This window comes from Zea mays, chromosome 7, assembly GCF_902167145.1.
Source record: "Zea mays cultivar B73 chromosome 7, Zm-B73-REFERENCE-NAM-5.0, whole genome shotgun sequence".
In the NCBI taxonomy this organism is placed as follows: domain Eukaryota; kingdom Viridiplantae; phylum Streptophyta; class Magnoliopsida; order Poales; family Poaceae; genus Zea; species Zea mays.
This window is the reverse complement of record NC_050102.1, coordinates 180,685,160-180,757,248: the sequence shown is the minus strand read 5'-3', so window position 1 is coordinate 180,757,248 and position 72,089 is coordinate 180,685,160. Positions and strand designations below refer to the sequence as shown.

The window sequence follows — 72,089 nt, the reverse complement described above, 5'->3', positions numbered from 1 at the left end:
CATGGCCAGTACCCAATCCGGATCTAGCAAGGCCTCCTCTACCCTGAAAGGCTCAATAGAAGAGACAAAGGAGTAATGCTCACAAAAATTAACTAATCGAGATCGAGTAGTTACTCCCTTGCTAATGTCACCCAGAATTTGATCGACGGGATGATCCCTTTGAATCATCGCTCGAACTTGGGTTGGAGGTGCCGGTTGCGCTTCTTCCTCCATCATTTGATCATCTTGTGCTCCCCCTTGATCAAGCGCCTCCACTTGAGGTACCTGTTCGTCATCTTCGGTTGGGGGATGCACCATAGTTGAGGAAGAAGGTTGATCTCGTTCATCTCGTTCCTGTGGCCGCACTTCTCCAATCGCCATGGTGCGTATAGCGGCCGTCGGAACATCTTCTTCATCTACATCATCACAATCAACAACTTGCTCTCTTGGAGAGCCATTAGTCTCATCAAATACAACGTCGCTAGAGACTTCAACCAAACCCGATGATTTGTTGAAGACTCTATACGCCTTTGTATTTGAGTCATAACCTAACAAAAACCCTTCTACTGCCTTGGGAGCAAATTTAGAATTTCTACCCTTCTTCACTAGAATGTAGCACTTGCTCCCAAATACACGAAAGTACGATACATTGGGTTTGTTACCGGTTAGTAGCTCATACGACGTCTTCTTGAGGAGGCGATGAAGGTAGACCCTGTTGATGGCGTGGCAAGCAGTGTTAACGGCTTCCGTCCAAAAGCACTCGGGGGTCTTGAACTCTCCTAGCATCGTCCTTGCCATATCGATGAGCGTCCTGTTCTTCCTCTCTACCACACCATTTTGCTGTGGTGTGTAGGGAGCGGAGAACTCGTGCTTGATCCCTTCCTCTTCAAGGAACTCCTCCACTTGAAGGTTCTTGAACTCGGATCCGTTGTCGCTCCTTATCTTCTTCACTTTGAGCTCAAACTCATTTTGAGCTCTCCTGAGGAAGCGTTTGAGAGTCCCTTGGGTTTCGGACTTATCCTGCAAAAAGAACACCCAAGTGAAGCGGGAAAAGTCATCAACAATAACTAGACCATACTTACTTCCTCCTATGCTTAGATAGGCGACGGGTCCGAAGAGGTCCATATGCAGCAGCTCCAGAGGTCTTGAAGTGGTCATCACATTCTTGCTGTGATGCGCTCCTCCCACTTGTTTACCTGCTTGACAAGCTGCACAAGGTCTTGCCTTGATTCCCATCACCGAATACAATTGAATCTTGGGAATCCTTATTTTTGACGTAGGAGGTGAACATCTTCTTCTCCCCCGTCATATGGTTTGTGCATCCGCTGTCGATAATCCAGCTTGAACCCCCGGATGCATAAACCTGCAAGGCAAATTTAGGCTTGGGTTTTAGGTACCCAACTCATGTTGGGTCCTACAAGGTTAGCACAAATATCTTTAGGGACCCAAATGCAAGTTTTGTCTCCCTTGCATTTTGCCCCTAACTTCCTAGCAACTATTTTCCTATCCTTTCTACAAATAGCAAAGGAAGCATTTAAAGCACAATAAATTGTAGAAGGTTCATTCACTACTTTTCTAACAACATTTCTCCTAGGCATTTGATGAACAACATTTCTTCTAAGCCCATTTCTACCATGCATAACATGAGAACTAGAAGCAGTCATAGCATAAGAGTCATAAGCATGTGAATCAAAAACATCATGACCTCTAAAAGCATTTCTAGAATATCTCCTATCATAGTACATGAAGGCATGATTCTTCTTAACACTATTAGCCATAGGAGCCTTCCCTTTCTCCTTGGTGGAGATGGGAGTCTTATGGGTTGTTAAGTTCTTGGCTTCCCTCTTGAAGCCAAGCCCATCCTTAATTGAGGGGTGTCTACCAACCGTGTAGGCATCCCTAGCAAATTTTAGTTTCTCAAAATCACTTTTGTTAGTCTTAAGTTGGGCATTAAGACTAGCCACTTCATTATTTAACTTTGCAATAGAAGCTATGTGTTCACTACAAGCATCAATATCAAAGTCTTTACATCTATTGCAAATAACAACATTTTCTACACAAGTTGTTGATTTACTAGCTATTTCTATCTTAGCATTCAACTCATCGTTAATGCTCTTTAATTTTGAAATTGTCTCATGGCATGAAGATAATTCACAAGTAAGCATTACATTTCTTTTAACTTCTAGAGCATGAGATTTTTGAGCTTCTAAAAATTTATCATGCTCTTCATACAATAAATCCTCTTGTTTCTCTAAGAGTTTATCCTTCTCATTCAATGCATCAATTAATTCATTAATTTTGCCAATCGTAATTCTATCTAGACCTTTAAATAAACTAGAATAGTCTATTTCATCATCGTCACTAGAATCATCACCACTAGAAGAAGCATAAGTAGAGTTTCGAGTACTTACTTTCTTCTCCTTAGCCATGAGACACGTGTGACGCTCGTTGGGGAAGAGGGCCGATTTGTTGAAGGCGGTGGCGGCGAGTCCCTCATTGTCGGAGTCGGAGGAGGAGCAATCCGAATCCCACTCCTTGCCTATATGCGCCTCGCCCTTGGCCTTTTTGTAGTGCTTCTTCTTCTCCCTTTTGTTCCCCTTTTCCTGGTCACTTTCATTATCAGGACAGTTAGCAATAAAATGACCAAGCTTACCGCATTTGAAGCATGATTGCTTCCCCTTGGTCTTAGTCTTGCTCGGCTGTCCATTGCGACCCTTTAGCACCGTCTTGAATCTCTTGATAATGAGGGTCATTTCTTCATCATTAAGACCGGCCGCCTCAATTTGCGCCACCTTGCTGGGTAGCGCCTCCTTGTTCCTTGTGGCTTTGAGAGCAAAAGGTTGCGGCTCGTTGATCGGTCCATTCAAGGCGTCGTCCACATACCTTGCCTCCTTGATCATCATTCGCCCGCTGACGAATTTTCCTAGGACTTCTTCGGGCGACATTTTGGTGTACCTGGGATTCTCACGAATATTATTCACCAAATGAGGATCAAGAACGGTAAAGGACCTGAGCATTAGTCGGACGACGTCGTGGTCCGTCCATCGCGTGCTTCCGTAGCTCCTTATTTTGTTGATAAGGGTCTTGAGCCGGTTGTATGTCTGAGTTGGCTCCTCGCCCCTTATCATCGCGAACCGTCCAAGCTCGCCTTCCACCAACTCCGTTTTGGTGAGCAAGGTAACGTCATTCCCTTCATGAGAGATCTTGAGGGTGTCCCAGATCTGCTTGGCGTTATCCAAGCCGCTCACTTTGTTATATTCATCCCTGCACAATGAAGCTAGAAGAACAGTGGTAGCTTGTGCATTCTTATGGATTTGCTCATTAACGAATGAAGGGCTATCCGAGCTATCAAATTTCATTCCACTTTCCACAATCTCCCAAATGCTTGGATGGAGAGAAAATAGGTGAGTACGCATTTTGTGACTCCAAAATCCGTAGTCCTCTCCATCAAAGTGAGGAGGCTTGCCAAGTGGAATGGGAAGCAAATGAGCATTTGAGCTATATGGAATGCGCGAATAATCAAAAGAAAAGTTTGAGTTAACCGTCTTTTGTCTGTCGTGGTCGTCGTCCTTTTGGGAAGAAGAGGACTCATCGCTGTCGTAGTAGACGATCTCCTTGATGCGTCTTGTCTTCTTCTTCTTCCCATCTTTTCGCTTGTGGCCCGAGCCCGAGTCATTGGACTTGTCATCCCTTGGCTCGTTGACGAAGGACTCCTTCTCCTTGTCGTTGATCACAATTCCCTTCCCCTTAGGATCCATCTCTTCGGGCGGTTAGTCCCTTTCTTGAAGAGAACGGCTCCGATACCAATTGAGAGCACCTAGAGGGGGGGGTGAATAGGTGATCCTGTAAAACTTCAAAACTTAAGCCACAAAAACTTGTTAAGTGTTAGCACAATTATGGCCAAGTGGCTAGAGAGGAGTCAAAACACAATAACCACAAGAATTCAATCACAGAGATGACACGGTGGTTATCCCGTGGTTCGGCCAAGTACAAAACTTGCCTACTCCACGTTGTGGCGTCCCAACGGACGAGAGTTGCACTCAACTCCTCTCAAGTGATCCAATGATCAACTTGAATACCACGGTGTTCTTGCTTTTCTTTTTTCAATCCCGTTTGCGAGGAATCTCCACAACTTGGAGCCTCTCGCCCTTACAAAAGATGTTCACAGAGAATCACAGAGCAAGGGAGGGATTAGCAACTCACACACGACACAAAGATCACAGCGAATACGCACACACAAGACCCAGACTTGAGCTCAAAAGACTAGCACACTAGAACGGAGCTCAAATCACTAGAATGTCGAACAAGTGCGCGAGATTGATGTGTGAGTGATCAAGAGTGCTCAAGGAATGCTTGGTTGTCTCCTCCATGCGCCTAGGGGTCCCTTTTATAGCCCCAAGGCAGCTAGGAGCCGTTGAGAGCACATCTGGAAGGCTATCCTTGCCTTCTGTCGTCGGGCGCACCGGACAGTCCGGTGCACACCGGACATTGTCCGGTGCCCGATTTCTTTCCTTAACAGGCGCAGCCGACCGTTGCCGACCACTGCAGATCTGGCGCACCGGACAGTCCGGTGCACACCGGACAGTCCGGTGCTTCCTTCCGACCGTTGGCTCGGCCACGTGTCGCGCGGCGATCGCGCGGCCGACCGTTGGCCCGGCCGACCGTTGGCTCACCGGACAGTCCGGTGCACACCGGACAGTCCGGTGAATTTTAGCCGAAGTCGCCGGAGAAAAACCCGAGAGTGGCCTCTTCGGCCGAGGCAGCCTGGTGCACCGGACACTGTCCGGTGCACCACCGGACACTGTCCGGTGCACCACCGGACACTGTCCGGTGCACCACCGGACAGTCCGGTGCCCCAGACCGAAACAGCCCCTTGGCTGCACACAGCCAAGTCTTCTCTTCTCTTCTTCTTTCTGTTTCTAACACTTAGACAAATATATTAGTACACAAAACCAATGTACTAAGACTTAGAAACATACCTTTGTTGAAGATTTGCACTTTGTTCATCCATGGGCATTGATTTACACTTAAGCACTTGTGTTGACACTCAATCACCAAAATACTTAGAAATGGTCCAAGGGCACATTTCCCTTTCAGGTAGCTTGCAACTTCCTGGAGAGAGTGACAAAAGGACAGGGACCTGGCGCCACCGAACTCCAAGCCAGAGCCACAGTATCATGAAAGCCTTCCAACTTGACCCAGAAAGCCTGAAAGAAGAAACGCCCTTTTGCTCTATTGACATCCTGCAAACCCAGAAGAAGAGGGCAATGATCTGAATCATGAGAAGCAGCACTCTGAAGCAAACAACCCGGAAAAAGATCCTCCCAATCAGCAGAGCAGAACATCCTATCCAGATGTACCAAGGTGGGGTTATCTTGTCCGTTCGACCAAGTATATTTGCGACCAACCAAAGGAATTTCAATTAGAGCAAGATCATCTTTCCATCTTCTGAATCTACCCATCATAGCCCGATCAAGATTGGAGTTGTTTTTATCATCACTGTTTAGGATCATGTTGAAATCCCCAACCACCAACCACGGCCCCGGGCAGTGAGCCCTAGTAGATGTGAGTTCCTGTAAAAAGAGGGTCTTTTCAGCATTACCTTGGGGAGCATACACGCAAGACAGCCACCAAGACGCGCCATCCTCCAAACGAAAATTCACCGAAACACAATGATCATCAATCCTCGACCCAATAGATGTAATATGACTCCTCCAAGCAACCAGAATACCACCACTCGCGCCATTTGATGGAGAGAAAACGAAGTTACCAAAATCTGAGCCCAAAACACGAAGAACCATCCACCTGGTAACATCCGGCATTTTGGTTTCTTGAATACAGATCACGTCTGCTTTGACACTGTCAACTAAACATCGAACCACATCCTGCTGGGCCGAACTATTAAGGCCTCGAACATTCCAGCAAAAAATCTTTGAAGGATCCATTAGGAAACAGCAGAAGAACGACCGTAGAAGCACCAAGGCTTAGATCTCCCTCGAGGCAGGCTCCCCCAACAAATCCTCTGGGATGGACATGTTGAGAAGCAACGCCAAAGATTTGAGCTGCAGAACCGAAGGTCGTTTCTCGAACACCTTAGCATAATCATCCAACACACCTGGAGACAACAATTCAGCGTGATCAGTCTGCAGCAGACCCAGCTCCTTCACAATCCGCAGCTTGCCTAATGGGATACGCTGAGGGATCGACGGAGGCTCCACCCCTGCACCAGCAAGACGCCTGCTGCGGCGAGGGAGGGTACCACCAGCATGGTTCCTGGGACGGCGCTGTCGCATCGGAGGATCATCGAGGATGGAATCAACAGCCTTCGACATCCTCTCAACGAACCTCGGCTGGGCAGGGACTGGTGAAAGTACCGGGGAAGCAACCACCCTTCGTCCCTTACGGGAGTAGGTGATTGGGGAACGGGGCCAAATCCTCGTGCCAGGACCCAACATCATCGTGAGCGACTTCATCCCTCCCGTCAGCACAGGTGGCGCAGTCGACGACGAAGATGGTTCCCCAGACCCGGCAACGGGCAAACCACCACTCGCAGCAGCAGGGAAGGAAGAGGGGGGCCCAACCGCAGCAGGGGCCATGTCGGCAGCGTCGGCAGCTGGCAACGGAGGGACCAAACCAGCATCCGCAGCAGGGACCATGCCGGCATCCTTCGTCACAGGAGGAGCACCGGCAGTCGGCGACGGAGGGATCATGTCGGCATCCGCAGCGGGGACCATACCGGCCTTCGCCGCCACGGGAGTAGCGCCGGCAGCCGGCGACGGAGCGACTCCACCACCAACAAAAGTGCTGCGCAGATCGCCAGAGTCCACACCGGACCCACCCAAATGCAACTCAATCTCCGGCCCAACAATCTCCAAAGGCCGAACTGGCCCGACAGACTCCAGGGATCGGCCCGGCCCACCCGACGAGGACGGAAAACCGACCGAAGGACCCTGGCTCGAACCACCATTGGAGCCAGGTCCCTCAGCACGCCCGACCACAGCATCCACCTCGGGAGCCAGAATGACTCCACCAAAAAGAGCACCACCATCAATGGGGTCCCGCCCACGCTCCTCAGGGCCAGCACACGCGGTCACAGGAAACGAGCCGTCACCGCCCTGCACACCGCCATGCAACGGCCACCGGCCAGAGGCCACGTGTCGCCCATGCATAGGGGCGAGGCCAAGCCGCCCATGCACGTGCCTCCACCCGGACTGAGAAGCCGCCGAAGAAACCGCCGAAGAAGAACCATCAAGCCTCACCGGCGCACCCCGCCCCAGCCTTGGCCGGCGAGAACCCGTCTCCCTGTCACCTCCACTAGACGTCGGCGCCGGAGGGAAAGAAAGCGGAACACAGCCTCCGCCAGGGGAACGCGAGAAACCGAGGCCGTCACCGGGTAGGACAACAAGCGCCTCACCGCGGGAGGCCCTCCCGAACCAAACACCCGCTCCGGGATGAGGAGTTCGAACGAGGCCGGAATGAGATGCGGCCGATAGCACCACCCGAAGACCTTGAACGAAGAAAAATCGAAACGATTGACTGTGTCGGGATGAAGCTCCACATCAGAACAGATATCACGCAACAGATTTTGCGCCGTAGCTAGCTCCCAAGCATGCACGGGAATTCCTCCGAACTCAACCATGACCAAAGATGGTGAAAGGGAATTAGGCTTACACCTAGTTCCTATATAATTTTGGTGGTTGAATTGCCCAACACAAATCTTTGGACTAACTAGTTTGCCCAAGTGTATAGATTATACAGGTGTAAAAGGTTCACACTCAGCCAATAAAAAAACCAACTTTTGGATTCAACAAAGGAGCAAAGGGGCAACCGAAGACACCCCTGGTCTGGCGCACCGGACTGTCCGGTGCGCCACCGGACATGTCCGGTGCGCCAGGGGGACTCAGACTCAAACTCGCCACCTTCGGGAATTCCCAAAGGCGACTCGGCTATAATTCACCGGACTGTCCGGTGTACACCGGGCAGTGTCCGGTGCGCCAAGGGAGGTCGGCCTCAGGAACTCGCCAGCTTCGGGAAACGCCAACGGCTAAGTCCACTATAATTCACCGGACTGTCCGGTGTGCACCGGACTGTCCGGTGCGACTCCGGTGCAACGGCTATCTCCGCGCCAACGGCTCTCTGCCGCGCAATAAATGCGCGCTCTGCGCGCGCAGATGGCAGGCGTGCCCATACTGGCACACCGGACAAGGAACAGTACCTGTCCGGTGTGCACCGGACACCCAGGCGGGCCCACAAGTCAGAAGCTCCAACGGTCAGAATCCAACAGCAGTGATGACGTGGCAGGGGGCACCGGACTGTCCGGTGTGCACCGGACTGTCCGGTGCGCCATCGAGCAGGCAGCCTCCCAACGGCCACTTTTGGTGGTTAGGGCTATAAATACCCCAACCACCCCACCATTCATTGCATCCAAGTTTTCCCACTTCTCAACCACTTAAGCTAGGCATTCAATTCTAGACACACCAAAGAGATCAAATCCTCTCCAAATTCCACAAAAGGCTTTAGTGATTAGCGAGAGAGATTTGTCGTGTTCTTTTGAGCTCTTGCGCTTGGATTGCTTCTTTTCTTTCTCACTTGCTCTTGTGAACAACACTCAATTGTAATCAAGGCAAGAGGCACCAATTGTGTGGTGGCCCTTGCGGGGAAGTTTTGTTCCCGGCTTTGATTTGAGAAGAGAAGCTCACTCGGTCTGTGGGACCGTTTGAGAGAGGGAAGGGTTGAAAGAGACCCGGCCTTTGTGGCCTCCTCAACGGGGAGTAGGTTTGAAAGAACCGAACCTCGGTAAAACAAATCCGCGTGTCACACACTTCATTATTCGCTTGCGATTTGTTTTGCGCCCTCTCTCGCGGACTCGTTTATATTTCTAACGCTAACCCGGCTTGTAGTTGTGTTTATATTTGTAAATTTCAGTTTCGCCCTATTCACCCCCCCTCTAGGCGACTATCAATTAGTATCAGAGGCCGGTGCTTCATTAGAGCCTAACCGCTCGAAGTGATGTCGGGAGATCACGCCAAGAAGGAGATGGAGACCGGCGAAAAGCCCACTACAAGCCACGGGAGCACTTCATCGGAAGAGTCCCGCACCAAGAAGAAGGAGAAGAAGAAGGACTCCTCCAAACGGAAGGAGAAAAAGTCTTCCTCTTCTCACCACAAAGAGAAGAAGGAAAAATCTTCTTCCCACAAGCCGCATCGGAAAGGCGACAAGCACAAGAGGATGAGGAAAGTGGTCTACTACGAGACCGACACTTCATCAACATCGACCTCCGACTCCGATGCGCCCTCCGTCACTTCTAAGCGCCAAGAGCGCGAGAAGTATATTAAGATCCCCCTACACTACCCTCGCATTTCCAAACATACACCTTTACTTTCCGTCCCATTAGGCAAACCACCAACTTTTGATGGTGAAGATTACGCTAGGTGGAGCGATTTAATGCGATTTCATCTAACCTCGCTCCACAAAAGCATATGGGATGTTGTTGAGTTTGGTGCACAGGTACCGTCAGTAGGGGATGAAGACTATGATGAGGATGAGGTGGCCCAAATCGAGCACTTCAACTCTCAAGCAACAACAATACTCCTCGCCTCTCTAAGTAGAGAGGAGTATAACAAAGTACAAGGGTTGAAGAGCGCCAAGGAGATTTGGGATGTGCTCAAAACCGCGCACGAAGGAGATGAGCTCACCAAGATCACCAAGCGGGAAACGATCGAGGGGGAGCTCGGTCGGTTCCGGCTTCGCAAAGGGGAGGAGCCACAACACATGTACAACCGGCTCAAGACCTTGGTGAATCAAGTGCGCAACCTCGGGAGCGTAAAGTGGGATGACCACGAGATGGTTAAGGTTATTCTAAGATCTCTTATTTTCCTTAACCCTACTCAAGTTCAATTAATCCGTGGTAATCCTAGATATACTAAAATGACCCCCGAGGAAGTTATCGGGAATTTTGTGAGTTTTGAGTGCATGATCGAAGGCTCGAGGAAGATCAACGAGCTTGATGATGCCACCACATCCGAAGCTCAACCCGTTGCATTCAAGGCAACAGAGGAAAAGAAGGAGGAGTCTACACCAAGTCGACAACCAATAGACGCCTCCAAGCTCGACAATGAGGAAATGGCGCTCGTCATCAAGAGCTTCCGCCAAATCCTCAAGCAAAGGAGGGGGAAGGATTACAAGTCCCGCTCCAAGAAGGTTTGCTACAAGTGTGGTAAGCCCGGTCATTTTATTGCTAAATGTCCTATATCTAGTGACAGTGACCGAGGTGACGACAAGAAGGGGAGGCGAAAGGAGAAGAAGAGGTACTACAAGAAGAAGGGCGGTGATGCCCATATTTGTCGGGAGTGGGACTCCGACGAAAGCTCAAGCGACTCCTCCGACGACGAGGACGCCGCCAACATCGCCGTCACCAAGGGACTTCTCTTCCCCAACGTCGGCCACAAGTGCCTCATGGCAAAGGACGGCAAAAAGAAGAAGGTTAAATCCAACTCCTCCACTAAATATGAGTCTTCTGGTGATGATACTAGTGGTGAGGAAGATAACTTGCGTACTCTTTTTGCCAACCTTAACATGGAACAAAAAGAGAAATTAAATGAACTAATTAGTGCCATCCATGAGAAGGATGATCTCTTGGACTCCCAAGAGGACTTCCTAATCAAGGAAAATAAAAAACATGTTAAGGTTAAAAATGCTTACGCTCTACAAGTTGAAAAATGTGAAAAATTGTCTAGTGAGCTAAGCACTTGCCGTGAGATGATTGACAACCTTAGAAATGAAAATGCTAGTTTAAATGCTAAGGTTAATTCTCATGTTTGTAATGTTTCAATTCCCAATCCTAGAGATAATAATGATGATTTGCTTGCTAGGATTGAAGAATTAAACATTTCTCTTGCTAGCCTTAGATTAGAGAATGAAAATTTGATTGCTAAGGCAAAAGATTTTGATGTTTGCAAAGTTACAATTGCCGATCTTAGAGATAAGAATGATATACTTCGTGCTAAGATTGTTGAACTTAATTCTTGCAAACCATCTACATCTACCATTGAGCATGTCACTATTTGTACTAGATGTAGAAATGTTGATATTGATGCTATTCATGATCATATGGCTTTAATTAAACAACAAAATGATCATATAGCAAAACTAGATGCTAAAATTGCCGAGCACAACTTAGAAAATGAGAAATTTAAATTTGCTCGTAGCATGCTTTATAATGGGAGACGCCCTGGCATCAAGGATGGCATTGGCTTCCAAAGGGGAGACAATGTCAAACTTAATGCCCCTCCAAAGAACTTATCTAACTTTGTTAAGGGCAAGGCTCCCATGCCTCAGGATAACGAGGGTTACATTTTGTACCCTGCCGGCTATCCTGAGAGCAAAATTAGGAAGATTCATTCTAGGAAGTCTCACTCTGGCCCTAATCATGCTTATATGTATAAGGGTGAGACATCTAGTTCTAGGCAACCAACCCATGCTAAGTTGCCTAAGAAGAAAATTCCTAATGCATCAAATGAACATAGCATTTCTTTTAAAACTTTTGATGCATCCTATGTTTTGACTAACAAATCCGGCAAGGTCGTTGCCAAGTTTGTTGGGGGCAAACACAAGGGGTCAAAGACTTGTGTTTGGGTACCCAAAGTTCTTGTTTCTAATGCCAAAGGACCCAAAACAGTTTGGGTACCTAAAATCAAGAACTAAATTTGTTTTGTAGGTTTATGCATCCGGGGGCTCAAGTTGGATACTCGACAGCGGGTGCACAAACCACATGACAGGGGAGAAAAGGATGTTCTCCTCATATGAGAAAAACCAAGATCCCCAACGAGCTATCACATTCGGGGATGGAAATCAAGGTTTGGTCAAAGGATTGGGTAAAATTGCTATATCTCCTGACATTCTATTTCCAATGTTTTTCTTGTAGATTCTTTAGATTACAACTTGCTTTCTGTTTCCCAATTATGTCAAATGGGCTACAACTGTCTTTTTACTGATGTAGGTGTCACTGTCTTTAGAAGAAGTGATGATTCAATAGCATTTAAGGGTGTGTTAGAGGGTCAGCTATACTTAGTAGATTTTGATAGAGCTGAGCTCGACACATGCTTAATTGCTAAGACTAACATGGGTTGGCTCTGGCACCGCCGACTAGCCCATGTTGGGATGAAGAGTCTTCATAAGCTTCTAAAGAGAGAGCACATTTTAGGATTAACAAATGTTCATTTTGAGAAAGACATGATTTGTAGCGCATGCCAGGCGGGGAAGCAAGTTGGAGTCCATCATCCACACAAGAACATCATGACGACCGACAGGCCGCTTGAGCTACTCCACATGGATCTATTCGGCCCGATTGCTTACATAAGCATCGGCGGGAGTAAGTATTGTCTTGTAATAGTGGATGATTATTCTCGCTTCACTTGGGTATTCTTTTTACAGGAAAAATCTCAAACCCAAGAGACCTTAAAGGGATTCTTGAGACGGGCTCAAAATGAGTTCGGCTTAAGGATCAAGAAAAATAAGAAGCGACAACGGGACGGAGTTCAAGAACTCTCAAATTGAAGGCTTCCTTGAGGAGGAGGGCATCAAGCATGAGTTCTCCTCTCCCTACACGCCTCAACAAAATGGTGTAGTGGAGAGGAAGAATCGAACTCTTTTGGACATGGCAAGGACCATGCTTGATGAGTACAAGACTTCGGACCGGTTTTTGGCCGAAGCAGTCAACACCGCCTGCTACGCCATCAACCGGTTATATCTTCACCGAATCCTCAAGAAGACATCATATGAACTCCTAACCGGTAAAAAGCCCAACATTTCATACTTTAGAGTTTTTGGTAGCAAATGCTTTATTCTTGTTAAGAGAGGTAGAAAATCTAAATTTGCTCCTAAAACTGTAGAAGGCTTTTTACTAGGATATGACTCAAACACAAGGGCATATAGAGTCTTTAACAAGTCCTCAGGACTTGTTGAAGTTTCTTGTGACGTTGTGTTTGACGAAACTAACGGCTCTCAAGTAGAGCAAGTTGATTTTGATGAGATAGGTGAAGAACAGGCTCCATGCATAGCGCTAAGGAACATGTCCATTGGGAATGTGTGTCCTAAGGAATCCGAAGAGCCTCCACATGCACAAGATCAACCATCCTCCTCCACGCTAGCATCTCCACCAACTCAAAATGAGAATGAAGCTCAAGTTGATGAAGTAGAAGATCAAGCAAATGAGCCACCTCAAGATTACGGCAATGATCAAGGGGGAGATGCAAATGATCAAGACAAGGAGGATGAAGAGCAAAGACCGCCACACCCAAGAGTCCACCAAGCAATCCAACGAGATCACCCCGTCGACACCATCCTCGGCGACATTCATAAGGGAGTAACTACTAGATCTCGGGTTGCTCATTTTTGTGAACATTACTCTTTTGTTTCCTCTATTGAGCCACACAGGGTAGAGGAAGCTCTCCAAGATTCGGATTGGGTGGTGGCGATGCAAGAGGAGCTCAACAACTTCACGAGAAATGAGGTATGACATTTGGTTCCACGTCCTAACCAAAATGTTGTAGGAACCAAATGGGTCTTCCGCAACAAGCAAGATGAGCATGGTGTGGTGACAAGGAACAAAGCACGACTTGTGGCCAAAGGATACTCCCAAGTCGAAGGTTTGGATTTCGGTGAAACCTATGCACCCGTAGCTAGGCTTGAGTCAATTCGCATATTATTAGCCTATGCTACTTACCATGGCTTTAAGCTTTATCAAATGGACGTGAAAAGTGCCTTCCTCAATGGACCAATCAAGGAAGAGGTCTACGTTGAGCAACCTCCCGGCTTTGAAGACAGTGAGTACCCTAACCATGTCTATAGGCTCTCTAAGGCGCTTTATGGGCTCAAGCAAGCCCCAAGAGCATGGTATGAATACCTTAGAGATTTCCTTATTGCTAATGGCTTCAAAGTCGGAAAAGCCGATCCTACACTCTTTACTAAAACTCTTGAAAATGACTTGTTTGTATGCCAAATTTATGTTGATGATATTATATTTGGGTCTACTAACGAGTCTACATGTGAAGAGTTTAGTAGGATTATGACACAGAAATTCGAGATGTCTATGATGGGGGAGTTGAAGTATTTCTTAGGATTCCAAGTAAAGCAACTCCAAGAGGGCACCTTCATTAGCCAAACGAAGTACACTCAAGACATCCTAAGCAAGTTTGGAATGAAGGATGCCAAGCCTATCAAGACACCCATGGGAACCAATGGGCATCTCGACCTCGACACGGGAGGTAAGTCCGTGGATCAAAAGGTATACCGGTCGATGATTGGGTCATTGCTTTACTTATGTGCATCTCGACCGGACATTATGCTTTCCGTTTGCATGTGTGCAAGATTCCAATCCGACCCTAAGGAATCCCACCTTACGGCCGTAAAACGAATCTTGAGATATTTGGCTTATACACCTAAGTTTGGGCTTTGGTACCCTCGGGGATCCACATTTGATTTGATTGGTTATTCGGATGCCGATTGGGCAGGGTGTAAGATTAATAGGAAGAGCACATCGAGGACTTGCCAGTTCTTGGGAAGATCCTTGGTGTCATGGGCTTCAAAGAAGCAAAATTCGGTCGCTCTTTCTACCGCCGAAGCCGAGTATATTGCCGCAGGCCATTGTTGTGCGCAATTGCTTTGGATGAGGCAGACCCTGCGGGACTACGGTTACAAATTAACCAAAGTTCCTTTGCTATGTGATAATGAGAGTGCAATCAAAATGGCCGACAATCCCGTCGAGCATAGCCGCACTAAGCACATAGCCATTCGGTATCATTTTCTTAGGGATCACCAACAAAAGGGGGATATCGAGATTTCTTACATTAACACTAAAGATCAATTAGCCGATATCTTTACCAAGCCTCTTGATGAACAAACCTTTACCAAACTTAGGCATGAGCTCAATATTCTTGATTCTCGCAACTTCTTTTGCTAGATTGCACACATAGCTCATTCATACTTTTGATCATATATGCTATGACTAATGTGTTTTCAAGTCTATTTCAAACCAAGTCATAGGTATATTGAAAGGGAATTGGAGTCTTCGGCGAAAGACAAAGGCTTCCACTCCGTAACTCATCCTTCGCCATCGCTCCAAGAAAAGGACCTTGTCTTTGGGGGAGAGAGTAAAAGCCCCAAGCAAAAGGACCGGACTTCGTCTTTGGTATAATCTTAACTCATTTACTTATGACCAAAGGGGAAGATAGTACTTCGAGGGCTCTAATGATTCCGTTTTTGGCGATTCATGCCAAAGGGGGAGAGAGTATGAGCCCAAAGCAAAAGGACCGCACCACCACCAATTTCAAAACTTAGTGTTTTCCAAGAGTATTTATCAAATGGTATCCTATTATGTTCAAGAAGGGGGAGAAAGTAGTATTTCAAAAAATATATCAAAACCCTCTTGAACTCTAAGAGGTGGATCTTCTTCAGGAGGAGTTTTGTTTAGTCAAAGGAAAAGCATTTGAAACAGGGGGAGAAAATTTCAAATCTTGAAAATGCTTTGCAAACTCTTATTCATTTACCTTTGACTATTTGCAAAAAAAATCTTTGAAATGGACTTACAAAAGAATTTGCAAAAACAAAACATGTGGTGCAAGCGTGGTCCAAAATGTTAAAAATGAAGAAACAATCCATGCATATCTTATAAGTATTTATATTGGCTCAATTCCAAGCAACCTTTACACTCATATTATGCAAACTAGTTCAATTATGCACTTCTATATTTGCTTTGGTTTGTGTTGGCATCAATCACCAAAAAGGGGGAGATTGAAAGGGAATTAGGCTTACACCTAGTTCCTATATAATTTTGGTGGTTGAATTGCCCAACACAAATCTTTGGACTAACTAGTTTGCCCAAGTGTATAGATTATACAGGTGTAAAAGGTTCACACTCAGCCAATAAAAAGACCAAGTTTTGGATTCAACAAAGGAGCAAAGGGGCAACCGAAGGCACCCCTGGTCTGGCGCACCGGACTGTCCGGTGCGCCACCGGACATGTCCGGTGCGCCAGGGGGACTCAGACTCAAACTCGCCACCTTCGGGAATTCCCAAAGGCGACTCGGCTATAATTCACCGGACTGTCCGGTGTACACCGGACAGTGTCCGGTGCGCCAAGGGAGGTCGGCCTCAGGAACTCGCCAGCTTCGGAAAACGCCAACGGCTAAGTGATAGTCGCCTAGAGGGGGGGTGAATAGGGCGAAGCTGAAATTTACAAATATAAACACAACTACAAGCCGGGTTAGCGTTAGAAATATAAACGAGTCCGAGAGAGAGGGTGCAAAACAAATCCCAAGCGAATAAGCAAGTGAGACACGGAGATTTGTTTTACCGAGGTTCGGTTCTTGCAAACCTACTCCCCGTTGAGGAGGCCACAAAGGCCGGGTCTCTTTCAACCCTTCCCTCTCTCAAACGGTCCCTCGGACCGAGTGAGCTTCTCTTCTCAAATCAAAGCCGGGAACAAAACTTCCCCGCAAGGGCCACCACACAATTGGTGCCTCTTGCCTTGATTACAATGGAGTTGTGATCTCAAGAACAAGTGAGAAAGAAAAGAAGCAATCCAAGCGCAAGAGCTCAAATGAACACGGCAAATCACTCTCACTAGTCACTAGGGCTTAGTGTGGAATTGGAGAGGATTTGATCTCTTTAGTGTGTCTAGAATTGAATGCTAGAGCTCTTGTAGTAGTTGAGAAGTAGAAAACTTGGATGCAATGAATGGTGGGGTGGTTGGGGTATTTATAGCCCCAACCACCAAACTTGACCGTTGGCTGGAGGTGTCTGCGCGATGGCGCACCGGACAGTCCGGTGCACACCGGACAGTCCGGTGTCCCTGCCACGTCATCACTGCCGTTGGATTCTGACCGTTGGAGCTTCTGACTTGTGGGCCCGCCTGGGTGTCCGGTGCACACCGGACATGCACTGTTTGATGTCCGGTGCACCGGTATGGGCGAGTCTGACGACTGCGCGCGCTGCGCGCGCATTAAATGCTCCGCAGGGAGCCGTTGGCGCCGCAGGGAGCCGTTGCTCCGCTGGCACACCGGACAGTCCGGTGCACACCGGACAGTCCGGTGAATTATAGCGGAGCGGCTGCCACGCGAACCCGAGGCTGGCGAGTTCTGGAGGCCGCGCTTCCTTGGAGCACCGGACATGTCCGGTGCACACCGGACAGTCCGGTGAATTATAGCGCGCCGGCTTCCGAGAAATCCCGAAGGTGAAGAGTTTGAGTCTGAGTCCTCTGGTGCACCGGACAGGTACTGTTCACTGTCCGGTGGCGCACCGGACAGTCCGGTGCGCCAGACCAGGGGTGCCCTCGGTTGCCCCTTTGCTCCTTTATTGAATCCAAAACTTGGTCTTTTTATTGGCTGAGTGTGAACCTTTAACACCTGTATAATCTATACACTTGGGCAAACTAGTTAGTCCAAAGATTTGTGTTGGGCAATTCAACCACCAAAATTATTTAGGAACTAGGTGTAAGCCTAATTCCCTTTCAATCTCCCCCTTTTTGGTGATTGATGCCAACACAAACCAAAGCAAATATAGAAGTGCATAATTGAACTAGTTTGTATAATGTAAGTGTAAAGGTTGCTTGGACTTGAGCCAATAAAACTACTTACAAGATATGCATGGAATGTTTCTTTCTTATTTAGCATTTTGGACCACGTTTGCACCACATGTTTTGTTTTTGCAAATTCTTTTGTAAATCCATTTCAAAAGATCTTTTGCAAATAGTCAAAGGTAAATGAATAAGAGTTTGCAAAGCATTTTCAAGATTTGAAATTTTCTCCCCCTGAATCAAATGCTTTTCCTTTGACTAAACAAAACTCTCCCTAAAAGAGATCCACCTCTTAGTGTTCAAGAGGGTTTTGATATATCATTTTGAAATACTACTTGCTCCCCCTTTGAACACAATAGGATACCAATTGATAAATACTTCTTTGAAAACACTAAGGTTTTGAAATTGGTGGTGGTGCGGTCCTTTTGCTTTGGGCTCATTTCTCCCCCTTTTTGGCATGAATCGCCAAAAACGGAACCATTAGAGCCCTCGAAGTAAGTTCTTCCTCTTTGGTCATAAATGAATGAGTTAAGATTATACCAAAGACGAAGTCCGGTCCTTTTGCTTTTGAGCTTTTACTCTCTCCCCCAAGGATGAAGTCCTTTTCTTTGATGCTCATTTCTCCCCAAGGAATAGAGAGTTGCTCGGAGTGATGGCGAAGCATGAGTTACGGAGTGGAAGCCTTTGTCTTCGCCGAAGACTCCAATTCCCTTTCAATATACCTATGACTTGGTTTGAAATAGACTTGAAAACATATTAGTCATAGTACATAAAAGAGATATAATCAAAGGTATTCAAAAGAGCTATGTGTGCAAGCTAGCAAAAGAAATTTCTAGAATCAAGAATATTGAGCTCATGCCTAAGTCTGGTAAAAGATTGTTCATCAAGAGGCTTGGTAAAGATATCGGCTAATTGATCTTTAGTGTTAATGTAAGAAATCTCGATATCTCCCTTTTGTTGGTGATCCCTAAGAAAATGATACCGAATGGCTATGTGCTTAGTGCGGCTGTGCTCGACGGGATTGTCGGCCATTTTGATTGCACTCTCATTATCACATAGCAAAGGGACTTTGGTTAATTTGTAACCGTAGTCCCGCAGGGTTTGCCTCATCCAAAGCAATTGCGCGCAACAATGTCCTGCGGCAATGTACTCGGCTTCGGCGGTGGAAAGAGCGACCGAATTTTGCTTCTTTGAAGCCCAAGACACCAAGGATCTTCCCAAGAACTGGCAAGTCCCCGATGTGCTCTTCCTATTAATTTTGCACCCCGCCCAATCGGCATCCGAATAACCAATCAAATCAAATGTGGATCCCCGAGGGTACCAAAGCCCAAACTTAGGTGTGTAAGCCAAATATCTCAAGATTCGTTTTACGGCCGTAAGGTGTGATTCCTTAGGGTCGGATTGAAATCTTGCACACATGCAAACGGAAAGCATAATGTCCGGTCGAGATGCACATAAATAAAGCAATGAACCAATCATCGACCGGTATACCTTTTGATCCACGGACTTACCTCCCGTGTCGAGGTCGAGATGCCCATTAGTTCCCATGGGTGTCTTGATGGGTTTGGCATCCTTCATCCCAAACTTGGTTAGAATGTCTTGAGTGTACTTCGTTTGGCTAATGAAGGTGCCCTCTTGGAGTTGCTTGACTTGGAATCCCAGAAAATACTTCAACTCCCCCATCATTGACATCTCGAATTTCTGTGTCATGATCCTACTAAACTCTTCACATGTAGACTCGTTAGTAGACCCAAATATAATATCATCAACATAAATTTGGCATACAAACAAGTCATTTTTAAGAATTTTAGTAAAGAGTGTAGGATCGGCTTTTCCGACTTTGAAGCCATTAGCAATAAGGAAATTTCTAAGGCATTCATACCATGCTCTTGGGGCTTGCTTGAGCCCATAAAGCGCCTTAGAGAGCCTATAAACATGGTTAGGATACTCACTGTCTTCAAAGCCGGGAGGTTGCTCAACATAGACCTCTTCCTTGATCGGTCCATTGAGGAAGGCACTTTTCACGTCCATTTGATAGAGCTTAAAGCCATGGTAAGTAGCATAGGCCAATAATATGCGAATTGACTCAAGCCTAGCTACGGGTGCATAGGTTTCACCGAAATCCAAACCTTCGACTTGTGAATACCCTTTGGCCACGAGTCGAGCTTTGTTCCTTGTCACCACACCATGCTCATCTTGCTTGTTGCGGAAGACCCATTTGGTTCCTACAACATTTTGGTTAGGACGTGGAACTAAATGCCATACCTCATTTCTGGTGAAGTTGTTGAGCTCCTCTTGCATCGCCACCACCCAATCCGAGTCTTGAAGTGCTTCCTCTACCCTGTGTGGCTCAATAGAGGAAACAAAAGAGTAATGTTCACAAAAATGAGCAACCCGAGATCGAGTAGTTACCCCCTTATGAATGTCTCCGAGGATAGTGTCGACGGGGTGATCTCGTTGGATTGCTTGGTGGACTCTTGGGTGTGGCGGCCTTGGTTCTTCCTCATCCTCCTTTTCTTGATTATTTTCATCTCCCCCTTGATCATTGCCATTATCTTGAGGTGGCTCATCTTCTTGATTTTGCCCTTCATCAACTTGAGCCTCATCCTCATTTTGAGTTGGTGGAGATGCTTGCATGGAGGAGGATGGTTGATCTTGTGCATTTGGAGGCTCTTCGTATTCCTTAGGACACACATCCCCAATGGACATGTTCCTTAGCGCGATGCATGGAGCCTCTTCATTACCTATCTCATCAAGATCAACTTGCTCTACTTGAGAGCCGTCAGTTTCATCAAACACAACGTCACATGAGACTTCAACTAGTCCAGTGGACTTGTTAAAGACCCTATATGCCCTTGTGTTTGAGTCATAACCAAGTAAAAAGCCTTCTACAGTTTTAGGAGCAAATTTAGATTTTCTACCTCTTTTAATAAGAATAAAGCATTTGCTACCAAAAACTCTAAAATATGAAATGTTGGGCTTTTTACCGGTTAGGAGTTCATATGATGTCTTCCTGAGGATTCGGTGAAGATATAACCGGTTGATGGCGTAGCAGGCGGTGTTGACCGCTTCGGCCCAAAACCGGTCCGGTGTCTTGTACTCATCAAGCATGGTTCGTGCCATGTCCAATAGAGTTCGATTCTTCCTCTCCACTACACCATTTTGTTGTGGAGTGTAGGGAGAAGAGAACTCATGCTTGATGCCCTCCTCCTCAAGGAAGCCTTCGATTTGTGAGTTCTTGAACTCCGTCCCATTGTCGCTTCTTATTTTCTTGATCCTTAAGCTGAACTCATTTTGAGCCCGTCTCAAGAATCCCTTTAAAGTCTCTTGGGTTTGAGATTTTTCCTGTAAAAAGAATACCCAAGTGAAGCGAGAATAATCATCCACTATTACAAGACAATACTTACTCCCGCCGATGCTTATGTAAGCAATCGGGCCGAATAGATCCATGTGGAGTAGCTCAAGCGGCCTGTCGGTCGTCATGATGTTCTTGTGTGGATGATGGACTCCAACTTGCTTCCCTGCTTGACATGCGCTACAAATCCTGTCTTTCTCAAAATGAACATTTGTTAATCCTAAAATGTGTTCTCCCTTTAGAAGCTTATGAAGGTTCTTCATCCCAACATGGGCTAGTCGGCGGTGCCAGAGCCAACCCATGTTAGTCTTAGCAATTAAGCATGTGTCGAGCTCAGCTCTATTAAAATCTACTAAGTATAGCTGACCCTCTAACACACCCTTAAATGCTATTGAATCATCACTTCTTCTAAAGACAGTGACACCTACATCAGTGAATAGACAGTTGTAGCCCATTTGACATAATTGAGAAACAGAAAGCAAGTTGTAATCTAAAGAATCTACAAGAAAAACATTGGAAATAGAATGGTCAGGAGATATAGCAATTTTACCCAATCCTTTGACCAAACCTTGATTTCCATCCCCGAATGTGATAGCTCGTTGGGGATCTTGATTTTTCTCATATGAGGAGAACATCCTTTTCTCCCCGGTCATGTGGTTTGTGCACCCGCTGTCGAGTATCCAACTTGAGCCTCCGGATGCATAAACCTACAAAACAATTTTAGTTCTTGACTTTAGGTACCCAAATGGTTTTGGGTCCTTTGGCATTAGACACAAGAACTTTGGGTACCCAAACACAAGTCCTTGACCCCTTGTGCTTGCCCCCAACATATTTGGCAACTACTTTGCCGGATTTGCTAGTAAGCACATAAGATGCATCAAAAGTTTTAAATGAAATGGCATGATCATTTGATGCATTAGGAATTTTCTTCTTAGGCAACTTAGCATGGGTTGGTTGCCTAGAACTAGATGTCTCACCCTTATACATATAAGCATGATTAGGGCCAGAGTGAGACTTCCTAGAATGAATCTTTCTAATTTTGCTCTCAGGATAGCCGGCAGGGTACAAAATGTAACCCTCGTTATCCTGAGGCATGGGAGCCTTGCCCTTAACAAAGTTAGATAAGTTCTTTGGAGGGGCATTAAGTTTGATATTGTCTCCCCTTTGGAAGCCAATGCCATCCTTGATGCCAGGGCGTCTCCCATTATAGAGCATACTTCTAGCAAATTTAAATTTTTCGTTTTCTAAGTTATGCTCGGCAATTTTAGCATCTAATTTTGCTATATGATCATTTTGTTGTTTAATTAAAGCCATATGATCATGAATAGCATCAATATCAACATTTCTACATCTAGTACAAATAGTGACATGCTCAATGGTAGATGTAGATGGTTTGCAAGAATTAAGTTCAACAATCTTAGCACGAAGTATATCATTCTTATCTCTAAGATCGGCAATTGTAATTTTGCAAACATCAAAATTTTTAGCCTTAGCAATCAAATTTTCATTCTCTAATCTAAGGCTAGCAAGAGAAATGTTTAATTCTTCAATCCTAGCAAGCAAATCATCATTACTATCTCTAGAATTGGGAATTGAAACATTACAAACATGTGAATCAACCTTAGCATTTAAACTAGCATTTTCATGTCTAAGGTTGTCAATCATCTCACGGCAAGTGCTTAGCTCACTAGACAATTTTTCACATTTTTCTACTTCTAGAGCATAAGCCTTTTTAACCTTAACATGTTTCTTGTTTTCTTTAATTAGACAATCCTCTTGGGAGTCCAAAAGGTCATCCTTTTCATGAATAGCACTAACTAATTCATTTAATTTTTCTTTTTGAGCTATGTTAAGGTTGGCAAAAAGGGAACGCAAATTATCCTCCTCATCACTAGCATTATCATCACTAGAAGATTCATATTTAGTGGAGGAGTTGGTTTTAACCTTCTTCTTTTTGCCGTCCTTTGCCATGAGGCACTTGTGGCCGACGTTGGGGAAGAGGAGTCCCTTGGTGACGGCGATGTTGGCGGCGTCCTCGTCGTCGGAGGAGTCGCTTGAGCTTTCGTCGGAATCCCATTCCCGACAAACATGGGCATCGCCGCCCTTCTTCTTGTAGTACCTTTTCTTCTCCTTTCTTCTCCCCTTCTTGTCGTCGCCTCGGTCACTGTCACTAGATATAGGACATTTAGCAATAAAATGACCGGGCTTACCACACTTGTAGCAAACCTTCTTGGAGCGGGACTTGTAGTCCTTCCCCCTCCTTTGCTTTAGGATTTGGCGGAAGCTCTTGATGACGAGCGCCATTTCCTCATTGTCGAGCTTGGAGGCATCTATTGGTTGTCTACTTGGTGTAGACTCCTCCTTCTTCTCCTCCGTTGCCTTGAATGCAACGGGTTGGGCTTCGGATGGGTCGCCAAGCTCGTTGATTTTCCTCGAGCCTTCTATCATGCACTCAAAACTTACAAAATGCCCGATAACTTCCTCGGGGGTCATTTTAGTATATCTAGGATTACCACGAATCAATTGAACTTGAGTGGGATTTAGAAAAATGAGAGATCTTAAAATAACATTTACCACTTCGTGGTCGTCCCACTTCTTGCTCCCAAGGTTGCGCACTTGGTTTACCAAAGTCTTGAGCCGGTTGTACATGTGTTGTGGCTCCTCCCCTTTGTTAAGCCGGAACCGACCGAGCTCCCCCTCGATCGTTTCCCGCTTGGTGATCTTGGTGAGCTCATCTCCCTCGTGCGCGGTTTTGAGTACATCCCAAACCTCCTTGGCGTTCTTCAACCCTTGTACTTTGTTATATTCCTCTTTACTTAGTGAGGCGAGGAGAATTGTTGTGGCTTGTGAGTTGAAGTGCTCGATTTGGGCTACCTCATCCTCATCATAGTTTTCATCCCCTACGGATGGTACCTGCGCACCAAACTCAACAACATCCCATATGCTTTTGTGGAGCGAGATTAGATGAAATCGCATTAAATCGCTCCACCTAGCGTAATCTTCACCATCAAAAGTTGGTGGTTTGCCTAGTGGGACGGAAAGTAAAGGTGTATGTTTGGAAATGCGAGGGTAGCGTAGGGGGATCTTACTATACTTCTTGCGCTCTTGGCGCTTAGAAGTGACGGAGGGCGCATCGGAGTCGGAGGTAGAAGTTGATGAAGTGTCGGTCTCGTAGTAGACCACCTTCCTCATCCTCTTGTGCTTGTCGCCTTTCCGATGCGGCTTGTGGGAAGAAGATTTTTCCTTCTTCTCTTTGTGGTGAGAAGAAGATTTCTTCTCCTTCCCTTTGTTGGAGGAGCTCTTCTTCTTCTCCCTCCTTTTGGTGCGGGACTCTTCCGATGAAGTACTTCCTTGGCTTGTAGTGGGCTTTTCGCCGGTCTCCATCTCCTTCTTGGCGTGATCTCCCGACATCACTTCGAGCGGTTAGGCTCTAATGAAGCACCGGGTTCTGATACCAATTGATAGTCGCCTAGAGGGGGGGTGAATAGGGCGAAGCTGAAATTTACAAATATAAACACAACTACAAGCCGGGTTAGCGTTAGAAATATAAACGAGTCCGAGAGAGAGGGTGCAAAACAAATCCCAAGCGAATAAGCAAGTGAGACACGGAGATTTGTTTTACCGAGGTTCGGTTCTTGCAAACCTACTCCCCGTTGAGGAGGCCACAAAGGCCGGGTCTCTTTCAACCCTTCCCTCTCTCAAACGGTCCCTCGGACCGAGTGAGCTTCTCTTCTCAAATCAAAGCCGGGAACAAAACTTCCCCGCAAGGGCCACCACACAATTGGTGCCTCTTGCCTTGATTACAATGGAGTTGTGATCTCAAGAACAAGTGAGAAAGAAAAGAAGCAATCCAAGCGCAAGAGCTCAAATGAACACGGCAAATCACTCTCACTAGTCACTAGGGCTTAGTGTGGAATTGGAGAGGATTTGATCTCTTTAGTGTGTCTAGAATTGAATGCTAGAGCTCTTGTAGTAGTTGAGAAGTAGAAAACTTGGATGCAATGAATGGTGGGGTGGTTGGGGTATTTATAGCCCCAACCACCAAACTTGACCGTTGGCTGGAGGTGTCTGCGCGATGGCGCACCGGACAGTCCGGTGCACACCGGACAGTCCGGTGCCCCTGCCACGTCATCACTGCCGTTGGATTCTGACCGTTGGAGCTTCTGACTTGTGGGCCCGCCTGGGTGTCCGGTGCACACCGGACATGCACTGTTTGATGTCCGGTGCACCGGTATGGGCGAGTCTGACGACTGCGCGCGCTGCGCGCGCATTAAATGCTCCGCAGGGAGCCGTTGGCGCCGCAGGGAGCCGTTGCTCCGCTGGCACACCGGACAGTCCGGTGCACACCGGACAGTCCGGTGAATTATAGCGGAGCGGCTGCCACGCGAACCCGAGGCTGGCGAGTTCTGGAGGCCGCGCTTCCTTGGAGCACCGGACATGTCCGGTGCACACCGGACAGTCCGGTGAATTATAGCGCGCCGGCTTCCGAGAAATCCCGAAGGTGAAGAGTTTGAGTCTGAGTCCTCTGGTGCACCGGACAGGTACTGTTCACTGTCCGGTGGCGCACCGGACAGTCCGGTGCGCCAGACCAGGGGTGCCCTCGGTTGCCCCTTTGCTCCTTTATTGAATCCAAAACTTGGTCTTTTTATTGGCTGAGTGTGAACCTTTTACACCTGTATAATCTATACACTTGGGCAAACTAGTTAGTCCAAAGATTTGTGTTGGGCAATTCAACCACCAAAATTATTTAGGAACTAGGTGTAAGCCTAATTCCCTTTCACTAAGTCCACTATAATTCACCGGACTGTCCGGTGTGCACCGGACTGTCCGGTGCGACTCCGGTGCAACGGCTATCTCCGCGCCAACGGCTCTCTGCCGCGCAATAAATGCGTGCTCTGCGCGCGCAGATGGCAGACGTGCCCATACTGGCACACCGGACAAGGAACAGTACCTGTCCGGTGTGCACCGGACACCCAGGCGGGCCCACAAGTCAGAAGCTCCAACGGTCAGAATCCAACGGCAGTGATGACGTGGCAGGGGGCACCGGACTGTCCGGTGTGCACCGGACTGTCCGGTGCGCCATCGAGCAGGCAGCCTCCCAACGGCCACTTTTGGTGGTTAGGGCTATAAATACCCCAACCACCCCACCATTCATTGCATCCAAGTTTTCCCACTTCTCAACCACTTACAAGAGCTAGGCATTCAATTCTAGACACACCAAAGAGATCAAATCCTCTCCAAATTCCACAAAAGGCTTTAGTGATTAGCGAGAGAGATTTGCCGTGTTCTTTTGAGCTCTTGCGCTTGGATTGCTTCTTTTCTTTCTCACTTGCTCTTGTGAACAACACTCAATTGTAATCAAGGCAAGAGGCACCAATTGTGTGGTGGCCCTTGCGGGGAAGTTTTGTTCCCGGCTTTGATTTGAGAAGAGAAGCTCACTCGGTCCGTGGGACCGTTTGAGAGAGGGAAGGGTTGAAAGAGACCCGGCCTTTGTGGCCTCCTCAACGGGGAGTAGGTTTGAAAGAACCGAACCTCGGTAAAACAAATCCGCGTGTCACACACTTCATTATTCGCTTGCGATTTGTTTTGCGCCCTCTCTCGCGGACTCGTTTATATTTCTAACGCTAACCCGGCTTGTAGTTGTGTTTATATTTGTAAATTTCAGTTTCGCCCTATTCACCCCCCCTCTAGGCGACTATCAGATGGGAACGAAACCACCTCCGCGTGAGCTAGCCCAGACCACCGGATGAACTTGAACGAACCGGAGGGAGAATTGAACACCGAACCATTGTTGTACACCTCAATCGCTGCTTGTTCGGAGTTGAGGATCAAAACAAAATCTTCAGGGGAAGAACGGTGCACTGAGAAGGAGTCTTCTAGCAATCCAAACCCAGCCGCCACCTCAGCCACGAAAACCTCCGTAGCCACCCGAGGCCGTGAACCGGTGATTACCACAAACAAGGCACAGCGCTGCAACCTGAACTCCATCCTGCTAATTGCATCCGATCGCTCCAGCACGCAACCACGAGGGGCGGACGCATTATCTGCAACCAGGGACTGAGGGGATGTTCCCTCCTCAGCGGGCATCGGAGCGTGAGGAGCAGACAACTCCAGCACCAAGGGAGGGTTAGACCTTCTGCCCCTCGTGCGGTGGCGCCGCCCCTTAGCACCAACATGCACCTGAGCTGTCGCACCGGCACCCAAGACAGACCGTGGCCTGGCCACAACCGGCAGCGGACCGAGACGATCCCATACCGACACAGACTTGCGGAGGGGCACCTGCGGACGGGTCGGGCACCATGCAGCACGATGCCCCAAGGACCTGCAGGTGAAGCAGCGCACCGGGCGCCTGCACTCAAACGCCTTGTGAGAGGGCGCCATGCAATTGAAACACCTTCCCCGGAGATCCTGGGGGATCGATCGACGGGGAGGCGGAGGCCCGCGCGGACGACGCCGAGAGCGAACCTCGACCCAGCCTTCAGCATCAGGGGAGGGCCTCGGTGCCCTACTGGACGAGGCAGGGCGGGCCACCAACTTGAAAACCGGGCGGGGGGGCTCCCGCCGCGGCTCCGGCTGAGCAGCACCAGGAGGCGGGAGCAGGGCCACGTCCCTGAACGACCGATGCCAGGATACCGGCGTCGTCCCAACAGAGGCTGGACTCACCTCTGCCCACCGCTGCGTCCTGGAACGGCCAGCCGGCACGAAAGGACGAGCCAGAGGAGACAAGGACGAGGGGGAACCCGGCGCCACTGGGGAGGGTGAGGTGGTCGCCGGACCCGGAGTGGGCGCCGGCGAGGGGCTGGTGGGAAGGGAGGGGAGGGGGTGGGCGCCGGTGCGGAGGAGGAGGGAGGGGGAGGCGGAGAGCCGAGGAATCAATTGACTTTGGTTCTGTGGAGTGATTGTAAAAAAATGGACATCAACCCATTTAATTAATAGTTTTGGTGTTTGGTAATCAATAAAATCATTTAGACTAATATATTTACTAGTTTTATATTTATAATCTAGACGGGGTAACGTGAACTTGATTTAAGGTAATGAGGAGATCAACAACTCAAAGAAAACATTGAAAGATTTTTTATCAAAATCATGTAAGAGTCTAAGACACAGGACAGACAAAGCCTAAAAAAACACAAAAAAAACAAATGAAACCAAGATATAAGACACCTAACATGTCAGGTGTGACACCGGTGGTACACCGAAGCCATAACACCGGATACCTTTCACACGTGACGCACGACGCACGAAACTGATGTTTTAAAGTAATAGAGAAATAATATAATTACACTAAGAGTTTTTTATATCTCAAGTTATTCTATCTATTCGGGTTTTAAAGGCGGGTAACCGAATGCGAATTTGTATTTCGAAATATACGACATATAGAAACCGAACCCAAACCCAAAAAACCAAATAGTATTCAAATTCGGTTTGGTTTTTTGTTTTTAAAATGTCACTCATGTCCATATAGGGTTTTAGACAGACTTACTTGGAATTCTATCAAACATATAAGTAGTAGTTTCCAATGTCTCTATCTATAAATTAATTAGTAAAGTGGAGTAATTTATTATACTTCTTACCATATCTATGAAGGTGCAATTGAGAAAGGTGAATCAAATTAGACCTAGTCAGGTAGACATTGGCCGCTTTTTGGTTGCAGAGAAGGAATAGAAATTTATAACCAATGTTTTACACCTTAGGGTCTGTTTGGTTCAGCCATAGATTCCTAAAAAATTGATTATACGTAAGAAACTGATGTGAGCTAACGACTATGGAAAAACTGAAATTTATTTGGTTGAAACAACTATAAACTATAGATTTTATAAGAGAATGATAGTTTATAACATGGATTATAGGATTTTGAAAAATATAGGTTGTGTGGTGATTCTAAATTGAACTAGAAAAATCAATAGTTTTTTTAGGAATTTATATTGCCGTTGTACCTGTTTAGTTGAAATTTCAGATTTTTTTGCGAACAATCTAATCTAGTTGATAGCGTTGAATCAAACACAGACGGATGGTTCTGAACCGTCCTTGATGGACTTCTAGAGTGGTAGAAGAATTAGGCCGGTGAGTTTTTTTATCGTCCTCCAGACTCCAATGGACTTCTAGAGTGGCAGAAGAATTAGGCCTGTGAGTTCTTTAACGTCGACAAATTTGCTTATTTGGGTCCCTATACATCCCTAGCCAAAATATCCCACTGTCGTTGACAATAGCTAAAATACCCCACAATACAATGGTTTCTCACTAGATTGCCTACTGTTATCTGCTAAAGTGTCTATCTTATCCCTGCTAGACACTTCCCAGTTAACACTTCTCAGTTAAATAGGTGTCGTTTGCCTTTATTGCAACGCTACTGCTGTAAGTTTACTTAGCATACTAAAAGTACTACATATAGAAAGCAGAAGTTATGGCTAGTACGAGAACTCTATTTTTCCATGTGATTTATATTTTTTTAAGAAAAAATGAACTTAATTTTCTTGAAAAAATAAAAATATCTTGAAAAAAATGTGGTTTTCAAACTAACTCTTAACAGGATTCAAGAGCGATCAGGCTTGAGGCTTTGCATAGGATTAAACTCTCTAAAAATGTATACTGTATCACGTTAGAACCCCGTACGCACCCATCCAGTTCATTAGTAATAGCAATGTCCCTAAGAAACTCTGGAACAAAAACAGGAAGACAGACTCACAGTTATTTGGTTCACAATTAATTCAGCTAAGGCTGAAACTATGAACAATTGCTTTCGATCTTCAGTTAAGCTGTTAAGGCAAACGCGGTGACTGTTTAACTAGGAAGTGTTTCACGGGGGTAAAATAGGCACTTTAGCAGGACTAAACTGCCAACAAATGACAGTGGAGTAATATAAAAACTCGGCCGAGGAGGGAAAGACCGTCCTCCTTATCTATACTACTCTATTAAGATAGTACCGTCAGCGTCCACACCTGGTTGCCCCCGCCTGCCCCCGCACCCTCCCACGCGCGCGGAAGGAAGCAGCCCGCCAGCCCCTGCCGTGCCCCTCCCCCCCACGACCGCACAGGCACCGTCCCCCCATCGCCCCCGCCCCGGATCTCGCCCCCGCCGCGGATCCCGCGCTGGCCACGACCGCCAATCTCGGCCAGCCCCCGCCGTACCCTCGCCTATGCCTCGCCCCGTGATCCTCTCCCCCTCGTCGTCGTCGCCCGCCCTTCCATCCACGCGCCGTGCCCCCATCCACGCTCTGCATCGACCCCCTTCCATCGGCGCATCCGATGAGGATCCACATCTGCCGCGTCCGTTCGTCGTCGGCGCCCCACATCGATCCCCGCGCATCGTCGGTGCCCCCCTCCATAGTTGCCACGACTGCTACCATGCGCCCCCGCCAGGAGGAGACTGACGCGGCGGCGCCGCGCGCCCCCACATGCCGCCCGTCAAGTTCACCATCCCCGCCCCACTCGCCCCTACCGCGAACGTCGCTGCCGCCCATCCTCGCGTCCTCCCCGTCCTCAGCGCCTCCCCCGCCCCCGTCATCGGCGTCGCAACCCCCCTGGCCTCCCCGGCCTCGGCGTGATGCTCGGGAGTCATGACCGAGCGGCTCCAGATCCGCATCCGCACCCGCCACCGCCCCAGATCCCCCGGCGCGATGTGAGGGAACGGCAACCGTGCGGCTTCGCACCTACCACAACCCCCCGATCCGCGACCAGAAGAGCTCGAGTCGCGCGTCGGCACAGGTGAGTCGTCCTGCTCCTCTCCCCATTCAGCCCTCAACAACATCGGGATGGCCGATGGGGAGGACACCGGCCACGCGAGACCTCAACACCCCATGAAGCAGTCACGCTTCGACTTCACCAAGGTGGATGCCGCATTTCTCCCCACCATCACTGGCCGTTCGTGGGCCTCTCCTCCCCCACACCGTCACTTGCTATGCCCTCCCCCTCCAACCCTGGTGCTATCTTTTGGATCCGACCATCGGCGCTGGTTATTATCCCCGATAGTTCGGCCCTCTCCTCTCCCTCGCCCTAACCTCCCATCAATCCGGTCCCCTGTTAGGTTTGCACTCATCAGTCTCCTCTCATGTATTAAGCTGTGAAATGAGTCTCCTTAATTGATGAGGAATTTGGTTCTATACTCATGCCCTATGATGCAATCCCTAATGACTGCATATGTGTTGAGGGTTACTACACACTGAGGGATGTGTGATATATGAGGGAGTTGTGTTTGTGAAAGAGCTGAACTGCACATTTGACAGAAAGAGCTCAACTGCATATGTGGTGTGTGTGCACTGATGGTTGCCCTGACATGTAATTGTGCCCTGATAACTGATTTGCTATGTTCCTTTTGATCAAAAGAGGTGATGTACCTAATTTGCCCTATGATGCTATAATGAAAATTATTGAGCTAGATACTATACTTGATCACTTGATAAAAATAAATTAGCTGAGGGCCCTTTCCTCCGCCTGCGACACTCACCCACCAGGTATGCATACCCCTCCTCTGTTCCTGCTGTGTGAAACCATAGCATGTGCCATTTGTCTCCATAGCCTGTAGTAATGTTATTCTATCCCTTATACAAGGCATGCTTAGGTGTTTATGCCATTACCCTATATTGAGTGCTCTATGCCTTTTTTATCTTTTGATGTTGATAATTGTTCATATTATTATGGTTCAACAACTCCTAGCACCAAGTCATTCTGTATGATCTGTTAACTTGATAGAAGTTAACATCATTTGGAGACTGCTTTATCTATAACAACTCATCGTGGCGCCTAAATTATTGTGTTGGTGGTGAGGTAAATATAGTCTGCTCGAAAACATTTCTTCTGTTTAAGTTCTCTATATGGGCACTTCATGTCACGACTTCAATTGCTTACATAGTTATAAGCTTTATACTTACAGGTCACTACAATGTATCATTTGGATCGCCCTATGTACCTGTTGGGATATATTGCGAACCAAAGTCGAGTTTATCTTATTGACAAGGAGTTGAAGTATGTTTTCTCGAAAACAATGCTTCCTTTCCTTTGTAGCATCTGTTAATTTCTCTGACTAACAAATAGCTTGGTACAGTGTCATTGGGTACACATTACTTCTGAGTTTGATTGAGTACAAGACCCTTGTGATGCGTGGGGATTTGGATCATGCAAACAAAATTTTATCATCCATACCAAAGGCGCAATATAATAGGTTTGTGATTATCGGTTTGTTTCAAAATATATATTGACTTTTTCTTTTCTAATTTATCTCTGCTTTTAGACCCATTTTCTATTTTGTTGAAGACAGGTTATATGTTAAATTGATGCATATATATTAGTGTCACAACTGTCCTGATGTATGTCATATCTAGATAGACTCTTTTAAGTGTATGTTTATGTTGTACTCCCTCCATTCCAAATTATAAGACGATTTGGCTTTTCAAGATTTATTGTTTTTGCTATGCGTTTAGATATACACTATGTCTGGTTACATAGTAAAAATAATGTATCTTGAGAAGCCAAAACATCTTATTGACGAAGCCAGAACATCTTATAATTTGGAATAAAGGTAGTAAAAAACTAATCTTATTTTTTTATCTTGTGTATATTCACACTTTACTGAATTAATATACTTAGTTTTCTGCACTCTTTTTCTGTATTTCGTCCAACTTCATGTAGAGTCTGTTCTCTTCTAGCCTCAGTTCTTGTTTCTCTCTCATATGGCAGTGTTGCTCATTTTTTGGAATCGAGAGGTATGTTGGAAGAGGCTCTTGAGATAGCCACTGATGCTGACTACAAGTTTGACCTAGCTGTGCAGCTTGGAAAATTAGATGTCGCGAAGGTACTGGTTATATTGTCATTAATTTTCTTCTAATACCGTGGACTATATTTTGAGTTATTGTATACTACATTACTGGAAAAAATACTAAGTAACATATATTATATGACCTCTCATGACTATTTACTGTACAGGCTATCGCCATAGAAGCACAAAGTGAATCTAAATGGAAGCAGTTGGGCGAACTTGCCATGTCCACAGGCAAGGTTAGCTCTTAAGCCTTATCAGTCTGTATTTGACATTTAAATAAGTACATTACTAAGAAACAAATTTTTGAGGATGGAATACCTCGTGTAGTGTGGCGTTTTTTTGTGATCAAATAGTTTTGGGTCGGGGCTTTTATCTTCTCAAAACTTCAATGGTACTTGTTTTTCTTGCTAAAACTCTCAATGCGAATGTGAATGATGTCAAATTGAGACATGACCTAAATCGAACATATCCTATCTGTATTAGCTCGTGAATGATAGCCTTTTGGCGTGGGTATGCCACAACTCTACATTGCAGCTAGAGATGGCAGAGGAATGCCTTCTTCAAGCAAAGGACTTAAGTGGCTTGTTGCTACTGTACTCATCTCTTAGAGATGCTGAAGGAATTGAAAAGCTTGCTTCTTTGGCAAAAGAACACGGAAAAAACAATGTTGCTTTCCTCTGCCTTTTTATGCTCGGTAAAGTTGAAGATTGCATACAGTTGCTTGTAGACAGGTAAATCTTGTTTGCTGTGATTAAATCCTTGTTTTGGTGCTCTTCCTTTGAGAACTAAACATTATCTTGTGTATTCTGCAGCAACCGTATACCTGAAGCTGCATTACTGGCGCGTTCATATCTTCCTAGCAAAGTACCAGAGATATTGGCAATTTGGAGAGACGACCTGAGTAAAGTAATTTCTTAATGTTCTCATCTTAGTCTTCTTTCTGAAAAGTGTCATGTCATTATAAAAAAAACTGCATGCTATTATCTTATTCTTTTTGTCTGTATGCAGATTAATCCAAAAGCTGCAGAGTCTCTAGCAGATCCTTCTGAATATCCAAATCTATTTGAAGACTGGCAGGTTGCTCTAACTGTAGAAAAAAGTGTTGCGTCTCAGAGGTACACAGTATCACACAAACTACTACATTTTGTTCTAGAATATTGCTTACCAGAAATTAAAAAAAAATACATTGAATCTCAGAAACTTCTTATTAATTCCAAGGAGTAATGTACTAATATTTTATTGCATCTGCTCTGAGAACTGAGTCCTGACCACCTCACAGTTTTTGACCAAGTAATTTTTTTGCAAAAACATGTCTATGTGCAGGGGCAATTATCTTCCTGCTGACCAGTACTTGAATCATGCTGAGAAGTCAGACATGACTATTGTGGAAGCTTTCAAAAGGATGCAGGTTGTTCAGCATGAGGAACCTGAAGATGTGGCTGAGGAAAATGGAGAACTTGATCAACAGGTATCTCACATGCATTCTGCTTCTATTGCCCATTTCCTACGACTCTCTATTCTGCTTCTATGGATCTAGATCTGTGATGTTGCTTTCAACTTTACTTTGTGATCCTAAGTATTTATAACATCTCTTTCAATTGTTTTAGGCTTTGCGTGATCCATACTTCAAAGGTCTTGCCAGGGTTGAAAGAGAACCATCCTGTCAGCCAATCAGAAAAGTGGAATTTGACTTTGAGCACAAAAGAATGTCAAAGGAAGAGATAAGAGAGTTGATATTCCGAGAGATACTGGAATATCACCCACAACTGCTAAGTAGCTACATTAATGGCACAGAGAGGACAACCTTTCTCTACCCAAGGTTTTTGCTTTTCTGTGTTTGCACATGTATGTTGCTTTGCGCATGCATGTAATTGCTCATGTATCCATTCGTTTGAACACTTGACGGAACAGTTGCTGGCTATTTTTATGCAGTGCCGTTGATCAATTTAAGAAGCAGTTTTCTCATCTTGAAGAGAGTGGTGGTAACGGCCCATCAGTTCCAACAGACAGGAAACATGCATCCCTTCCCAGGTAAATAGGGCATCATAGTCTTGATTTCATTCTCACACTGCTTTGAGGTGCAATTTCAAGTACATTTACATCTTAGTTTCTCTCCATATTAAGGTTCTCCCTTATGGCCTGAGTGCCCAATGGTAAGGAGTAGCCGGAAAAGTTGCTCCCACTTGTCTGGGCTTCTGTCCTTTTGTCACTGTAATTTAGTTGAGTGAAAGCTTTTGCCTTTTGGTTTTGCTAATCTGCAGCTTCATTTTGTAGGACCACTGTGGTTCACTCAAATCCAATTCCTGCCAAGGAACAACCTCTTGCCGTGTCATCAAGGGTTAGACCAGTCTCTGATGATTCGTGTAAGAATCCTTGGGAGAAAGCAAGTGGTCCTGGAAATGTTACCAGGACATCTCTGACTTTACAAGGGCTGCAAGCACAAGCAGGTATTTTCGTGTTCACTTACTACCAACTCCCTCTGTTCCAAATTGCAAGTCAGTCGTTTGGGCTTAGATACAGAGCAAAAACTATGTTATCTACAAAAACCAAAACAACTTATAATTTGGTACGGAGAGAGTACTACAAATGATCTGTTGATATTTTCTGACTTACGATGTTCCTCCCTGTTCTGAGATTGTTTTCCATTTGCCACAGCAGGATCAGTAAGAGTTAATGGTCCAGTGACAGATTCAAGGTATTCTGCTCACTAACAGATCCCACAAGCATACGGTTAGCGCCAAATGCCTGCAAGGTTGGACAGTACCAACCCATCGCAGGCCATGGGAGGTTACACGCTGCAGTCACAGAAGGAAACATTATTTGAAGAGTTACTCGAATCCAATATTTTGCTCTTTTGAATTCCTTGGTGTACACTGGCAAATATTAGCATATTTGAAGAGTTGCCATTTTGATCATCATCTTCATTTGTACTTTTTGGGTCAGATCTAATAAAGCATCAGCATTAAATTTACAATGATCACCTAAATCCATGGTTTTTATTGCATAGAGCTGGTAATGTTTCTCTGGTTTTGCATTAGTTGCTTGAAAACTGAAAGTATCTGCATGCTTCTCTATTGTATTTTACTGCACATGATGGATTTGTTTGATATGTAGGGATTTTAAGGTATGTAAAATATCTTAACTTTTAAAAGATGTTAATAAGAACATAAAATAGTAATTAGTATTTTGAATTTTAATGTATCTTATCGTAACATGTTCGCTCCGTAGCAACGCACGGGCATTCACCTAGTATTTCATATAAGAAGAGACCAAAACAATGGTCACGGTCGTGAAAATCACCGAATCCTAGCCTTATCACTAACGGGCCGACGTCAACTGTCCACCCTACAACGGCGCAAACGGAAAATGGCACACGAGCGGATAGAACACAGTGAGGAGATTTTTTTAATAAGTCTAAAAATTTGCTCCCGACAGGAATCGGGCCCGACTTAGAGGTGCTGCTAGGATGTACTTAACCGCTAGCGAGAAGTCGTTGTATCGTGGGGTATTTTAGTTATGGAACAATTGGATCTATACCATTAAAAGATCCAAACTTTAGATATATACCATGGACCCCACATGTCATTGACTCATGTGGACCCACATGTAAGTGAGATAGTAATGCTATGGATCCAAAGTGGTGATCTTTTTAATGGTAAGGATCCAAATTTCCCTTTAGTTATTGTCAAGAGTATTTTGGGGAATGGGAATATATAGGGATCCAAATAATCAAATTTGCCCTCCCTCACCAAGTCGAGGACCCCCTCCGAATCCGAGGGTTCAAGCGACCGACGGCGAACATGGCGGCGGACGGCGGCCCAGCGACGTCGGCGCTGGAAGAGGCCCTCAAGCCCTTCCAGGAAAGAGCCTCCGAGGCTGAGGTTCGCTCGTCCCGATTTTTCTCCCGAGCTCCTGACCACTTATTATTCCCAGCGGTTCCTCTTTTAGAGCAGGTGACTCTTAATCGGCAGGCAATCTGCTAGTTCGTCCCCGATTCTTAGGAATTGGCGGGTTTGGTTTCGAAGCAGCTGCTCACTGTTGAGTGCTGACTGGTGTCGTGGGATGCCACTTCTTCGTTTTTTTTTTCTTTCTAATTCATGGCGTATGCTGGGGCAGCAGATAAAACAGTTTAGTGAGAAATTATGAGCAAATCATGCGGATTTTTTGGATGGTCTTATTGTTTATAGTCAGAATCTAATCAATAAGACCATGCGCGAGATTTCAGATTTGTGAACCCAAATGAAGCGAATGCTTCATAACCCCCCACTTCCACAACTCCTACGGCCCTGCCTATTTGCATATAGAGGTGCAAGTATACCAAGGTCCTAGTAGTCGATGCGTCAGGGTAAGCAAAGAACAATTTTACAAGTGTTCTTTTCATAAAAGGGATCAGTTTTACAACGTATTAGCTCTTATTCTTCATTTTTGCTTGAATTTACAAGATATTGTTGTTTTCATAAAAAAAGGGCGGATAAATTTTACAAGCCATTAAGGGGGCGTTTGAATGCACTAGAACTAATAGTTAGTGGCTAAAATTGGTTGAGACATCCAAACACCTTAGCTAATAGTTTAGCACTTTAGCTATTAGCTATTATTGGTAAATTAGTTAATAGTTGGGTAGTTATTTGTTAGCTAGCTAATTCCACTAACAATTTTTAGCCAACTAACTATTAGTTATAGTGCATTCAAACACCCCCTAACTCTTATTCTGCATTTCTGCTCGAATTTACAAGATAATGTTATGCCAGTAGAGAAAGCGAACTGTTTTGCAAACTTGCTATCTTCATAATATGGGTCACTGGTCGTTTAGAGTTCTTAAGGCCGTTTATACTACTGTCATGTTAATGTACCATTGTTTGAAGTGCCACAGATTGCTATGTTCTTTATTTGCTTGTTTTATTTCGTCCCTGGCAGAGCTCTCACATTTGTCTTTAAAAAACATCTTGATCCCTTTTTATGTAGTACCGCTTTGAAGATATTCCTAACTTCGTAACTAGCAACCTAGCATGATCTTCGACGGCAGGATTTACCTATCAGACTAGGTGGGGCTACCATGGACCATTTTCTCTTAAATCGCCATTTCACCTACCCAGTGACCACTCCAGGCTATATGGTCTGTGGATAACTGCTGCTCTAAGCTGTAGTGCTGTACTTTGCGGGTTGCTATCTCGGATCGTATGTTTCTTTACCAGAAGTTATCGCGATGTGATGTATCGACCAGCCACACGGACGCCTGTGGCAATCTTGTCATGCTTGTTCAGAGTGATTACACGAACGCTTTAATCTGTACAGGTGGTTTGTCTCAGTGCTACCTTTCCTTACTAATTTTATGTTTGCTTCCTTCCACCCTCACAGATACGCATAGCGAAGCTGGAAGCCTTGCTGTACAACAAAGGTAATTTCATAAGTTTTCACCATTCCAAGCACGCCCTTGTTCATGAGAGGCCAGGGCAGTGGCTAATTTCTTCTTTTACATGATTAATTTGCTAGATGGTCCGAGCGGTGGATCCGAGGCAACTTCCTCTGCCGTGAAGGATCTCCAGTCGAAGCTAGATGTGGTTACTGCAGAATGCTTGACTGAAAAGGAGAAGGTAATCGATCACTTGGCTTTTGAAACCGTCACAGCCATACAACCGTGGGTACCTGCCTCGTATATACATAACCACAGCTCGGCTCATGAACCTTGCAGAACAAGAAGCTGACCATGGAGAACGAGAAGCTCCAGTACCGCATGACCCATCTGATTCGTGCGATAAAAGAGGCGGAATCGAGATAGGAGCAGCCCGGCGAGGCCGATTCAAAGCCTGATGTCGAAGTGTTCCCCACCCGCCTTGCTGATCCTACACGCTGTTCCTGCATCTACCTCAAGTTATCATTGTGATCTTGAGATAGAGCTTGGTCACAAGTCAAGACTGTATTATCAAACTGTCGATTGAAAATGATGATGTGTGCACAGCTTTCTGTCTTCACCTGACCCCATCTCGAAGGGCACATTGGAACACAAAATGTTATCTGAAATGACAGTTCATATTTTGAAACATTTCGCCCCCACTTCATTTATGCCTAGGGGAATGTTGGTGATCTACTGAGCTGATAATGGAGAGCCGGATGTTGGTGATCTACTCAGCTGATAACGGTTGGAGCAAAGAGGGAGACGGTTTTTTTCTGGGTGGAAGCACGCAGTTCTCATGATTTCGTTCATCATGGCTTGTTGATGCTAAGAGAGCACCGTGCAAATCTTGGCACTTCACTTGTGTCTCACATTGCCTCCTTCTGTTGACATTTGACAATCACATATGCAAATTCCACTAGAAAATAGTAATCCTCTTGGATCATCTTAGTCAGCTATTCGGCAATCAAACAGGTGCATATATATGGCAGTGGGTTTGAACAAGTCTATCCTATGTCTTATGAAATCGTAGTTTTGGGGCAAAACTTGAAGCTGTACTGTACTGTTCATCACTCCATCGTCTCAGTACACACGAGACCAGAATCCAGGAATGGGCACTGCAGACTTGCGTCCGAAAGGCCAAAATTCTTGCAACTGCTCCATATGTTCCAATGTGTCGGTGACTATTGGAGATCTTGCCTTGAGATCTATACTGGCTTTGTTTGCTTGCAAGTTAGAACACATGTCATGCCATCATCTTTTTGTTCGGAACATTTTATCCATTGTTCCGACTTCCGAAACAGTGCAAAACCCAATTAGTTAAATGGTATTTTCAGTGGAAATGTAGATACTAGATTTTACTAGGACTACGGACTCGGCTCAGTAATTGGATACTCATTCTGTTCACAGACTCTTCAAGAACTAGCATTCATTTCATCGTTTGTATGCCCGCTGTCTGCTGATCGAAACTGTTCATTTTCTGGAATTTGGAATTGATATTATATACATCAAGCCAAGAAAGAGCAATGGTCATTCTCTCTGTGTGTCATTCACGTCTGAATGCAGAATTAGCATGTGCTTTGTTTGTGTCAGCCCCTTTGCCATCACTATATTAGCCTACAGAATTTGATATCTTTTTTATTCTCCTGTTGAGTTTTTTTAGAGCTGAAGTTAGGCAAGGCAAACACGTGGTTGCTAACCAAACAGTCCTGCTGTGGTGTTGCCAAAATAAGGACAACGGTCATCCATTGTGTGTAATTAACGTGTTGCTGCAGAACAAACATGCGGTTTTCCTTATTGTCAGCCTGTCAACCCGACCACCATTGTTCGATACCTTCCAGATTCTTCCACTGAATTTCTTCTTTCTTCGATGACACTTTTTTTTGGCAGGGATATCCAACATCATTTATCTATGGTCCGCCATCTCCTACCCAAAAATATCTAGCAAACCAAACACACCGATATATTATATAGGGAAATATACACTGAATGTAAATAAAACTTGTTCCATCATCATCGTCTTGTCTTGTGTTATCATCCGGATTTGGTTTTCATTATGTTTTTTTAAGGAAGTAAAGGATATCTATAGGATGGCCAAGATTCGTGAAAGGAAGACAAGGGATGTCAACCAAGTCAAATGCATCAAGGACGAAGCAAACCAACTATTAGTGAAGAGTGAAGAGATCAAGAACAGATGGAAGGAGTACTTCAACAAATTGTTCAATGGAGGGAATGAGAGTGCTACAATAGAATTGGACGAACCATTCGATGACAACAACAGGGGTTTTGTACGAAGGATACAAGAATATGAAGTTAAGGAGGCGCTAAAAAGGATGAAGGTAGGAAAGGCGATGGGCCCTGATGGTATCCCTATCGAGGTATGGAGATGTCTTGGAGACATAGCGATAGTATGGCTGACTAAGCTTTTCAACACCATCTTTCGGGCAAACAGAATGCCCGACGAGTGGCGGCGGAGTACATTAGTACCAATCTTCAAGAACAAAGGAGATGTTCAAAGTTGTACTAATTACCGTGGAATTAAGCTCATGAGCCATACAATGAAGCTATGGGAGAGAGTCATTGAACACCGCCTGCGAAAGATGACGAGCGTGACCCAAAATCAGTTTGGTTTCATGCCCGGGAGATCAACTATGGAGGCCATTTTCTTACTAAGACAACTTATGGAGAGATTCAGAGAACAAAAGAAAGACCTGCATATGGTCTTCATAGACTTGGAGAAGGCTTATGACAAAGTACCTAGGAGTGTAATGTGGTGGGCCTTGGAAAAACACAAAGTAGCAACAAAGTACATTAATCTTATTAAAGATATGTACACTAATGTTGTGACAAGTGTCCGAACAAGTGATGGAGACACCGATGACTTTCCAATTAACATAGGACTACATCAAGGGTCGGCTTTGAGCCCTTATCTTTTCGCTTTGGTGATAGATGAGGTCACAAGGGACATACAAGGAGTTTTACCGTGGTGTATGCTTTTTGCCGATGATGTGGTACTTATTGAGGAGAGTAGGAGTGGTGTTTCTCAAAAGTTGGAATTGTGGAGGCAGACGCTGGAAGCAAAAGGTTTTAGGCTTAGTAGGTCTAAAACAGAGTATATGAAGTGTGATTTCAGTGCCATGGGGTATGAGGATGGCGATGTTAGTCTTGATGGGCAAGTGGTACCCAAGAAAGACACTTTTCGTTACTTAGGATCAATGCTTCAAAAGGAGGGAGACATCGATGAGGATGTCAGTCATAGAATTAAAGCCGGATGGTTGAAGTGGCGACAAGCTGCGGGTGTCTTATGCGACCATCGGGTGCCACGCAAACTAAAAGGCAAATTCTACAGGACAGCAATCCGGCCGGCTATGTTGTATGGAGCAGAATGTTGGCCCACTAAAAGACGACATGTCCAACAACTAAGTGTGGCAGAGATGCGTATGTTGCGCTGGATATGTGGCCACACAAGGAGAGATCGAGTCCGGAATGATGATATACGAGAGAGAGTAGGAGTGGCGCCAATTGAGGAGAAGCTTATGCAACATCGCTTGAGATGGTTTGGACATATCCAACGAAGACCTGAAGAGGCACCAGTGCATATCGGAATAATTAGGCGTCCCGAAAATGTGAAGAGAGGTAGAGGCCGACCAACTTTGACGTGGACAGAGTCTGTGAAGAGAGACCTGAAGGAGTGGAATATTGATAAAGAGCTCGCCGCAGATAGGAAGGGGTGGAAGTGTGCAATTCACGTGCCAGAACCCTGATTGATAGTTTCGCTTTTCCTCCTTAATCGTTTGACCTTTTCTTGTGTCCATTTTAGATCTTGCTGGTCCTTGTGGGTTTTATCTCTTTTATGTGTTTCCCCGTTTCGTTGTTTTCGGTTCTCCTTTGCCTTTGTTTCCCTTTTCTGTTCTTTGGGGGTTGAGCTCTGAGGTTTTCATACGGGGTTTCATCTCTAGCCTACCCCAACGTGCTTGGGACAAAAAGGCTTTGTTGTTGTTGTTGTTGTTGTTGTTTTTAAGGAAGTATACAGTGAAATGGCGCCAATTGGCTCGTGTGACCATAATCAGGTTAGTTAAATGCCGATAGTCAACAATGGCCAGATGCTAGTGCTTATTCCAGTCCGTATGCCATTGGAATTTTTAAATGTGCTGACTCAACGGCCCAATACCTGCCTGTCTAATGATGCAGTCGAATCAATCAGACACACAGCATACATGACTGCTGAATCATCATTCTCTTAGGCTTCTTTAGAACAAAAGGAAAAATTCATGAATCCTGCGTACGTGTTTTTGAACTAATTCCTGTAAAATTTATATACAATTTCTATGAAATTCCTGCATTACGAAGTAGCCCTTACTCTTCGTGCCAATGTGATGTCACCTTTTTTCAGGAATTCTTCATAGGGTTCTAACAATGAGAGCATCTGCATGTCGGGTTCTATCGGCACAAGGCAAAAGATAAAACGGAGTTCACACACCTGACGGGGAAACTAGAGAGTAGGCGGCAACGGCAAACGACTGAATTTGCAACGGCTACTGAACTACATATTGCCCGTCGGCCGTATCAAAGACTAACCTAATGCACAGTGCTCAGTACTGGATCATATATTGGCTTATCAGGCAGCAAACAACTCGACTAAGGGCATGACCAATGTATACATAGTCTCTTATTTCTACGGTCCCATTTCCTTTCTCATCATGCTATCTATAATATATAAAGCACCGGTTTTCATGTTTCCACGATTTTCACTTTTGTCGTGCTCTTCCACAATTTTAAACTATGATTGTTGACGCTAAATTCACATTCATACACATCTAACCAACATAACATATATGTATTTGTGTTTTATACTTTATGCTCAGGTATAAATCTCTTATATAAAAGCACTGATTTTTATGGTTTCACGGTTTTCACCGTCGTGCTCTTCACAGATTTAAATCATGGTTGTTGACTCTGAATCCACATTCGCACCTACCTAACCAATTGAACATACATATATTTGTGTCTTGTACTCTATACTTAAGCATAACTAAAAATTGTTTTGATTTACCTACTCGGCATATAAAATGTATTTATGTCAGTTACATGGTAGACATGTTGAAATTAGGCATAACGATCAGTTTATATATAACACAAATCATTGTAAAGGTTTGGAATGTGTTTAAACAACTATCTCTTATAACAAGATCTACTTATATAATACATAAAATCCGTAGCAACATACACACACCAAAATAGTAAGGCCTCACCTGGAATGCATAAATGCTAGAGGAATCATACATAAACTTTATAGGAATCATTTTATTTTTACAAGAAAACATAGGAAACGGGAAAAATCCCCGCAAGCCAAATGAGGCATAAACACACCAGCCTAGTATTTTATATGAAGGTGGGTGTTAAAAAATCAGACATACCACAAGATTGGTCTATGCTATAGAATAAATGTGCATACATATTTTGAATTTACGAGTACTTTGAATTCTCCACTGGTTTGATAGATAAAGAAGTTAGGCCTTATTCGATTATTCTTATCCCATGTGGATTAGATGAGATTAGAAAAAATCATTAATAAAGATTTTTGATTTGTTTGAGATTTAAATCAACTCAATCCCATCTAATCCACATAGATTGAGATCAAAACGAACAATCCCTTAGAGAGAATTCATGTAAATCAACCCTTAAGGGCTTGTTCGGTTCTACCCCAATCCATATGGATTGATGGGGATTGAGAGGGTTTTAATCCCTAGTAAGTCAAAATCCCTCTCAATCCGTATCAATCCCCTTCAATCCATATGGATTGAAAATAACCGAACAAGCCCTAAAGGAGAAGTTTGTCAGCATTTTTTTCGAGGCATTGACTAAGAATGCAATCTCAATGGCAAGTGTTTTAAGCTAGGCAGTATCGATTGTAGCGAGCACACAATATGTTTGTAGTCACTTAGGCCATCTTCAACCATTCTCTCCACATTTCTCTCCCTATCTATACTTTCTATTATACTTTACTACATCACCCAAAAAGATACCCCATCTCATATATATAACTTTTCGAACCATTCACCCTGTCCAGCTCCCCTATATACTATAATTTAGTTATTTAACATTTTTATCAATTTTAAAAGTTTAAAAAAAATCATAGACTATTTATACTGCTATAATACACATTGTTACCAAGTTAAATAGTTCAGAAAGGATTAATATGACAAAAATAACATAATTAATATATAGAGGGAGATTAGAGCTCATAACATATACGAGAGTGTTTTCTCTCTTCCCCGTATAGAGGGAGCTTAAGGGCAATTCCACTCCAAAGCTCCCTACGGATGGGGGAGCCCTCGGAGAAGGTAGCATGAGAATGGCAAAAATGTTGCCTTGCTCCCCGGTGGTTGTGGGCAGGCTGCTGTTCCATCCATATTTTCTTCTTCCATTTTTTTGAAATTGATTCATAAAGCAATGCGCTCACTTCCCATGTCACTTCACGTTTTCCCTCCCAAATTCCATTCCCCTTCTGCAGAGGACTTGGCTAGCGAGTACTAACCGAAAGGATTTGGCGAGTATAGTAGCAACTCACAACGCCTCGTCCCCCTGCACGGCCGCATCTTCCTCCCTGCCCATCCCCTTCCTCTCGTAATCCCGGAAATCCGCGGGTCCCTCGCAATCCCCAACCGCGCGCCGCCGCCGATCTCGCCGCGACCCAGGCCCTAGCGCCCGATCCGTCGCCGCGCTGGCCTCCCCGCGCTCCGCAAACCCTAGGGGTTCCGCGCGCGCGGGAGGGATGGAGGCGCTGGTGGGGCGGGCGGTACGGAAGGCGTTCCCGGGGTTCGGCACCTACGCGGGCGTCGTTGAGTCGTACGACCCCGGCGCGGGCTACTTCCGCGTGCTATACGAGGACGGCGACTCCGAGGAGGTCGACGCCGACGAGATGGCCCAGATTCTCGTCGGACCCGCGATGCCGCGCGCGCAGCAGCAGCGCACCTCGCCGCAGGATGCCGCGGGGAGGCGCCCCAAGAAGCGCCGCCGCGGGAACGAGGACGACCCATCCCCGACCTCGACTCCAGACGGCGTCGTGCTGGCCGTTGCCGCCGCCGCGGGCGAGGAGACCGAGCCCGCGACGCCCGTTATGGAGGCGGTGGCGGAGAAGAAGCCGAGGGTCAGCCCGGGACCAGAGTCGTCCAGGCCGCTGCGGCGGAGCGCGCGCCAGGCGAAGGCGGCCGAGCACGCGGCCGAGATGGAGGCGGCGGTGGCCGTCGCGGCTGCCGCGGAGGCCGAGGAGGAGGCTGCTGCTGCTGCGGCGGCTTCGACGCCGCAGCAGTCTGGGAGGAAGCGACCCCGCGCGATTGGGAGTGGGCGGTACCGCTCGGTGTCCAGGGACTTGGAGGAGGCCGCCCCTAAGAAACCGCTGCCACCGCCACCTAAGCCGGAGCTGCCACCATCGTCGCAGGGTCTGGATTTAGGCGGCCTCCCTGTTCTCGATGTCTTTCAAGTTTACTCCTGCTTAAGGTCGTTTAGCAAACAGTTGTTCCTCAGCCCCTTCTCACTGGAGACATTTGTGGCTGCGTTGCGGAGCACCTATGTCAACCCGTTGATCGACTGGGTGCATTTCACGCTGCTGCGGGCTCTCAAGAGTCATCTGGAGGACTCGGCCAATGAAGGAGACCCGTCGGCGGTACACTGCATTAGGTACCATGTCCTTTGCTGTATAGTGTATACTAAGCTTAGAGACCTCTATGTGATTGAAAAAACATGTTTTTAGTTACCCTACCCACTATGTCTTTTTTAGTTACCCTATTCACTATGTCTTTGTAGGAATCTTAACTGGGAGCTGTTAGACCTAGCAACTTGGCCAATCTATCTTGCTGAATACTTGCTAACTAGGGGCTCAGAATTGAGGTATGGTATGAAGCTTACAGATTTAAGTTTGCTGAGTACAGAGTACTATAGGCAGCCTGCAGGGGTAAAACTCGAGCTGCTGCGTTCACTCTCTGATGATGTTCTAGAGATCGGGGCTATACGGTCAAGGTTGTCAGAGTCAGATGGAAACGACGAGGGCTTCAGAAGCACTGGTGTAAGAAGAAAAAAGAGGGGCAGGGGCTCTTCTGCTAAGGTGGCAGTGGGTTCTTCTCAATTTCCAGAAGGATCTGCTGAAGTGGATGATGGAAACAGCGATGAATGTTATCTTTGTGGCATGGATGGCAACTTGTTATGCTGTGATGGCTGTCCAGCTGCATTTCATTCGAAATGTGTTGGGGTGGTGGAGGATCTTTTGCCTGAAGGTGATTGGTATTGTCCTGAATGTTTGATACGGAAGGATGGATCTAGAAATATTGCAAATCCAATGAGAGGAGCAGAGATTCTAGGAACTGATCCACACGGTCGACTATACTTCTTCACTTGCGGCTATCTTTTGGTGTAAGTCACCTTGGACTCCTTACATGTGTATCTCTCTGAACGATCTTTTGGGCTCTGGTGTTTTTTTTGAATGCCCCTCTGCTATATGCCCTCCTGTATTTTTCAAAAAAATCTAAATGCGACGATTATGTTACTCTGGTGCACTACCACTCAATTTATCAAGCCACCTAGGATATAGGTAGGATGATGTAAACTGTTGCATTTTTCTCTTGTCTATGAGCTTCACCTAGGATGCTCTATTTGTCTTGTTAGTTCCTTAGAGCAACTCAAAGAAGAAGTCTCATATTTAAGCCCTAAATATCGTTTAGGACTTGATTTGATTTGTTTTAGGACCTTGAATATATCATCATCTCCAACAACTGGGCCTTAAACGTCTGTTTTTCAACTAATTTCACCTTCCCAGGCCACACACACGTTGTATCCTGCGCTTTTTCCCTTCGCGCGCCCAGTCTCTTTGGCATATTTAAGCAAGGTGTGGAGTTGTGGACCAAGCTGGCCGCTGGATGTGGGACTCGCGCGACGTGGAAAAAAAAAGATAGGACTCGGATGGCCGGGTACTATATTTAGGACCCTAGACTTCGAGCCCTAAACCGGTTTGATGAAATTTGGCAAAATAGGACCTCTGTTGGATGCTGTTTTTCTCCCTTGAGCCTTATAATTTTTTTTGAGGGGGAAAGGCTGTAGGGGAAACCCCTACAGCACGCCAGGTTCTCGGATCAATAGGGTGAAGGGTCGAGGAACGGAAACATAGTACATGGTAAGGTACTTAAAAAGATATTATCAGTACGGGGACAAGATTGTTCCTGCTTGGTATGCAGAGAAGTGTACTATTTATATTGCAGAAGTGAGACATGATTTATTTACTTTTGGACCTATCCTGTGTGTATCAAATGATTACTCCTTGCTGCATTAATAAACAAATCACCTTCTGAACTTGCAGGGTTGACTCATGTGATGGTTACTCACCATGCTATTATTATGGTCAGATCGATCTTCATCATCTTGTTGCAGTTTTGAACTCATGTCATCCTTCGTACAGCTCAATGGTTAACACAATTTCTTCATTTTGTGATACTGCAATCAAGTCACCCAATCTTAACAGTCGTTACCAGAGTAGCAGGGAATGTAGTACATCTGATGCTGAGATAGACTCAAAACATTTATCATTATTGAAGCAACCTAGTGATCATGATCAGTTTAAGGTAGAACAAAGAAGCTCCTTTGAACACTTGAATTCTGGAAAAATTTCTACCTCAAATTCTGATGATTTGGATCAAGATTTGTCACAGCATAGCATTAAACTAAGATATTCACTTATGTCTCGAAGTGGAATTGTTGCTGAAGGTGATTTGAATCAAATACCTGAAAATAGATCCTCTAGTGCCAAGAATGATAACTGCAATTCCCCAAAAGATATTGTTTATTCACGTGCTAATGGTTCTCTTGCAAAGAACCAGAAAGATTCACCACCTAAAGAAAAACCAAGAGATTGGCAGCTCCATTCTGATCCTGCTAGGTACATAAACTATTACAGTTTCGGTCAAATAGCAGCTTCAGCTGCTGAAGAGCTAAAACACAAGCTGTCTGAAAACAAGGACGTGAAAAAACCTGTTCAGGATGTACTCTCGTTCCATCTGAGAACAATATGTAAAAAGTATGCTAACTTTTTTGCACTAACTGATCAAAAGCTTTCTGCTGAACTGCTTAAAGAAAAATGTGGATGGTGCAATTCCTGCCAAATTAGTGGTGGCGTTGATTGCATTTTCAGATTAACTGATATTAAGTACATGGAAGGCCCTAAGCCACATACTCTTGATCTCGGAGCAGAAAATAATATGGAAAGTCATATCATCCTTGCTATGTATAACATTTTGTCAGTTGAAGAACGGTTGAATGGTTTGCTGAGTGGCCCTTGGCAAAATCCACAATATAGCATTTGTTGGCGCAATGCGGTTCTCAAGGCTTCAGATGTGTCATCACTTAAGCAGCCTCTTCTAATGGTATAAATTATGCTTCATTCAAATATTTTTTTTCCAATTATGTATGCCCTATAATGAATTAATGATAATTTTTTTGCTTACACTCTGCAGTTAGAGTCCAGTCTGCGACGTGTTGCCATTACTACGGAATGGCAGAAAGCGGCGGACTCTGTTGAAGTTGTTGGTTCTGCAGCTCATATTTTGGTCCGCTCGTCTAATAAGTCTCTAAGTCATGTAAGTGCTACTGCTAGAAAGCCAGGGAGAAAGCCGTCTCCTAACGGTGAACTTAAAGTTGACTCTCGTGATGTTGGTGTTTATTGGTGGAGGGGTGGAAAATTATCTCGCCAAGTGTTTCATTGGAAGAGGTTGCCTCAGTCATTGGTCAACAAAGCTGCTCGGCAAGGTTTATCAGCAATCTTTTGTTCATTTCTAGATATGTTTTTTTTCTACTGTTCTACTTCTATTTGCATTTAACTTTTTTGACCTGGTACTCTTCAGCTGGACGTAGGAGAATTCCCACGATTTCATACACGGATGGTTCACAATTTGCGCGGAGGTTCAAATACATAGCCTGGCGAGCTGCTGTGGAAATGGCAGAAAATGCGGCCCAGCTCATTTTGCAGGTGACATCTTCTCCTTGCTTTGGAAAGCAATAGGTCAAATTTTTTCACTGAATTGTTCTTCTTTGTGGTGTGCACTTCAGATTAAAGAACTTGAATGGAATATCAAGTGGACTGAGATACTGAGCACTCTCCCTTCTAGCCTTATGACCAAAGAAACCCAGAAAATAGCTAGGCTTTTCAAGAAAGTTATAATTCGCAGGAAACGCATTGAAGGAACAAATGTTGAATATCTGCTTGATTTTGGAAAGAGGGAGAACATTCCTCCTGTTATTTCTAAACATGGAACAAAACTTGAGGAATCCTCTAGCGAGAGGAACAGGTACTGGTTGAGTGAAGTTCATGTCCCTTTGAATCTGTTGAAGGCTTATGAAGCCAAAACATTTGCTCGCTTACTGAAAAAGAAAGAAACTGACGAACTATCTAAGAAGACTAAGAAATTGTGTGGCTCAAAACCAGAAATGCCAAGAAAGACAGGCTTTGATTACCTCTTTGAAAAAGCAGAAAAAAGATCCACCATGCCTTGTGGTCATTGTCACAAAGAGGTGATTGCAAGGTATGTCACTGACAATTAGTTTTATACTTACCCCTTTAACAATTCATTTAATTTATTTCTGAAGTACACCATACTCATCTTATCAATTATTTGTAGCTATAGGCAAAGGTTTATTTCATTTCAAACATACTTTTGGACACTACATTTCATACAAGCTGTGAACATTATAGGTATTAGTTTTATATTTGTGACATTTTGTTGTGCTGACATCTGTTGCTTCTCACTTTGATGCATGCGAGTGATGTGCTTATGGTAAGGTTTAATACTCCCCGTCACAATGCGTACATGTTAAAGAAATAGTATATGCAGATTAGGGCCTTAGCACAGTGACATATTTAACTCTTCTATGCAAGCCTTATAAATTGATCATCTCTGAATGTTTTCAGTTTGGCTTTCAGATGCAATCATTATACTTGTATTTTCATAACAGTATTTATCGGCCAATATGTGAATAAACTTCTTACATGACTGTACTATGCTGAGTTAGATATTAGTATTTGTTTCTAAATAATCTAGGTGCACAGTTACCAATCAAACTATTGGTGCCATTTCGTAGAAGCCATTCAAATGAGCAAATACTCTGGAAAACTTGTTAGGCTTTACATAAAAACCATGTATTGACATTTTCATTCTTGCAGGCTATTTATTTCTCTAATAAGTTTTTGTAACTATGTTCTCAGTTTGGCTACACACACAATTTCGTTTCTGTTACATTGAAAATTCTTTTGTACTAGTTCTGATTCGTTGTCTGTCTTTTCAACAGTGAAGCTGTTAACTGCCAATATTGTGCAGGTATGTGTTGTTGCAAATAGTCAACCTTTTTTTTTGTTTTGTATGTGCAACTATTGGCCTCAATATTGTGTTTTTTATATGCACTTTCTTCTGTGGTATCCTATGTCTGTTGTTGAATAAACAAAAAGTTGTCATTGACTGTTAGTCTCACTCTAGAAGTCTAGATAATCATCAGCTATTGAGTTTTTCCTATTACTTTGGTTATTAGTGTTTAAAATTACATTTGGAGTTCTTGGACAATGTTTGCCACTTACCTTCTTTATCTTATATTCTTATTCGACGCAGCTCTTTTCCATAGAAAACATTTCAAGGTCCCTAGAGGTGCTACAAATGCTGTTTATGTTTGTAATAAGTGCTTAGATGAGAAGGTTCTAAAGGTGGAGTCTCCTCAGAAAAAGACTGCACCAAAGAAGCTGTCTCCCAAAAAGAAGCAGAAGAAACAAAAGAAACAATCACGCAAGATTGAGACCAGGAGGAATCAGATAGTTCTGAAATGCAAAACGAAAATTGGCAAAAAGGGTAAGCGTGGCCGGCCCAGGAAGAACCCAACGGATCTGTCAAAGAATGAACCATCAAAGATCCATGAAAGTGAACCATCAAATGTTTCCAAAAATGAACCAGTGAAACGTATATCAAAACGATTACATGATAAATACATGAAAAGTAACTCAAATGTATCCGAGAATGCAGCTAGCTCTAGCAAGAGGAAGAGGACTGTTTCACAGTATTCATACTGGTTGAATGGCCTCCGATGGTCACAAAATCCACATGATGAACGAGCAAGAAGTTTCAGGAAAGAAAGAGTAGTTTTTCCATCAGAAGATGCTGAAATTTCTGAAGTCAACCCAGTATGCTGCTTGTGTGAAAAATGCTATAATGAAGAGGATATCTATATTGCCTGTGAAAAATGTGAAGGTAAGCATGTTTTACTTGTATGACATATCTTTGATCTTAGATCAACTAGATGTTTTCAGTTAGCAACTGTGTGGGCTAAAACAATCTTCTTATTAGTCTTCTATTTTGGAGGACATGCAAATTTATGTGTTCTGTCCTCTTTGGAGTTACTAGCTTGTACCCCTCTTACCTGTTTTTTAGCCATGACACAGGTCTTATGGAAAGTCCACAATTTTCTGTCTCCTCAGTCCTCACTAAAGTTGTCACTTACTACTACTACCTCCATTGCAAGGAGCTTGCCTATTTTGACCAATTTTACATTCTAATTAGACAGCCTTTCTGGGTGCATCATTTTCTGATTTTGCTCTTATGATTAATGGAGATGTGTAGCTGTGCCAGTGTTAATCACCTGTAGTCCAGAGTATGACAGTCCTTTTTAGAGGGAAAAAACCTAAATCTGCAGTAATATTGGCACCAACGAGATGGGTTGTGTGCTTGCACATTTCATGAGAACAGAAGAAAATATTTTCAGCTATCACCTGCTGTTAGTTTGGGCTGCTGTCATGAAGTTTACAGAGCACTCCATGCTAAAATTTTCAAATGTTGGTATGTAGTGTTTTTTTTCCAAGTTTGAAATGAAACTCATCAGTCTTAGAAGAAAAAAACATAAGTTATGGTTTGTGTGCTTGCACATATGCTGAGAACGGAAGAAAGCATGTTTCAGCTGTCACTCTGACTTTTGGGCTGATGTTACATGTGTAAATTTTCCCAACCCAACTGAGTGCCTAAATATGCACTTATTGGTTCAAGTGCCAAAATGTTGCATAAAAGATGGATTGTTTCATTGAGCGATTTTCTTTCTGAAATCACCCATGGTGACTAATGAACAACTAATTGATTGGAAAATATAGCAAGCTTTAAATGGAATGGTTGCAAGTAGCTCTGTCTCAAAATCCTATAATGTCAAACAATAGAAAGCACTTTTGAAGGGGATAAAACAACAAAAATAAAAGAATGATGCGGTAATTTCCTTCTCTTCAATCTAGAGGAGTTGTTTTAAGAGTGGTGTATTTGGTGGTGTGTGTCTGTAAGTCTGCTGTTCGTGTTTTTGGGGTTTCACCCCTTTTCTCTTCTTAATACAAAAATACGTAGATCTCCTGCGTATTCAAGAAAAAATTTCCTTCTCTTCAGAGCTACTTAAAGTAGCTTCTGTTAAGGAGCATCCTTATGTCATCTTACACATTAATTGGAATGAATTGCAAAAGTGCATTGTTTGCATAGTACTAGATAGTTGAAAACATGTTTTCAAAATTTGTGGTTTCACTTCATGGAGAGAATAGGAGCACTAGGCGACAACTAATTATTGCTTTATTGATCTACAACTAATTTGTGGATTTACATTTCTTATGTTTATGATTTTACTTTATTGCTTTTTATGTCATGGGTGGCTTTCATACTTTACATCCTATAATATCCTGATTACATTTTCTTTTTCTTTCAGACTGGTTCCATGGGGATATATATTCTGTTAACATTGAGAATGTGAACAATCTCATTGGTTTCAAGTGCCATAGATGCCGCCGGAGAAGTCTACCTGTCTGCCCGTATGCAGAGACTGTAACAGTTGTCAAAGGCCAGTCAGATGAGGATCATTGCATCAAGCTTGTAGATCAATGTGTTGGCAAGTTTGTGGAGGATGAGGATCCCAATTGTCCCAAAGATCTTGGTGCTCCGGGTAGTCTGCAAGAGCTTCATGATCATGAAATTGAGCAGGGGCTCAATGTTCATATTACTGAGATAGAATTCAGTTACGATAACTGTCTAGAGGAGCTGAATGATCATGGCTGTTCGAAAGAGTTTGATGCTCATAGCACTGAGAAAGATCTAGAGGACGATAAAAGTTTGAGAAAGGTAGACATCCATAATGAGTTGAGGGCGCTTGACGATCTTGGCTCTGAGAAAGAACCTGGTGATCATTGTAATCCGAAAGATCTCAACAGTCACATCAATCTGAAAGATCCTGGCAACTGTAGAAGTGACAAAGAGATGAAGGATAATAATTGTCTAAATGAACTAGATGGAGACAACAATTGGAAAGCACTCGACAGCTATAACAGTTGGAAACTGCTCGACAGCCATAACAGTCAAGAGGAGCTTGACTGTACTACAAATAGCAAGTTTTCTCCTAAAGAAATACCATGTCCTATGGAACTTGACGGTTTTAGTAGCCTGAAGCTTGTCAGTCATAACATCTTGGAAGAACTTGATAATCATAACTGTCTAAAAGAGAACGGTAATGAAAATAGTTCTAAAGAGCTGGACAACAATGGAAGTCCAAAAGATTCAGGTGACTGTCTAGCAGATCACTTCAACAGCAGTAGGATATCTGGCAATGAGGCACTGGTCCTTACACCTGAAACTGATTCGGTAAATGAATCTCTTGGTTTGCAATCCAAGGATGATCCTGGGAAGTCTGTTCCTACTGAGCATGAGATTGATCTTCAGGTGGTGGTGACTTTATAGTGTACTTTGGACAGTCAGAAACCTTCCAGCCTCAGCATGAGTCCCATTAGTTCCACTGGTCATTTCTTGATGCTGTTCTGGTTGATAATTTTGTTGACCTTGCCTCATTGCCGTAATCTACAATAAGGAAAAAAAGCTATTCTTTATTTCCTTTGGGAAATATTCTGATCTGACTAGCCAAGCGATAGAATAATTAACTCTTGAGGTTAAGTTATATTATTCTTAATAGGGCTGACATAGGGAATAGTTAGGGTTTCAATGTTTCATTTCCTTTCCAAGCTTCACATTGCCTGTCAGAATATGGAGTCATGTCACCCACGATTATGCATTGATTTGGATCCCTCTAAGTACAAGTGACTGGTATTTGGCTGCCCTGCAGTAATATATGATGTTCAAGGTGAGTCTCAATTTCGTGTTACATGTATGTTCATTAGAACATTTGACATGTTTCCCTTAGGCCTTGTTCGTTTCTATCGGATTGCACCCGGAATTGTTCCACCTAATCAAAGTTTATATAAATTAGAGAAGCAATCCGGTTAGGAATCGTTCCGACCCATCAATCCGATAGAAACGAACAAGGCCTTAGTCTTTTCCTATTTTCCCTCCTGTTATGCCCAAACTTCAAATAATCAGTACTGATGGTTCGAAGCAATTTACTAGTGGAGTAATTGTCAGCAACACATTACAAGTGTGATGCCCATATTTTCTTTCAGCTTTATCGACCATGTTACCAGTCTATAGTAATGACATATGGATATTACCAACTCATCAAATTTGCAAAAGCACACTTCATCAAAGTCTTCTCAGTTGGCACTCATCGTGTTTGTTCTCCATGTAAACAGGGAGATAGCAGCCACAGCCGCCGCGAAGCATGAGGAGGCAATATATTCCATTCCCCATTGTTTCGTTTTGTGGGCCCCTTAGATGTTGCACAAGATGGATGTGCCAAAACCTGATGATTCAATGATTCATTCTTTCAACTTTGCTCCTAACAGTGAGTTGCAATCTTTATCTGTAAAAAATGCTCCAAGGGAACTCGTCTGGACAGGGTTAATTGGATTTTGTATAGGTTTGCGTTATCAGCCTTCCTAGTTACAGAGTTCACTCTAGCATGGAATCGGTTTGGACAATGCTGTTTTGGTCCTCTGGTTACATTCCGCTTCAGCGTTAGATTACGATCGATTCTTCGCGGCATTGCGCGCGTTCTTTTGATAAAGAGACGCTCTTCTAGTCGCTCCAAAAATTCTGTAATTCCATCTCGTGTCTGGAATGGTCGGCCATCGAGAAGAATGGTAGAAGAACGAGCGAGGAGCCAAGGAAGGAGACGAGAGTACCTCAGAAAACTAGTTCCTACGAAAACTCCTGTATAGTTGGTGCTTTATAGCATCTCCAACGACATGACATAAAAATGTCCTATAATTTAAAAAAGTGTATTTTATTGAATTTAGGGCATAAATAAAACATCTTGCTCCAACAGAAAACCTTAAATCTAGATTGTAGTGTAGCATACTGGTGTAGTATATTTGAGTCACTTAAAAGAGTGTCTTATAATTTTTGACCAAATTTTATGAAATAAGACATTGTTGAAGTAGTTTTTTCTTCCCATATTTCAATTTAAGGCATGATTGAAGATGCTCTAATAGCTAGATTGAACCCTCTCATCACGCACAAAGATAGAACAACGCACCAAGTTCAGCGCTAAAAAACCACTTATCCGTAAATAAACAAGATTCACTGCCCTTAATTATTCTAGTTCCTCTAATTTTATCTCTAAACGAGTTTCGTTACTTCTGTTTCTCTGCGTATATCGTTGAGTTTTAATTTCGAACTTTATGAGTCGATATAGGACATTATCTTAATGTTAAAATATGCAAGATAACGTTTCCATCATTATTTCGTTAGGTTAAAAATTTAATAATAAATTTACACTACAGATGACAACTATACAAAACACAATATTGAAAAATTTGTAATGTATTTTCTGACATTTCTTTTTTTTCTTCAAATTCAAAATCTATTATCTCTTAGATTATTTTTCCAAATCCGTAATATATTTTCCGACACAATACATTGTTTTTTATAATTAAGTTTTTTAAACATATGTTTATAATCAACATGTAGATTTGAGAGATATTTGATTTTCTAATAGCAAGATAAAATTGAGTTACATAAATTATAAGAGGATGCCGTATACAAACTTAGGTATACTTTATATCATGTTTCTTAACAACATATAAGGATAATATACATTACAGCCATGAATTAGTTTATATTATTTTGCAAAATAGCAAAAGTAGATAATTGCCAGCATTCGAGGAAGGCCATAGTCTAGGAGGCTAAAAAGTCATGTTTCAAAGATCCCGACAGAAAGAATTCAACGAGGACCTGATTGACGCCAATGGGGCTTTCTCGGTTCTAGTTAACAATATGGCCCCTCACACCGAGGGACCTAACCTTCACCCAGTCTCTCAGGACTCTCTCAACCATGAGCGCCCTGGAAAAAGACAACTCTTAGAGCCCACTGACCTTCAGGGTCCTCTCGAACCTTCGAGCTCCTCAGTCTTAGGGCCCTCCTTGATCTTCAGGGGCCTTCATGTGGGAAGCCAAGCTCATCGTTGAAAGCTTTATATATGGTTTTGGTAAATGAGACGACTGTATGGACTAATCTTTATTTTAAGTGTCGTGAATGAGTTTGGTTGAAACCCACAAAGATGAATAAGTGCTCTACAAGAAGACGATTAACACAAGTAAGAAAAACGAGGTGCCTGATATTGTTGGATCTGGGGAGGTCATTAATGATGCAAAATCAGAGTCTTGCAGGAAGATGAAAAAGTAAGACACAATGCAATAGTATAAGCTAGGACATTTTTGTTGGTCAAGATACAATATACTGCATGATCAAATTTGGAATAGACATTCATACTATTAAGAGAGGCAAACTTATTTGCATATATGTCGTTTAGTGCTACTTTATGAGATCTAACTATGCGACACACTTAGATTAAATGATGTGGAGAGAAGGGAGTAAATACCTGTTGAAAAATTGTTTGTGAAAGGATAACTAAAAGGAAAATGGGTTTAACTATTTTATCTAATTTATCTTGGTGCTTGATGACCATCACAACCTTATGGACTAACTAGTTTGTCTAGTATTTGATTCACATGTGCATAAGTCCAGTCAATACAGTTGTAAGTCAGAAATAGCTCAGAACCAACCAAAAGGGGTAAATCTTGGAAAAGACGAACTATACCAACTTCTACACTTTCGAAAAGTTCTAAACACGCCTAGGAATCTATTTGATACATCTAAGGAGGTTAGCTAGCTCAGATTTGCAAAATCACACTTTTGGAGCTAGTTTAAGCAAATACAAGATTCTAAGTTACAGAGAATAAAAATCCAAGAACTATGACTTATACTAGTTGGAATGTCACTATATATGTTTGTCTTAGTCATAGGAACACCCTCAAAGTTAGTCAAAAATATTTGAAGAAGTTTTGGACAAAGGAAGAAAAAAAAGAGATGTTGACAGAGGCACCAGACCGATCCAGTGGCACCAGACCGTCCGAGCAGAGGACTCAAACTCAGGCTTTTTTCACCCAGAGCACCAGTGGCTCACCGGACTGGTCCGATGGCCATCCAGAATGGTTACATAGAGAACTTGTAAATCGACATAGTTAGAGCTGGAGCATCGGACCGAGCCGGTGTAGCACCGAACTATTTTATAGGCCCCAACGGTCGACTGATAAGAACAGAACGATCACCCGCAACAGCACTATTCAAGGTCCGGTGGCGCACCAGACCGACACTGTTCCAGGTCGGGTGCACCACTGCACCGACAACTTTTGGCCCATTACTCCAATGGCTCTTTTGGTGGTTGGGGGCTATAAATACCCCAACCATCACATTGAAGACACAAGACTCATCCCAACCTACTACACATTAAGTGCAACCTCTCTAAGTATTCAAAGCCAATCCTTTGCCACATTTGATTGATTTGTGTTTGAGAGACATAGCGGCTTACACAATTGAGAGTTGTGAGTTCTTGTGTTTTTTATTCGAGTTTTCATTCTCAACCCTTTCCTCATTCTCTTGATTGTAAAGAGAGGCAAGAGACTCTGTTCTTTGTGTGGAGATCCTTGCGAGACTTGGTGTCGCTGAGATAGTGAGAAAACTCATCCAGTCTTCATGACCGTGTGAGAGAGGGAAAGGGTTGAAAAAGACCCATCCTTTGTGGAATCCTCAACGGGAACGTAAACTCTTCGGAGTTGAACATCGAGAAACAAATCACCCTTGTCTTTGCGTTGATCACATTGTTTGCGATTTGGTTCTTCTCCACCTTTCTCTAGCTATCTTGTTTGTGATCATTTTGAGTTGGCTCCCAAAGTAATCCGCAAATTCATTGAGGAACTCTAAGCAAGAATAACTATCTTTTGCACTCCTATTTCTTTTATATTCGTTCTAACGCTAACCTCAGGTGAAGTTTTGTGTCCAAATTTATAAATTTTAGGTTTTGCCAATTTGTCCCCCTCTAGGCGACTTTCAATAACTCACTTACTCAAAGTTGGTAAAACAGTTTGAAGCTAGCACATGTGAAAAGGTGTAGGACCCTAACTGTTCATGGTGTCAGACTGCTACAATGCCAATCCAACGGCTAACCCTAGTGCGTTGACAAACAGTGGCATCAAAATAGTCCGATGGAATGCATCAGACCTATTATCTTTGGTCAGACGGTTGAGGAAAACATAGCATCATACGAGAAGACACACTATTCACCTGGATGGTCCCACTGTTAGGTGACTGTTATACTAGGAACATGAGCATCAGTCCATGGTCTTATGCCCGACAGTGGTCATAAGAGTATTTCAACGAGAGATGGCCACTCTCGAGTATGTACTGCGCATTGTCGGACCTAGAGTTTGGTTTGATGGTCATCAAACTAGAAGCATCTAGCCATTCAGTCCGTTATCCGTTCAACGACAACGATTAGTACACATGGCAGATACAAAGGTGTCGGACCATGAACATTGGTCTGATGATTAGGGCATCAAACGGTCCAATGGTCGCACATAGTGCCTAATCAGGGAGACACCATTTAGTTAGTTTTTTGGGATATAAATAGAGGTGTTGGCTACCCTTGGTGAGGAGATGGAATAACATAAGAAATATAGAGCACCTTAGGGATGTGCTATCCAAGTGATGTGCTTAGTCTTTGGGCTCCACTCACATATTGTTGCTAGAGAACACATACAAGTGTGTGAGAGAGATTTATAGTACTTTGCATTGAGTGGCGCTAGGTAATCGTGTTGCAAGTTAGTGGTGCCTGTTACTCTTAGAAGTTGCCACCTTCTAGCTATCTTGGAGGTTGTGGCTCTATGAAAGCCCACATGAAGTTGTGCTTGGCTCTATAGAAGGTTCTGTGAGGGGTACTATGCTCACCTCATTGGAGACGTGAATAGAAGTACTAGTGGAGTGAGGTGTGAAGAGCGCCAAGAGGTCTAGCCAGATCAAGTGCTTGAGTTTAGGTGTGAGCACTCCATGTGTGAGAGTGTGACTTGTGGGTCATCACTAGCAAGATGATTGGTGGCAACCTTAGGCTTGCCTTAAGGAGTAAGTGGTTGGAAAACCATCAAACCTCAGAAGAAAAATCATCGTGTCAACTTGTGTCTTCCTATTGGTTTGCAACTCCCTATAACTACCTTATTCAATCTTATTATACTTATAGCTAGTGTTTATTGTTCTTCTTATAGCTAGTTTACTTGTGTAGTAAAGTAGTTGTTCTCTTGTGCTTGTAAGTTTATGTAGCTTAATAGCCTTGTTTAATTTATGTACTTAAGTTATTTTCCTCCCTAGTCTAGCTTGTGTAGCTTTGTTATTTGAGTAGTTCTAGTGTGCTTAAGCTTTGTGTACTTACCTCACTAGTATGTGCAGGAGCTTCCATATTTTTGCATAGGTTTCTATAACCTAGGTAACTATATTTGCTTAGGTGAACTCTACCTAGACTGACACCTTAATCTCTTTAATTAGGATCTTTTGTAAGGTGTTTGATTGTTTGTGATAAATAGAGAGCTATAGCCTTGGCTAGATCGAATAAAGTTAATTTCACATTTTTTTTAATTAGTCAATGCAATTAGTTTTAGAAAGAACTATCCACCCCCTCTACTTTGCTATTGACATTCCAAGTGGTGTGAGAGCTATGTATCTAATTTGTTGTCTTAACCGACTCGAGAGGGGGTGACTAAAGGATCACAACCATATGTTTTTAATGGGACACATGCAATAGAGACTCTTAATGATATGATATTTTTTCAATATTGATAAAAAATATGGTTGATCATAAACTGTGATATCCTAGCCTAAGGCATAAAATAATTAATAGAATACTCATACCAACAAGGTGTATCTTCTTTTTTGGAAGCGTATCCCGAAAAGAACCTCCGGGTTAAGTGTGCTTGGCCTAGAGTAATCTTGGGATAGGTGACCGATCGAGAAGTCTTCTCGGGTACGTATGAGTGAGGATAAAGTGTGCATAAAAGACTCATGTTGGTCTGTGGGGATGGTCTATAATCATAAAGGGCTACCAGAAGTAAGTTTCACCGACCGGGAGTGGCCGGGGTGTTACAAATGGTATCAGAGCCGACCCTCATGATTTGATGGGCATGTGTGGGCTAGAAGTTCGGGTATATGGCGCATGGCTCATGTGGGCCCAGAGTGGTCACATGACATGGCATATGATGACACTAGACATACAAATGTGGACAAGGGGGAGATTCCTGTCTTAGGGTTGATCGATGAGGACGTCAATCTTCTAAGGGGGATGGATTGTGATATTCTGGCCTATAGATTAAGAGAGTTAATAGAATACTCATACCAACAAGGTGCATCTTCTTTTTTAGAAGCTCATCTCAAAAAGAACCTCCGGGTTAAGCGTGCTTGTCCCAGAGTAATTTTAGGATGGGTGACCGACTAAGAAGTCTTCACAGGTGCGTATGAGTGAGGACAAGGTGCACATAAAAGACTCGTGTTGGCCTGTGGGGATGGTCTATGATCCTAAAGGGTTGTAATGAGTAAGTACTGCCAGTCTGAGAGTGACGGGGGTGTTACAAATGGCATCAGAGCCGACCCTCGCGGATTCACGGGCATGTGTGAGCTAGGGGTTCGGTTATATGGCGCATGTGGGCCTAGAGTGGTCACATAACATGGTTTATGATGATACTAGACATATAGACGTGGCTAAGAGGGAGGTTCCTGACTTAGGTAGGGATGAAAACAAACGAGAACGGATGAGAAACTCCCGCTCCCATTTCTGTTACCATATTTTCTCCCGAAAATGGGAACGGGAATGGGACAGCCGATAATGAAAACGTTTGTGGGATATATGGATGTACGCAAAGGATTAAATATAAACGAAAATTTTGTGATGAATTGTCAAGAAGGATTATACTCCGACTTTCACTAGCATTTACGAAAAGTTAAGAGGACACTAGGAATTTTTTTTGTGATGAATTGTATAATGGTGCTCGATACATGAAGATTTTGAATTTCGTCACATATATCCTTCTATGAATTTTTAGGAACATTGTGGTAGATTATGAATGTCATGTATCACCATAAATCTGGTCCGCGTGCCCAAGCAATGGACGTTGCACAACCAAATCAAGTGGTTGTTGGGCTTAAAGGCCAATGTCAGAAAATTTGGTTAGACTGTGTCCAATAGTTCACCCATAAGATATTTTCAAGATTATATCTTGTCTAATAAAATATAAACCAAACCTTTTTTTGCAAAAGAGCGTCGTTTTGTTATAACCATTGCTTGTGATGTTTTTTAAAAGCAAATGCTCTTTTGTTATGCTTTCTTTTAGCTTTGTCTATGGTGAATGTTGTATGTCATTGAATGGTGTATGTTTATTGTTTGTTTATGTGATGTTTAGTGGTTGATCCATTAGTTGAGAACCAGGATCTAATCTGTGGAAGAATCTCAATTTTTCTATAAGCAAGGCAAGTGGACTTCTCCCCCTGCATATTCTATTTGATCGCCCATGCTCACTGTTAAGAGCGATCTAGACCCTCACATGATAATTGAAGTTGAAGATGAAAATAAATTGTGATCGATTTTGTTTAAGGGGTATGCTTAAGTGGTTTTCTCAAGCGGTTGAGCCACATGTTGATGATAATTGGTTCAAGTTGTTTGATCTTATGATGATTATTAATTATGCTTAATTGGGTTTGGTATTTACTTATAGTTAGTAATCAGGTGTTGATAATAAAATGTTGACCAACTAAAATGTTAACCGCATTGAACCTTAGCCTTACCTTGTTAACCTTGCATTTTCATCCCACTTGCTGAGCTCCCACCGTAAGTGTGCTCACCCCTTGCTTAATTTTGATCAGAAATTTGCAGATGAAGATTAAGATGATGTTCGTTGGATTCTAGTCTAGCGATACCCTCGGTCATCTTCCTGTGGAAGGATGCCCATGTTATACTGTAATTTGATGAATAAAGGTTAAGACATTAATTCTGTTCGAAGTGTAATATGTTAATATAATCTTAATTTATGCCTTTGTGTATTGTTCCTTTGATATATTATACTTGTGACGTCAACATATTGTATGGTAATATGATATACTATAATTGGTCAACTGGAGGCACTAGACAACTTTTCCTTTCCCCCGTATTGCATATGTTTTCAATTTCAATATCATACCTTCACTGTGTAGGATCTATGTCTCCCTGAAAGTTATCTGTGAACTTATCTTGTCGGTAGTTCAGTTAACCTGCATGTTTTGTTTATATAAAAGAAAAATGGGAGAGATTGGCTAATTATCGATCCCAACTTACTGGAGTTCTTCTCGTAACTACCTTTTGTACTTCTGTTCTGTATCTTATATAAGAGCCAAACATTGCACTCATAGGTCTAATTTGTTCAATATAAAAATATGTAGAGTTTTGAAGCTTTGAACCTTAGGGTGGTTGTTGTTGTGATAGACCCCATCCAGAGTGTGAAAGGGAAGGTGGCTATTGATGCATTCCGCCTAATTAACCCTCAGATCATGATGCTTGGACAAGAGCCACGACAGACAACATCAAATGTTGGGCACCTAAATAAGCCATAGATTCAGGTAAATACTTAGTAATATTGTATCTTATGAACTTGTTTCGTTAATTGACCATATCTGTCCTTTATCAGGCTCTTATTCATGGGCTGAATAGACATTACTACTCAATTACAATCAATTACCGAAAAAATGAGCTCAGGGAGAAAAATGTTGTTGAACTTGCACAAAAAGAAATGGATAGATGGGCTAATTTTGAAGAGGTTTGACACTCAATCAAAAACCAACGAGCAGACTGTCTAGGTGCCTATGCCACTTAGCTTCCTTTAGCTATATACTGAGATGATGTTTTTCTTTTGTTGATGCTTTATACATAAATATTTAACTGATTGTTTTTAATAGACAATGATTATGTGGTTATCAACCCCCTCTCATTCATTGGATAAAGCCTAAGCCCCATTTATATTTTGTAAGATTAAATTCAAGTCACACATTCAACCAACAAATCTCTAAAAACATGCATCTATCGTAACATGTTCACTCCATAGCAACACACATGGATTTACCTAGTATTTATCGAATCATGAAGCTTGGAATTCTATTGAGAACTTGAATCAACTATAATTAAGTACGGTCCCAAATGGTAGGTAAAGACTAGAAAGTGCAGAGGTACGTACCCATCTCTTCCCTATAAATAGTTCTGATGTTGCTTGGAGTGAAGTAGTTGACGAGAATGGACCGAGAAAGGAGACTGACAAGGAGTAATGCCATTGATATTATATTGTTAGGTCAGCATACATGTCCGATCCACAGGAGTGAGATGCAGCCAGAATTCTTGTGCTTTCACAACTTGTGAGCGTTTAACAGAGCAGGGCTCCGATCTTACTAAGAATGTGCAAGTAGTAATGTCGTACGAGTAGTAATTTTGTGACATACTAATCAAGGGTAAGTGAAGGTTAACCGTAGCGACATAGTGATGCCGTACTCAGAATGTGTAAGTGGTAAACGAGTAGTAATGATCTCACCGTAAATCAATAATTGTTTGCAATAGTTAACCTTCACTTACCCTTGAGTGATGTGCTAAGACGACTAACGGCCGACAGCAGGCGACGGGTCCAAACTCTTGTTTCTGACTGTAACTATCGAAAAGGTAGCTATACCATCGTTTCTGATTTGGTTTCACGACGAGTGGTTATAGTCTTATTTTTTCCCGCTCGTACTATACATGCTGATATGGTGCTAGCTGTTCATACGTCACGTATCGTGTACAAATTAAACTTTGTTGGCGTGCCTCCAAAACAACTGTGGTTCTTTTAATAAGCTTTGACTTGCCTCTCTCAACTTGCCGTTAATTTAAAATATCATCCAACTTAATGCCAGACTACTTCCCTTAACTTTCAGAAGTCAGAGTTCATGGTTTCGTTAGTGTTTTTTTTGGTTGCATGTGAGCCCGGCACACCGCACACATGTCCACCGGCACACATGCATGTGAGCCCGGCAATAAAGATCTGGCCTTCAATTCGACAAACTTGATAATAATAGCCATTAATATTGGATCTATATTCTCTACTGTAAAACACTAGTTTCTATCGTCTAGAGGCGAAGTTAGAATAATTTAATTTGTTACTGGATCGATAATAGCTTACATGTTGAAAAATATAATATCATGATGAGCCTTGGCTGGTGGAAAATATAATATCATGATCCGCCACTGCCTCACCTTGCTCCCCTCCGGCCCTCCCGTCACACGCATGCTCTGCCTTGCTTCTCCAGCTAAGGTTGTAAAGGGTACAAATATTATCTGAACATCCGATCATCCGAAGAGGCTAATTATCTGGCTAGATAGTTTTTTGGATATCCGCAGAATTTCGGATTTGGATAATACATTTCGGATGTCGGATACGAATATGAGATGACTGATATCCGTCGGATTTCGAATATCCGGATATCTTCTCGGATACCTGTCCGGATTTCAGATTTCAGATATCGGGACATCTTCCCATATATCTTACCAGATTTCGAGTGTTCGGATAGTTACATGTGGAATCACCCTAAATATCCAAGTTTCAACATAATCAACACTTCACTTTATCATTTTCATATGAGAACTTGAGGTTATGTTTTTATATAATGTTTATTGGTCCTGATAACCTATTTGCAATTTTTGGTCGACAGTACAATATTTTTATGAATTTAATTACATTTTGATAATTTTATGTAGAAAAGGTAATAATAATACACAAATAGTCTCATAAATTCATGAAATTTGACGTAGAGTTAACATTTGTCCACATAAAATTCTAAAAAATTATTTGGGCCATAAATTCCATAAGATGCCGGTATTCTTTTCATTTCACTTCCACTTGTTGCGTGAGTTACATGTGAAATCAGGTTAAGTATCCAAGTTTCAACATAATCTTTACTTCACTTTATCATTTTCATGTAGGGACTTGAGTTTGTCTTCTTATGGATGTTTATTAGGATTTAAATGCATTTTGATGATTTTCTGTAGAAAGAAATTAATAATACACAAATAGTCTCAGAAGTTCATGAAATTTGGCATAGGGGCAACATATGCGCATATAGCATCCTAAAATTTTTTTGAACCATAAAATCCAAGATATCAGCAATTATTTCATTTCATTTCCACTTAAACATCTAAGTTTCAACATAAATAATAATTCGCTTTTATTATTTTCATGTGGGTACTTGATGTTATATTCTTGTAGAATATTTATTAGTCTTGATAACTTATTTGCAATTTTCGGTCGACGGAGAATATTTTATGAATTTAATTGCATTTTAACGATTTTGTACATAAAGAAATTAATAATACTCAAAATAGCCTTAGAAATCCATGGAATTTTATGGAGGCGTAGCATATGTCCACATATAATCCTAAAAAATGTTTGGACTAAATGAGGAGATAAATAATTACAACTATGATATGTGTGGAATGATGTCTTACACGATATCTGATAAAATTATTTGTTACCGACGCTTTCCGTGTCCGACTAGTTCCGTATTCGATAACTATCCGTATTTGTATTCGATAACATTCATATTTATATTCGTATTCAAAGCTATCCGTATTAGAATTCGAATAAAAAATATGAAAACAAATATAATTTCATTGATATACGTCCGTATTCGATCCGATTACACCCATATCTCTGACCCAGCCCTCATCTGCCCTGCGTCCCGGCCAGGCCTAGGCCAGCCACGGGTGGACCCCAGCACAAAAGTTGGCCAGATTTATGAGCGGCCGAGACAGCGCACGAGGGCGCCAAGCGGACGACGGCCGAGGCGCGGGCGCCATTGCCAAAAGCGAGAACATGGAGGTGCAGAGGCGGTGCGTTTGCTGGACCGCCTGTTGGACTTCAACCGGCGTTCACATGAGCCGGAGAAGAATCACTCACTCACCCTCTCGGACGCTCACACACGCACTGGACTATTTCAGACACAAGGTGTTTTGGTGCTGCAGAACGGCAGGCTTTTTTGATGCATATATCTCTTCATTTATCAACTACTGATTACATGCAGGCAATTCAACGTAAGAAACCCATCGTGCGTCTCCCAGGCCGTGCGTTCAGCGCGTTCATCCCCACGCGGCCACGCCGCACGAACCTGTGATCCGTCCGTGGAACCAGGCCAGTGAGCGAGTCTCACTCCCTCCTATACTGCACGTGCACGACGCCCAAAAATCTAGGAGCTGTGCGATGCAAGCTTATGGCTACATGCAACTAACTGGCTGACTCGAGATGCATGCGATTGACTAACTAACTCTAGCTGAAATGCAGGATCAGGATTCAACTGACACCGCCGTGGATGGGGTCGTATGGGGACGCCCAGTCTCGCGGGGAGGCCTTGTTCGCGTAGGAGCCCTGCGTGCAGGCGGCGAGGACAACGGCGGGCTCGGCGGAGGCGATGATGCCACGACCGCAATCTTCGTCGTCAAGGGAGGGGCCGCCTGGTCGACGAACGCGACGGAGAGCTTGGCCCGATGTGGAGGAAGCGGGTGTGCTTGGCGGTCATTGGCACTTACAGGAAACGCCTAAATTTTCGTGGGCAAAAAACCCACGAAAATAAGCTTAAACCGACGAAAATATCCGCCGATAATAAGTTCGACGAAAATAGGCAACTATTTTCGTCGGTACCGACGAAAACAACGAAAATAGGCAACTATTTTTGTGACGTGTAGCCTACGATTGCCGCGAAATTTCGGCAGCATAACCCCGCTGCTCTCCAAGCACACGCCTGAACATGGTGCTTTGGAGAACAACTGAGTTACACAACCGAAATTCCGCGTCAATCGTAAGGCACATGTCACAAATCACAAGCATCGGCCTACACTCTCAGGCTGTCCAAAATACGTGGACAATTCCGGAACGGCGAACCTCACAAGCCAATGTGACGTTCGCCGTTCCCGAACGGGTGACGCATACGGTTCGCTATGGTTAACGATTAAAACTAGACTCTATACGCCAATGGCACAACCATAAGACAGAGGCTCGTCACGGCCGCCACGGCACGCGCACGGCCACGCGCACGGCACGCCACGGCCGCCATGAGCATCAAATGTGGTGTGATAACAATCTTACAAACAATCTTATAAACAGGGAGGCTTACCGCGGGGAACGAGTGCGGCGTGGACGGACGGACGGACGACGGGCTCTCTTCTTCGCGACGGCGACCACGGGCTCCCTTCGCGGACGGCGGGCTCTCTTCTTCGCGGGCGGGCGAGGGCGCGCGGGCCACGTGGGGCGACGTGGGGCTCGGCGGAGCGGGCGTGGGGCTCGGCAGGCGTGCAGGGGCGAGGGGCGCGGCGTGCAGGGGCTTGGCGGCGGGCGGCGTCGCGGGAGCTGCTGGGCGGCGTGCGGCTCGCCGGCGGCGCGGGAGTGCGGAGGCGCGGGCGTGCGGCGACGGGGGCGAGCTCTCCGGGCTGCAGGCGGCGTGCGGCTCGCCGGCGGCGCGTCGATTGAAAGCGTTTGAAACGACCGAGAGAAAGCCGAGCGACGATGTAGGGCCACTATTTTCGTCGGCCTCAGTGAGGCCAACGAAAATAGTGGTCGTACATCGACGTATTTTCGTCGGTTGTGCCCTAGGCCCACGAAAATAACCCTTATTTTCGTCGGCCTCGAGGCCGACGAAAATAATTTCTGTATTTTCGTGGGCCTGCCGACGAAAATATTGACGGGCCCACGAAAATACTCCTTATTTTCGTCGGCCTAGGGACCGACGAAAATTACTTCAGTATTTTCGTGGGCCGGCCCACGAAAACTTAGGTGTTTCCTGTAGTGGGATGGGATCATGCAGATTCGCAGTTGGGGCACAGGATGGCACGGAGAGGAGAGGAGCAGGACTTGGGAGACCACGCCCGTCCTCTTGTGTGCTCCCTTGATTTTCTTAAGTGAAAGTGATTCGATTCGAGATGCGGCTCTTGGTCCTCACATTCTTGGATTTGTTTCGAGACATTTGATTTTTAGGGGTCACATGTTTCTAGGTGCTTTTGCAACGATGTCATTCATCTCACAGGGGATGGGGATTCCTACATTACCGTGCTTGCAAGTTGTGTCTGCAAGCTGTTGTTTCAGTCATTACTCAATTGACTGCCATCTTAAAACGTGCTGCAGATGGGATGTCGTGATTGCTATTTTTTAAGTGAGGTATAGGCTGGAGAAAAAATGGAATTAGGGTGGAATAGCAGTAGTCTTCTCATTGGAATACCAAAGGCAAATCTTCTTCCTTTCAGGCTTTAGAAGAGGAAACTCCTTCATATTACCGGTCACCTCTCCTAGGACCTTTATCACCTTGCTCCTGGTTCATGCTTGTTCTATTTTCTGAGATTTAAGGATAAACTGAACCAACTAACTTAAAGGAGTGGAGAAGTAAAATGAACTAAAAAAATACTTTATAAGTTTTGTGAACATTGTCCATAGGCTAGGAGAGTAATTTCGACTTCCATTGTAAATTGGACTAAAAATTGCATTTTTATTTTTATAGATTAAGAGACTTCATTCCAGTTACAACTTTAAAGCTCAAATGTATTAGTAATAACCGCTAAAGGCACAACGGTGACTGAACAAGGATCATCAATGCGAATGGACCATGGACGCCCAAGTAACAATAACTAATTCGGACAATACCAACCAATTCGTATATGTATGGATGCATGATGCTCTCGTGATATGTAGCTACATGCCTACATGCTTGCTTGGGTGACATTTCAGTTCTTCACCAACCAATTCAGACAACACCAATAACTCATTCTATGTGATGATATATAGGGTACCTCTTGCCTATACAAAGTCAAAGATGTTAGATGTGTGCTAACTAGAGAATGAGAGATTGGAGCGTTGACGGTCAAGAACATATCAAGTGGCGTCTGTGGAGCTCATGATCTTGCTAGCGAGATTGGGAAGGAGATGCAACAGGAACTCGAGTCATGCGAGCTTGTGCTCATATAGATCCACCGGTCCAAGCCAAACATGCACGGAGCTATAGAAGTTCTGTGTAGATCAGTGCAATGATCACATCAGGTGTGCGTTTTCCTATGGGAGCTCATCAAGTGGGAGCATGAGCTCATAAAATGGAACCAAAATAAACGCTGCTATGAAGCATAACCATTAAGCTAGCTTTGTATGTCACCACTAGTGTCACGAGGAGCACAAAAGGAATACCACTACTATTGTCACGAGGAACACAAAAGGAATACCATTGCCATGGTGAGGTGCAACATAAGTATCCTTATCTTGTTCCTTATTGTAGGTTCTTTTTCGTAAAATTTTAAATTATAAAAAATATATAAATGATAAAATGATTGTATTCATCATTGAATTTATATTATTGAAGAAGATGTAGACAATTCTATATATAATTAGCCTCAGGACAAGTAATAAGCTTTTTATGGTCATAGCACGTGAAAGGATTACGATGCCTAGAAGTGTCATGAATTAGGCTTCTCTAACATTTTTTGCGTAACTTAAATCTTAATTGCTTATTTCAACTTCACCTGAGTGCCTAATATGTGACAAAGAATTTTTCATACTAGTTCTCAACCCTATGTTAGCATGGAAATATCTAAGAAAATAAATGCTTAAAGTAAATTGCTCAAATATAAATGTGTGTAGTAAAGATAAGGTTAGAAGAATTTTCAATGTTATTCCGATATCTCAAAGAGCTAGCACTCTACAGTAATCCTCGTTAGACCAACCGTACAAGTCTATTTCAGGCTATGTTGTCTTCTTTGGTGATAATCTCATCTCGTGGTTATACAAGAGGCATCAGACGATACCACATTCTAGTGCCGAGACCGAGCATGTGTTGTGGCCAACACCATGGCAGGGTCATGCTATCTACATCAATTCCTCATTGAACTACATCAACCTCTACAACGAGCTACATTTGTGTTATGCAATAACATAGGTGACGTCTATCTTTCCATGACTCTCGTTTAGCATCAACGAACGAAGCACATGGAGATTAGCATGCAGTCCTGCACTTTATCTTCGAACGTGTTGCACTTGGCGAAGTGCAGGTTCTCCATGTTCCAACTACCAGGCAGACTCCGACAATTGTCTCGAAAGAGTTTTGCTCCAGTTTGAACATCCGATCAGCTCCCATTTCAACTGTGGAAGGTGTTAGTCAAGGAGATATCCATGTTAGGCACAACGTGCAAACCTTGCCTAAACTAGCACCGAGCATTACGAGCAGATCACACAGGATATCATGCTCCAGATGGTTGTATTCTATGTAAAGCCCTAGAGCTCTTGATCAATATGTGCAATACTGTTCTGCCTTCATAAACGTCCCGCATGAAGTGGCAATAAAAGCATCCATAAATAAAAGGGCTCCAGAATTATCAGCCCAGGAGCAAAGATCAATTTAGGCAAACCTCGCAGTGCTCAAAATAGCTAGCCCCACGCCCGGGAACCCAAGCAGCCGAACCAAGCCCAGCCAAGGCAATGCAGAGGACAACAAGAGAAACAAAGACAATCGAAGCCTCAGAAAATCTGGTTACCAAAAGGAAGACAATCAAGGGTTTCCTTTGTTACCAAACACAAATTAAGATGATAGATTTAAAACAATGTTTCTAATATTTTTGTACTACGTTATTTACCGAAAAGATCATTTGGAATGCAACTTCGAACTCTAAAATGAATGTGAAGTTTGAATATGTGTATGGATATGAGTAAGCTGTCGTAGATAGTGTAACATTCAGCTACAATAGTTGCACTGTTCGAATCATGAAACTCCATCTCAATCGGAGTGATCCGAGCACTCGCAGCGTCGAAAGCAACATCGAGGCAAGTTTTCTAGAAGCGATAGCCAATACTCTACAGATATGCCGACATACGGATCTTTCAGTACAGATAATTCGTCCCATCGAAGAACGGTGGCTTGCCAATACCATGTTCCATGTCGCTTTCATGGATTTCAAATCGATTAGGGTAAGGAAATCCTTAACCGACTCTGATACCAATTGAAGGACCGGTGAGACGAGCAAGGGGGTTGTGAATGGAGCCAATCAAATTTTGCTGCTAAAAACTGAGATTGAGCACTTCACTTCAATTGAGACGAAGAAAACGCTTAAACCAAAAGCATATCAGCAAACCAGTGGTCTCATGATTTCAAAATATTTCTAAGACTCACACGAAACTAGCAAAACGAACGGATCGTAAATCGGACACCAAAAAGTTCGAATCGGTCCAAAACCGTGTTACTATCTAGTGCTGATTTCAACAGCTCAAAATTTAGTTCTTGATTGTAAAACTGAACCAAACGGGCTCCGATTGATATGAAATTTTACACACACCTTGACAAATGTGTTTTCAAGGTTTCCACAAATTTTAAACTCAACCAGATTTGTAAATCAATCGCATATTTGAAAACACGGTCATAATTGGGGTTTTGTTGGGGTTTCTCAACCGAACTCAAAACAGTATCAATTCGAATCACGACCAAGAACTGCACTAACTAGGGTATGCAGTGATTCAAAGAGTTTATCTCCCCACAAATTAATCCGCAACAGCACCCAAACAACAAGAATTTGAAAGTTCTTCACAAATTCACAAGAGAGGAGAGGGAAGAACACAAAAGCAAAGAGACTCCAAATTTCAGCAAGAATGAAAACTGATATTGGGAGCCAACCAAAGTCGTGGGTGGTACTGATCACCATTCCTCAGATTAATCGATGAAGATTACAAAACAAAGAC

The 72,089-nt window shown here is 43.9% G+C and overlaps 2 protein-coding genes and 2 pseudogenes across 4 annotated transcripts; all 4 read left to right on the top strand.

Moving 5' to 3' along the window:
- Positions 1–31,539: 31,539 nt before the first annotated feature.
- Positions 31,540–34,212, top strand: LOC103633538 (coatomer subunit beta pseudogene; annotated as a pseudogene). The gene is made up of 9 exons (NR_161257.1): positions 31,540–31,669; positions 31,776–31,867; positions 31,947–32,063; positions 32,579–32,693; positions 32,825–32,896; positions 33,195–33,391; positions 33,473–33,566; positions 33,669–33,775; positions 33,984–34,212. The product of NR_161257.1 is annotated as a coatomer subunit beta pseudogene (transcript).
- Positions 34,213–34,246: 34 nt separating this feature from the next.
- On the top strand, positions 34,247–35,371 carry LOC103634430 (mitogen-activated protein kinase pseudogene; annotated as a pseudogene). The gene is made up of 4 exons (NR_161256.1): positions 34,247–34,479; positions 34,593–34,691; positions 34,935–35,107; positions 35,319–35,371. The product of NR_161256.1 is annotated as a mitogen-activated protein kinase pseudogene (transcript).
- Positions 35,372–36,346: 975 nt separating this feature from the next.
- On the top strand, positions 36,347–38,711 carry LOC103633536 (Retrovirus-related Pol polyprotein LINE-1). Its single transcript, XM_008655218.4, has 4 exons — positions 36,347–36,541; positions 38,016–38,055; positions 38,151–38,251; positions 38,350–38,711. Exons 1-4 carry the CDS (start codon positions 36,461–36,463, stop codon positions 38,434–38,436), a joined length of 309 nt encoding a protein of 102 aa, XP_008653440.1. The 5' UTR covers positions 36,347–36,460; the 3' UTR covers positions 38,437–38,711.
- Positions 38,712–44,648: 5,937 nt separating this feature from the next.
- Positions 44,649–54,901, top strand: LOC103633535 (uncharacterized). Its single transcript, NM_001364271.1, has 10 exons — positions 44,649–45,729; positions 45,856–46,458; positions 47,399–48,458; positions 48,549–48,840; positions 48,936–49,060; positions 49,141–49,613; positions 50,377–50,405; positions 50,691–51,320; positions 52,801–54,219; positions 54,665–54,901. The coding sequence occupies exons 1-9, from the start codon at positions 44,825–44,827 to the stop codon at positions 53,820–53,822; spliced, it is 5,139 nt and encodes a 1,712-aa protein (NP_001351200.1). The 5' UTR covers positions 44,649–44,824; the 3' UTR covers positions 53,823–54,219; positions 54,665–54,901.
- The last annotated feature ends 17,188 nt before the right edge of the window (positions 54,902–72,089 follow it).

Excerpts from the sequence above, each read along its gene's own strand:
- LOC103633536 (XM_008655218.4), top strand. The coding sequence starts at position 36,461 with ATGGCGGCGGACGGCGGCCCAGCGACGTCGGCGCTGGAAGAGGCCCTC. Across the intron at positions 38,056-38,150 it reads AGCCTTGCTGTACAACAAAG|ATGGTCCGAGCGGTGGATCC; the intron begins GTAATTTCATAA and ends TTAATTTGCTAG. Across the intron at positions 38,252-38,349 it reads GCTTGACTGAAAAGGAGAAG|AACAAGAAGCTGACCATGGA; the intron begins GTAATCGATCAC and ends TGAACCTTGCAG.
- LOC103633535 (NM_001364271.1), top strand. The coding sequence starts at position 44,825 with ATGGAGGCGCTGGTGGGGCGGGCGGTACGGAAGGCGTTCCCGGGGTTC. Across the intron at positions 46,459-47,398 it reads ACTTGCGGCTATCTTTTGGT|GGTTGACTCATGTGATGGTT; the intron begins GTAAGTCACCTT and ends CTGAACTTGCAG. Across the intron at positions 48,459-48,548 it reads TTAAGCAGCCTCTTCTAATG|TTAGAGTCCAGTCTGCGACG; the intron begins GTATAAATTATG and ends TACACTCTGCAG.